Genomic DNA, 72,089 nt, shown 5'->3' on the forward strand with positions numbered 1-72,089 from the left:
AATCCTGCCTCGGCAAGGGAATCAACAACTGCCTGTACTCTAGGTAAATGGGATTCCCAATCTGGACTTTGGATGATTATGTCATCAAGGTATGCTGCTGCATACCGCATGTGGGGTCTTAAAATTTTATCCATAATTCTCTGAAAAGTTGCTGGTGCCCCATGCAAACCAAAAGGCAGGACAACATAATGAAACAACCCATCAGGCGTGGCAAAAGCTGTTTTTTCCTTAGCGTCTTCAGAAAGAGGTATTTGCCAGTACCCTTTAGTTAAGTCTAGGGTTGTTATATATCGTGCACTTCCTAGTCTATCAATGAGTTCGTCAACCCGCGGCATCGGGTAAGCATCAAATTTAGAAATAGAATTGAGTTTACGGAAGTCATTGCAAAACCTCAAACTGCCATCTGGCTTTGGAATGAGGGCTATTGGGCTAGACCATTGACTATGGGATTCCTCAATTACTCCAAGGTCCAACATTTTCCTTACCTCCTCTGTAGTAACCACTATCCTTGCCTCTGGTATTCTGTAAGGTCTCAACTTAACCCTTTTACCTGGTTCAGTAATGATGTCATGTTTAGACTGGTGCGACCTGGGATCTCAGAATAAACATCCTTATTTCTAATTAGGAAACTTTGCACCTCTACCTTTTGGGTATTTGCCAGGGTGTCCGGTACGGTTACCTCTGGCAGCAATGGCTTCTTCGAGCCTACATGCTCAGGTTGAGACAAAGTTCCTGCAGCAAGAGAGTGTCTGTCTTTCCATGGTTTTATTAGATTTATATGGTACACTTGCTCAGGCTTCCTTTTCCCTGGCTGACGAATTTTGTAATTCACCTCGTTTAATTTTTCCATTACCTCAAAGGGGTCTTGCCACTTAGCCAGAAATTTACTTTCAATGGTTGGTATAGGAACAAGTACCCTGTCACCTGGTGCAAAAGAATGTACTCTGGCACTGCGGTTATACACCCTTTGTTGTGCCACCTGAGCCTGGGCAATATGTTCTTTAACCCCTTCAGGACCCAGCCAATTTTTTCAAATCTGACATGTGTTACTTTATGTGGTAATAACGTTGGAATGCTTTTACCTATCCAAGCGATTCGGAGATTGTTTTCTCGTGACATGTTGTACTTTATGTTAGTGAAAAAATGTTGTCGATAATTTTGGTATTTATTTCTGAAAAACACCACAATTTAGAAAAAATTTGCAAAAGTTTGCATTTTTCGAAATTTAAACGTATCTGCTTGTAAAACAGATAGTAATACCACACAAAATAGTTACTAGTTAACATTTCCCATATGTCTACTTTATGTTTGCATCATTTTTTGAATGTCTTTTTATTTTTCTAGGACGTTACAAGGCTTAGAACTTTAGCAGCAATTTCTCATATTTTAAAGAAAATTTCAAAAGGCTATTTTTTCAGGGACCAGTTCAGTTCTGAGGTGGCTTTGAGGGCCTTATATATTAGAAAATCGCCAGAAGTCACCCCATTTTGAAAACTACACCCCTCAAGGTATTCGAATCAGCATTCACAAAGTGTTTTAACCCTTTAGGAGTTTCACAGGAATTTAAGCAAAGTAGAGGTGAAATTTACAAATTAAATTTTTTTTGTCGAAATTCCTTTCTAATACTTTTTTTTTGTAACACAGAAGGTTTTACCAGAGAAATGCAACTCAATATTTATTGCCCAGATTCTGCAGTTTTTAGAAATATCCCACATGTGGCCCTAGTGTGATAATGGCCTGAAACACCGGCCTCAGAAGCAAAGAAGCACCTAGTGGATTTTGGGCCTCCTTTTTTTTAGAATATATTTTAGGCACCTTGTCAGGTTTGAAGAGGTCTTGTGGTGCCAAAACAGTGGAAACACCCCAAAAGTTACCCCATTTTGGAAACAACACCTATCAAGGAATTTATCTAGGGGTATAGTTAGCATTTTGACCACACAGGTTTTTCGCTAAATATATTGGAATTAGTCTGTAAAAATGAAAATCTACTTTTTTTCTGAAAAAAACATAGAAATTTGTAATATTTACAAGGAATAATAAAGAAAATCACCCCAACATTTGTAAACCAATGTCTCCCGATTACGGCAATGTCCCATATGTGGTAATAAACTGCTGATTGGACCTACAGCAAGGCTCAGAAGGGAAGGAGCGCCATTTGGATTTTGGAGCACGGATTTTGCTGGATTGGTTTTCGGTGCCATGTCGCGTTTGCAACGCCCTGGAGAGACCAAAACAGGGGAAACACCCCAAAAGTGACCCCATTTTGGAAACTACACCTCTCAAGGAATTTATCTAGGGGTATAGTTAGCATTTTTACCACACAGAATTTAGTGGAATTAGGCAGTGAAGATGAAAATCAACATTTTTTCTGAAAAATCATGGAAATGTTAAATTTTTAGAAGGAATAAAGGAAAAAAGAACCACAACATTTGTAAAGCATTTTCTCCTGATTACGGCAATACCCCATATGTGGTAATAAACTGCTGATTGGATCCATGGCAGCGCTGAGAAGGGAAGTAGCGCCATTTGGATTTTGGAGCACGGATTTTGCTGGATTGTTTTTCGGTGCCATGCCGCGTTTGCAACGCCCTGGAGAGACCAAAACAGTGGAAGCCCCCTAAGTTACCCCATTTTGGAAACACCCCTCAAGGAATTTTTCTAGGGGTATAGTGAGCATTTAGACTCCACGGGTCTTTTGCAGAATTTATTAGAATTAGGCGGAGAAAATGAATATCACAATTTTTTTCCACTAAAATTTTGCATTTTCTCATTTTCACAAGGGATAAAGGAGAAATAAACAACCAATTTTTGTAAAGCTATTTCTCCCGGGTACGGAAATACCCCACATGTGGTCATACATTTTTTCATTAGAAATTAATTAACCCTTTCAGGACTGATCCATTTTTTGCTTTCTTATTTTCGTTTTTCACTCCCCGCCTTCCAAGAGCCATAACTTTTTTCTTTTTCCGTCAGTAGAGTGATGTGCGGGCTTATTTCTTGCGGGAGGAATTGTAGTTTCTATTGACACCATTTAAAGTGCCATAAAAACTACTGGGAGACTGAAAAAAAATAGGAAAATATAGGAATATAGGAAAAAAATCTGATTCCATTTTTTTTGGTTTTCGTTTTTACAGCTTTCGCCGTGCGGTAAAAACAAAAACGACAGCGATTTTGGCGGTTTAAATTATTTACATTTTTTACGGTGTTCACCGTGCGAGTTAAATAATGGTATATTGTAATAGTTCGGCCTTTTACGGACGCAGCGATATCAATTCTGTTTATTTTTTTACATTACTTTTGAAAAAAAATGGGAAAAGGTTTTGTTTTTTTAACTTTAAACTTTTTTCTCTCTCACTACTAATAACTTTAATTCTGCTACACATTTTATTAGTCCCCTTAGGGGACTTGTACCAGCGATCATTGGATCCGCGGGTACAATATACTGCAATACTAATGTATTGCAGTATATTGTTATTTTTACAGACTCCTGTAACAGCGCGATCGCTGTTCCTGTCCGTTAGTCCCAGGTGTCAGCTGTAATACACAGCTGGCACCCGCAGCGTATGGAGTGGGCTCAGCACGTGAGCCCGCTCCATACATCACACCCGCACCATGACGTGCTATTAAGTCATAGTGCTCAAAGGGGTTAATGCACAGCGGGTGGTGTGAATATTGCAATTTTCCACTGATATGCCATTTTAGTGCATAATATGTCGAGCCCAGTTTGTGCCCCTGAAGACAAATACCTCATAAAGCTTTTACCGGGTTCTCCCGGGTATGGCGATGCCATATATGTGGACGCAAACAGCTGTTTGGGCACGCTGCAGGGCTAAGAAGGGAGGGACGCCATTTTGCTTTTGGAGCGCAGATTTTGCTTGGTAGTTTTTCCGTTTTGGGTTTCGCTGGTATTTCAGTTTATAATGTGGGGGCATATGTAATCTGTGCGGAGAACATCAGGGCATAATAAGAGGGTATAATAATGCGGTAAATAAATAATAATTCATAGATGTGTGGCCGATGTCCCACTGATAAATGGTGTCGGATGTTAACCGCTTTTAGAAAACACTGCACATTTTGCATCGCCAAATTCCTGGGAGCCAGAACGTCTTTATTTTTTCACCACCGGAGCTGCGTGAGGGCTTATTTGTTGTGGGACAATCTGTACTTTTCATTGGTACCATTTTGGGGTACATGCGATTTTTTTGATCACTTTTTATTAAATTTTTTTGCAAGCCGGGTGACCAAAAACAAGCAATTCTGACAATATTTATTTTTTGCGGCGTTCACCGTGCACTATAAATGACCATTATATTTTATTCTGCGGGTCGGTACGATTACGGCGATACTATATTTATATAGGTTTTTTTATGTTTTGCAGCGTTTGCGCAATAAAATAACTTTAGAAAATTATTTATTTTCTGTGTCGCTATATTCTGAGAGCCGTAACTTTTTTATTTTTCAGTCAAAAAAGCTGTGCAAGAGCTTGTTTTTTGCGGGACGGGTTTTAGTTTTTATCGGTATTATTTTCGGGTACATGCGACTTTTTGATCACTTTTTATTCTCTATTTTTGGAGGGGTGGTGACCAAAAAAATAGCAATTCTGGTGTAGTATTTTATTGATTTTTTTTGGGGTGTTCATCGTGCGGGAACAATAACATTATAGTTTTATAGTTGGGGTCATTATGAACGCGGTGATACCAGATATGTGTACTTTTTTTAACGTGTTCATTTTTTTCCTATAATGAAAGACTTATTATAGGAAAAAAATGCAGTGTTTGTTTATATAAAACTTATAACTTTGATTTTTACACTTTTTTTAAAACATTATTACTTTTTTCACTTGTCCCACTAGGGGACACTTAGACTTGCAGCTTTGATCGCTGAAGAGTACATTACACTACACACGTAGTGTAATGCACTCCAACTGTCATTGTGACAGTCACACTGACAGGAAGTCTCGGAGGACCGGCAGGAGGCTGCTCCTCCGAGGCTTCCATACATGGCAACCCGGAGGTCATTGTCTGACCTCCGATTGCCGTGACAAGCATCGGTAGCCCCCACAATCACTTCGTGGGGGCTGCCGATGTGCTTCAAACCACTTAAATGCGGCGACAGCAATCCGTCGCCGTATTTATGAGGTTAATTGCCGAAATCAGCGGCGATGGTCCGCTGACCGACCGGCAAGGCTGGAGTGTCAGCTGTCGGGGACAGCTGACCTCCCAGTTCCCGGACACTGTCCGTTAGGACAGTGTCCGCCGGGAACTACTCCGCAATAGTACGTCTGGATGCGGGAACTAACCCCTCTGCAGGACGTACTATTGCGGAGCAGAACGTGAAGAGGTTAACAATGGGCATTACTGCTGAGATTCGATCTTGCATTTCTGAAATGTGTTCAATGACACTTCTATAGGGTGTAGCTTCTCCTTCCCAGGATTCTTTTGCTATATCTAAAAGGCCCCTGGGATGACGACCATATAGCAATTCAAATGGAGAATACCCTGTGGACGACTGAGGGACCTCACGTACTGCAAACATGAGATAAGGAAGAAAACCCCAGTTTTTCCCATCTTTATCCACAACTTTCTTTAACATCGCCTTTAGCGTTTTATTAAATCTTTCTACTAATCCATCAGTCTGTGGGTGGTAGACCGATGTACGCAGTTGTGTGGCCTTAAACAATTTACACAACTCCTTCATTACTCGTGACATAAAAGAGGTACCCTGGTCTGTAAGGATCTCCTTTGGTATGCCCACTCGACTGAACACCTGCACCAACTCTTTAGCGATGGTCTTGGATGACGTATTACGCAATGGTATAGCTTCAGGATAACGAGTAGCATAATCCATAATAACTAAAATATGCTGGTGGCCTCGTGACTATTTTATAATAGGCCCTACCAGGTCCATTGCTATTCGCTCAAATGGCACCTCAATAATTGGTAGAGGCACGAAGGGACTACGATAGTGTGGTCTGGGAGCCGAAATCTGACACTCAGGGCAGGAATCACAATAATTTTTCACATCTTTGTGAACCCCAGGCCAAAAAAAATCTTTGTAGGATTCTCTCAGTGGTTAACTCCCAAATGTCCCCCCATAATATGGCCATGAGCAAGATCTAGCACCGTTGTTCTAAATGCTTTAGGGACCACTAATTGTTCCAAAAGATCTTCTCCATTTTTTACCACCTGATACAACAGGTCTCTTTTTATAGCCATGTAGGGAAAAGAAAGTCTAGTATCTGGCTCCACCAGTTCCTCATCAATAACCTTCACATTTTCCCTGGCTCACTTTAGGGTAGGATCTTTTAACTGCTCAGCACCAAACAGATCTTTTCTCACTTCAAGATCAGGCATATTGTCAGTCAGGGGGTCTTCTCTCTCTGGATTGCTCGGACTCTCTGTAGGGACAGTATCACTATGGTCAGCTTCCTCAGAGTCTCCAGCCATGACAGAAAATGGAAAAGTGTGTGCGTCTACCGCAGCCACTCCTGCAGGCATATATACTTCTGTACTAGAGTTACCCCTAACATTTTTGTCCTCATACAGGCAGTGTAATAGTAATTCTATTTTCCCACAACTTCCAGAAAAGTGGGAAATCTCGCCCCACAATGACATCATGCATTAACAATGGTACTAAACCCACCGTGAACTTTACTGCACCAAACTGGGTGTTTATGTCCACGATAGCAGTGTGATAATCACGGGCATCCCCATGTATGCAAATTAAATCGATGGTCTTATCCTGGCATTTTCTGGGGTTTACTAAATCAGACTTTACCAAAGTCACCAAACTGCCTGAATCTAATAATGCATTTACATCTTTACCTGCCACAGAAATAGTGCACATTTGTTTCTCACCAGCTACATTAGGCAATGCAGTACATGCTGGCCGAGCATACAAAGACAAACTATGGTTTATATATGCACAGGGCCGCCATCAGGGGGGTATTAGGGGTAGTGGTGTGAGGGGCCCGGCCAAACCTAACTGAAAGGGGGGCCCGGCAACTGCCGCAACATTCTTTTGGTAGGAAAAAACGGGCCCCTGTAATGGGGCCCGTTTTTTTCACCAAAAGAATGTCGTGAGCTGCTGCGGGCCCCCTCCCCTCGTCATGGGGGGCCGTCAAACAGTCCGCCGGCGCGCGCGCACAAGGAAACGCCCGCGCGTGCGCACTCGCGAGCGCGCACCCACGAACGCCCGCACTGGAGACCGCCCGCGCGCGCACCCGCGATCGGCCGCGCGCGCATCCGCGAACGAAGCGCGCGGAGCCGCGGACACACATGGACAAAACTTACCTGGAGCCTGGCTGGAGGTGAAGGACTGGACGTCTGGACCGAAGACCTCGCCTGGAAGACATCGCCGGAAGAGGACTGGAGTGGGAGCAGCTCTTCTGACACGGTGAGTAAATTATCTCAAAGTGCTATTTATGTATGGCCCTGTTCACACGGTATTTTGCAGGCAAAAAAAAATCTGCCTCAAAATTCCTTAAAGAATTTTGAGGCAGATTTTGACCTGCCCACACTATCTTACCGCGTTTTTTTGCTGCGTTTTTTGCTCGCGGCGATTGAGGACAGCAGACAAAAAACGCAGCGAAAAATGCATTTTCTGCCTCCCATTGATTTCGATGGGAGGTCAGAGGCGGAACCGCGGCAAGAAAGGACGTGCTGCTTTTTCTTTTTTTCCGCAACTGGCTCCCATTGATTTCAGATTAAATCAATGGGAGGCGGTTTTTGAAGTTTTTTGGTGCTGATTCTGACGCAGTGCCCGAGTCAATATCAAGGGCCAAAAACTCTGTGAACTGGGCCTTATTGTTAGGGCTTATTCAGACGAACGTGTAATACGTCCGTGCAACGTGTGTGATTTTCACGTGCCTCGCGCGGTCCTATGTTACTCTATGGGGCCGTGCGGACTGTCAGTGATTTTCACGCAGCGTGTGTCCGTGTGTCCGCTGCGTAAAACTCACGACATGTCCGATATTTGTGTATTGTTGGCGCATCACGCACCCATTGAAGTCAATGGATGCGTGAAAATCACGCCCAGCACTTCCGCAGCAGTATAAACTATGAATGAAAACAGAAAAGCACCATGTGCTACAAACATACAAACAGAGTGTCATAATGATGGCGGCTGCGCGAAAATCACGCAGCCGCGCATCATACACTGCTGACACACGGAGCTGTTATGGACCTTTTGCATGCGCAAAACGCCACGTTTTTTGCGCGTGCAAAAAGCACATGCTCGTGTGAATCTGGCCTTAGGGTAAGAACACACTAGGCATGAACACTGCGGATTTTATGCAACACATTTTATTGTGGATAATCCGCAGCGTATCACAGTCGCAGCAGAGTGGGTGAGATTAGAACAAATCTCATCCACACGCTGCAAAAATAATGGACCTGCAGTGTGGCTTTTGGCTTTTTAAGCCGCAGCGTGTCAATGTATTCTGTGGGATCGCTGCTCCTCTGTTGCGGAAATGCTGCGGTTCTGCCGCAAAAATCACAAATGAGAAAAAAAAAGGTACTTTTTTAAATTGATAAAGTTTAGACTTGCCCCGGCCGTAGTCCTGGTGACGCGATCCTCTATTCTTAGCGCAGCTCGGCCTCCTGTCATGACGTTTCATCCCATGTGACTGCTGCAGGTCACATGGTCTACAGCGTCATCCCAGGAGGCGGGGCTACGTTCAGAAGAGAGAGATGCGTCGCCAGGACTACGGCCGGGGTAAGTCTAAACTTTTTTTTCCCTGCAGGATTCCCGCAGCGGACACGCCTCACCAAACCTGCGCCACTATTTGGTGCGGTTTTGCTGGCAGAATTCCCTGCGGCTTCCGGGGCGGATAAGCTGTGTAGTTTTACTCAGCATATCCGCCTAGTGTGTCCCTTATGATGTCGCTCCTGGAGCTGCTGCCGCTCTCTAAATAGGCAGTTGGTTCAGTAGAATTTGGAATTATTTTTTTTTGGGAACCAGCTTAAAAAAATACAAAACTTTTGTGTTAGGGCCTGTTCACATCACCGTTCGCTTCCGCTCCGGGGTTCCGTCTGAGGTTTCTGTCGGGTGAACCCTGCAACGGAAAGTGAAAGTGACAGCACACCTTCCGTTTCCATCACCATTAGCGCAGTCGACTGCGCTATTGATTCCGTCCGAAAACCAGCCGGAATGGTGACGAACGGAAACCATTAGCGATGTTTCCGTCACCATTGAGATCAATGGTGACTGAAACGGAAGCTGTGCTGTCACTTTCACTTTCCGTTGCGGGGTTCACCCGACAGAAACCTCAGACGGAACGGAAGCGAACGGTGATGTGAACAGGCCCTAACACAAAAGTTTTGTATTTTTTTAAGCTGGTTCACAAAAAAAAATAATTCCAAATTCTACTGAACCAACTGCCTATTTAGAGACCGGCAGCAGCTCCAGGAGCGACATCATAAGGGACACACTAGGCGGATATGCTGAGTAAAACTACACAGCTTATCCGCCCCGGTAGCCGCAGGGAATTCCGCCAGCAAAACCGCACCAAATAGTGGCGCAGGTTTGGTGAGGCGTGTCCGCTGCGGGAATCCTGCAGGGAAAAAAAAGTTTAGACTTACCCCGGCCGTAGTCCTGGTGACGCATCTCTCTCTTCTGAACGTAGCCCCGCCTCCTGGGATGACGCTGTAGACCATGTGACCGCTGCAGCAGTCACATGGGATGAAACGTCATGACAGGAGGCGGGGCTGCGCTAAGAATAGAGGATCGCGTCACCAGGACTACGGCCGGGGCAAGTCTAAACTTTATCAATTTAAAAAAGTACCTTTTTTTTTTCTCATTTGTGATTTTTGCGGCAGAACCGCAGCATTTCCGCAACAGAGGAGCAGCGATTCCACAGAATACATTGACACGCTGCGGCTTAAAAAGCCAAAAGCCACACGGCAGGTCCATTATTTTTGCAGCGTGTGGATGAGATTTGTTCATATCTCATCCACTCTGCTGCGTCTGTAATACGCTGCGGATTATCCACAATAAAATGTGCTGCATAAAATCCGCAGTGTTCACGCCTAGTGTGTTCCTACCCTAAGGCCGGATTTACACGAGCGTGTGCTTTTTGCGCGCGCAAAAACGTGGCGTTTTGCGCTTGCAAAAGGTCCATAACCGCTCCGTGTGTCAGCAGCGTATGATGCGTGGCTGCGTGATTTTCGCGCAGCCGCCATCATTATGACACTCTGTTTGTAGCACGTGGTGCTTTTCTGTTTTCATTCATAGTTTATACGGCTGCGGAAGTGCTGGGCGTGATTTTCACGCACCCATTGACTTCAATGGGTGCGTGATGCGCGAACAATGCACAAATATCGGACATGTCGTGAGTTTTACGCAGCGGACACACGGACACACGCTGCGTGAAAATCACTGACAGTCTGAACGGCCCCATAGAGTAACATAGGTCCTTGCGAGGCGCGTGAAAATCACGCGCGTTGCACGGATGTATTACACGTTCGTCTGAATAAGCCCTAACAATAAGGCCCAGTTCACAGAGTTTTTGGCCCTTGATATTGACTCGGACACTGCGTCAGAATCAGCACCAAAAAACTTCCAAAACCGCCTCCCATTGATTTAATCTGAAATCAATGGGAGCCAGTCGCGGAAAAAAGAAAAAGCAGCACGTCCTTTCTTGCCGCGGTTCCGCCTCTGACCTGCCATCGAAATCAATGGGAGGCAGAAAATGCATTTTTCGCTGCGTTTTCTGTCTGCTGTCCTCAATCGCCGCAGGCAAAAAACGCGGCAAGATAGTGTGGGCAGGTCAAAATCTGCCTCAAAATTCGGTGCGCGGTTCCAGGCGGTCGCCGGTGCGCATGCGCGGGAGTTTGCGGGTGCGCGCGATCGGTCGCACGGGCGGCGGTGTTTGACGGCCCCCATGACGACCCCCATGCTACCCAGGGCCGCCATCAGGGGGGGTATTAGGGGTACTGATGTGAGAGGCCCGGCCAAACCTAATTGAAAGGGAGGCCCGCAGCTCATGACATTCTTTTGGTGAAAAAAACGGGCCCCATTGCAGGGGCCTGTTTTTTTTCTACCAAAGGCAAGTCGCGGCAGTTTGCCGGGCCCCCCTTTCAATTAGGTTTGGCCGGGCCTCTCACATCAGTACTCCTAATACCCCCCCCTGATGGCGGCCCTGGGTACCATGATATAGTGCTGGACGGAGTACCGTTAACAGGCGGTGCCACGGTAGGGGGGCCCCGAAAATTTAGCTGTAGGGGGCCCTGAAATTCCTGATGGCGGCCCTGTATATGCAGCATCACATTGCATAGGTTCATCAGTCATTGGGCAATTAGCAATCACATGACATCTAAAGCATCTTATTAAGTCGCTTATAAGCCACAGACCTCCCTGGCACAGTTTGCCAGTCTCTAGACCCTTCAGTCTCTCCAGAAGTAGGCACAATTCTATCAGATCTGCCAGCCCCGTTTTTCCCTTAGAACAGTCTTACCCTGTAATCCTGTAGTTCTCCGCTGTGGGGCTAGGGTGCGCTGTGGCAGATTAATCAGCTCCTCGGCTGCTGTGTACCTCTCCACCATCTCTACTAGCTGGTCAGCATTTTTGGGATCCCCATGGCTTACCCACTTGCGTAAGGCAACAGGCAGGGACCTTAAGAATTGATCCATTACCACCCGTTCCACCATCTGTGGACCTGTCAGGATCTCCGGCTGCAACCACTTCTTGGTAAGGGGGATGAGGTCGTGCATTTGATAGCGTGGAGGTTTGTCCATTTGGTAGGCCCAGTTGTGCACACGCTGTGCGCAGACGGAAACTGTAACTCCCAGTCTGGTTAAAACTTCCTTTTTCAGCTGGTCATGGATAACCAGGATGCCATAAACTAAGTCAAAGTATGCCTTCTGCGGTTCCCCTGAAAGGAATGGTGCCACAAGTCCTGCCCACTGTTCCTTTGGCCAACCCTCTCATTCAGCGGTTCTTTCAAAGGTTGTTAAGTAGGCTTCCACGTCATCTGCTGCCGTCATCTTTTGCAAAAAATGGCTAGCTCTTATTGCTGTAGAACTGGCACCTGCTGCACCTGGAACCCTTTCAATCACACTGGTCAGTTGCTGCACAACACCTTTTAAAGCATCCCGGTATTTTCTTTGTTCGGCTTGTGTAGCCTCCAGTTGGGCAGTTTGTTTCATCCAGAGCTATCTGCTGCACCCTGGTAGCCTCCTGTTGTGCTCTGGTAGCCTCCTGTTGTGTTGCCACAGCATGCAGCATCGCTTTAAGCATCTCTTCCATCTTCTAAGGTGCAGAGTATCAGTCTTTGGAAAAATGCAATATATAAGGGACTCTGGCCCTTTAAGGTGTTTTTGTTTCTTTTTCCACAGTTCCTAAAGCTTTCTCCACCAATTGTAAGGGAATTGGGTAGCGGGACAGTTGTCTCCTGGGGTAGACGGGCACTCAGTATCAAACACGCCAGTAAATTTCAGTCCGCACAGCAAAGATGTGGTACTACTGGCCTCAGCCAGTTTTATTTACAGGTTGTACATGAAATAAAAAAAGAAAACAAATAAAAGAAAACTCTATGCCTGTCCGGCACTAACTTTACAGTAGGTATCCTAACTAACACAGTGCGGGGCTAACGCCTGGCACCATAAACCATGCAGACCATACAACCTGTTATGAATGCAGTCTGTTTGCTCTCACAAGCTCCTCTCCCCAGGCTGAGAGAGAGTGTGACTGAACTGCAGCCTTTTTAAAGGACTATCACACCTGACCCGTGATTAATAGCTAGACAGCCCAAGACCAGGACTGTGTGGATGGAGTGGGGACCCACCCATCTCTCCCCACTCCAACGACCAGGCCCTTTTCCAGGTTTTAGACAAAACCTATTGCAGAGGGAGAACCACATTCTCTGCTGATTTTATTCCCTGGTTGTTTTCAGATAGTAGAAGACAGAAATCTTTGGGAAATATAGACCCCATCCACAACCTGTACACATGGTCTGTCACATTACATAAACAAGAACTGCTTTTTTTTCTTATAATAAGACACTTATAGGAAAAAAAATGAACACGTTAAAAAAGTACACATATTTGGTATCACCGCAAAAAAAATAAGTAAAAAACGATGCCAGAATCACTATTTTTTGGTCACCACCCCTCGCAAAATATACAATAAAAAGTGATCGAAAAGTCGCATGTATGCCAAAATAGTATCAATAAAAACTATAACCTGTCCCGCAAAAAACAAGCCCTTACACAGCTTTTTTGACTGAAAAATAAAAAAGTTATGGCTCTCAGAATATGGTGACTGTGGTTAATTATTTAATAAAAAAGTGATTTTATTGTGCAAACGCTGCAAAACGTAAAAAAACTATATACATATGGTATCACAATAATCGCATCGACCTGCAGCATAAAGTAAAATTGTCATTTATAGCGCAGGGTGAATGCCGTAAAAAAGAAGAATAAAAAACATTATCAAAATTGCTGGTTCTTGGTCACCTTGCTTACCAAAAAATTGAATAAAAAGTGATAAAAAAAAGCATGTACCCCAAAATGGTACCAATGAAAACTACAGAAATATGCGCTACAAAAGCCAAATGCCACTCCCTCTCTTCTGAGCCCTGCAGCGTACCCAAACAGCAGTTTACGTCCACAGATCTGGCATCGCCATCCCCGGGAGAAAGGGATTAATATTTTATGAGGTATTTGTCTTCAGTGCCACAAACTGGGCACAACATATTGTGCACTCAAATGACATATGAGTGGAAAATTGTAATTTTCACTCTGCACCACCTGTTGCGCATTACCCCCTTATTGCACCACGACTTAACAGCCTGTCGTGGTGTGCGTGGGGGGATGTACGGAGTGGGCTCACGCGCTGAGCCGCGCCATACGTTGCGGGTGTCAGCTGTGTATTACAGCTGAGACCCGGGACTAAGGCCCCATGCACACGAACGTGTTTTTGCGTCCGCAATTCCCCCGCAAATCCACGGGAGAATTGCGGACCCATTCATTTCTATGGGCCCATACACACTATCCGTGTTTTCACGGGTCTCCGCATGTCCGCAAATCCGTGCCGCAGAAACTCAGGACATGTCTTATTACGGCCCACAAATTCGATGCGGACATGCCCATAGAAGTCAATGGGCCCGTGGAAAATGCGGGTACACCTCCGTGTGTCAACCGCAGTTTGCGGATTTGCGGAAGTGTTGCTAGGCGACGACCGGGAATGAGTTCTGTCGTCATCCTGTTTTACCTAGGCTATTTTTTTTATCCGCATTTTGCGGATTACATATGGATGAACTGCGGATTACATACGGATGAACTGCGGAGGACATTTCACGGAACACGGTCCTAGAATTTGCGGACCAGAAAAACACTACGGTCGTGTGCATGAGGCCTTACTGAGAGGAACAGGATCCTGTTACAGGAGCTTGTAAAAGTGACAATATACTGCAATACATTAATCTAATGATCTAATGATCGCTGGTTCAAGTCTCCTAGTGGGACTAATAAAATGTATAGAAAAAAAAAGGAAATAAAGTTATTAGTGAAAAAAATAAAATAAATATTTAAAGTCCAAAAGAAAACCCTTTTCCCAATTTTTTCACTAAAGCAATGTAAAAAATAATTACACAAAATTGGTATCCCTGCGTCCGTAAAAGTCCGAACTATTACAATATACCATTATTTAACTCACACGGTGAACGCCGTAAATAATAAAGAATTTAAAACACCAAAATTGCTTTTTTTGGTCACCTCAGCTCTAAAAAATAATTAATAAAAAGTGCTCAAAAAAATGTACGTAACAAAAAATGGTACCAATAAAAACTACAGTAGGTCCCGCAAGAAATAAGCCCTCACACCACTTTATTGACGGAAGGGGGGGTGGAGCTTGACCGCGAGCAGGGAAGGTGGCTTAAGACGGAGCTCCTGCAGCAACCCGACTGACCTGAGCTCACAGCACAGCAAGACACGACAAAATGGTGAGGACCGGGAAGGAGAAGAGCAGGGAACCTTCAGGCACCCCGAAACCTGGGAAAAACCAAGCAGACTTGGACAGATTTTTAAAGAAAACGCTGGAGCGCTCCCCGGCGCGAAAATCCAAGATGGCGCCGGAAGCAGCATGCAGCCATGAGGCAACAGAAGACTCGGATGTCGGCAGTACAGGAGATCAATCGGAGGCTGGGGGTGAGTCCAATTATGTCCCTGTGTCAAGGGGATTCATAAAACGAGTTATTTTTAAAGCACTGGGCCCCCTAGCAAAAGACCTGGCTGAAATAAAAGCAGATTTGAGACATATAGGAGACAGAGTGGACACACTAGAAACCACTCATGCTGAGGTGGTCAAATTTGGAGAAGCTGTACAAGAGACTCTGTGTGTTCAACATGATCATATTAACACAGCTTTACTGCATGCGGAAGATCAGGAAAATAGAAGCCGCCGCAAAAATATTAGGATACGCGGCCTTCCGGAATCCATCTTTCATGAGGCACTTCCTACAGCAGCTCGAGAGATTTTTGTATCTATCTTGGGGGAAGAGAGAACAGCGCCAATTCAAATTGAGCGTATACACAGGGCACTGAGGGCTAAACCACGCTCCCAAGATCCACCTAGAGATGTAATATGTGGTCTTCTCAGCTATGTAGATACAGCTGCACTTCTGAAACAAGCAAGGTCCTCAGATGGAGTTTGTTATGAGGGAACCTCTATTCTTCTTTTTCAAGATTTAGCTGCCTCAACCCTTGCTAAACGTCGCATATTAAAGCCGCTGTTGGATAAATTGAGCGCTAACAACATCCCGTTTCGTTGGCTTTATCCTTTTGGAGTAGCGATACATAAGCAGGATAAACACATCGTGATCAGGAATCCTGAGGATCTACAAGCGGCCTGGGAAACACTCGGACTGCAACCTATAGATATTCTCTCATGACTTCCGCTGGCATACCTGCCGAAAATTCCGACTTTACAGGATGCTGGCCCCTGGACAGCGGTGTCTGGATTTCGCTCATCATCAGGGAAGAAAAGTATCCCTACAACCCAGAGAAGGGACCCCAATTGAGGTCCCGAGGATGTAATAATGTTTCATGTTTTTGAATAACCTTCTGCACTAATGAATGTTCCCTTTTCAGTGTCCCTAGCTCATATCTAGGATTTAAAGGGTTATATAGCCATCTTGGCTAGGTTAGCAATGAATTATGGCGTGTAATCAGGTCCTCACTCATGTTGATATTAGGCTCTGAATATGTGCTTGAAGTGTCTTGTTGGTTTTATAACAGATATATAAAAAGCCACTTAGGTGGAGTCTGGGTTGTTGCGTCTCGAAGTCAATCTCATACGTTATAAAATGACCCCCCTGGCCTTTTCTTATAAGGAGAATCTTCCTTATAATAGAGTGAAGCTACAGGTTTTGGTAGCTGATAGAAGTTCACTCACTTACCAAGTTCTCTGTTTATTCCAATATGGAATATGGTTGATCACAATTTTATTATTTTTATGTTCTTTTTATTATGTCATGTGGTATGAACAGATCATGCGGAGGAAGTATGAGAAATATGGCGGAACTTAAGGTTGTGTCTCACAACGTGAGAGGTCTCAATGTCCCACAGAAACGTAGCCAAATTGTTAGAATGTGGAAAAAACAGGCGGCACAAGTAATCCTTATACAAGAGACACATTTCAAACATTCACATATACCTAACATTCCCTCCAGAGATTTCAATTTATGGTTTCACAGCCCGTATCGGTCAGCTGCACGAGGGGTTAGCATAGCCATACATAATGGTATCCCATTTTCGCTAATAACAAAAATAGAAGATTTGGAAGGTAGATATTTGTTCATAAAAGGGAAAATTGGTAATACTGTATATACCTTTGCTAATTTATACGCCCCCAATACTGGGCAGTCTTCCTGGCTTATCCGTACCTTGAACATCTTGAGGGATTTTTCTGAAGGGATTTTGGTGGTGGGAGGAGACTTGAATCTACCGCTTAACCCGATTTTAGATACCACGGGATCTCAGCACACATCATACAAGAGGCTCGCGTAACTGAATAAAGTTCTGCATTCCCTACACTTAACAGATATCTGGAGATTACTACACCCACTAGATAAAGATTATTCGTATTTTTCACCTATTCATAATACGTATCACAGACTAGATTAAATTTTTCTGTCACAGAAATACACGTCGCTAGTCAGATCAGCAGACATAGGACACATTTTATTATCTGACCACGCCCCAATATCAGTGACCCTCAGCTTAATGGGCAATTGGTGTTGGAAATTGAATGATACTCTTATTGCAGATAAGACTAATGCTCAGATTGTCGAGGACCATATATCTCAATACTTTAAGCACAACACATCAGATTCTATTTCAAATCCGATTATATGGGAAGCCCACAAGTCAGTGATGAGAGGCGAACTTATTTCACTGGGAACGCATGTGAAGAAAAAGACAAATGCAGTATTAAATGACCTTTTTTCCCAGATTTCTTTTTTGGAGAGGGTACACAAAAAGACAATAGCTATTTCCTCACTGAAAGAACTAACTGGCCTTAGAGAAAAGGTAAAAGATGTACTTAATGTTAAATCTGCACATCTGCTTTAAATATCAAAATATAAGCAATATGCCCATGGGGACAGGGGGAATAAGATGATGTCGGCCTTAATTCGCAAACAACAAACAAGGACTTTTATCCCAGAGATCAAACAAGAGACAGGGGGAGTGGCTACAGACACTGCTCAAATTGCAGAGGCTTTCAAGCCTTTTACCACAATCTATATAATTTACAGACTACTTCAAGTTTGTTAGAATCTGGTTCCAACAAGGCCTCCTTGATCACTAACTTCCTTAAAACTATTGAACTTCCCAAAATAGAGGGGGCAGATCTTAAAGCTCTTATTGAGCTCTTTACGGAAGGGGAATTGGAAAAATTTTTTGATGTCCATCCCTTCGGGGAAAAGCCCGGGCCCAGACGGTTTCACAGTGGGATATTATAAAAAATTTAAGACCACATTACTTCCCCACTTTACTAAATTGTGTAATTCCTTGCTCAGAGGCGAGCAGTGTCCAAAACAGGCCTTAGAAGCTCACATCACAATCTTACCTAAAGAAGGGAAAGACCCCACATGCTGTGGTAGTTACAGACCCATTTCTCTCTTGAATACAGACATAAAATGGTGGGCCAAGGCTTTAGCTGCCAGACTGGGACCACTGCTTCCTAAAATTATAGGACAAGAACAAACTGGCTTTGTTCGAGAAAGACAAGGTAAAGATAACACCTGCAGAGTTCTGAGACTGATAGAATATGCCAGGCTTCACAAGGTTCCTCTTGTCCTCATGGGTACAGATGCAGAAAAGGCCTTTGATAGGGTTAGTTGGGCTTATCTAGAAGCTACTCTAAAGAAATTTGGAATACCTCAACCGTTCACTCAAGCAATATTTTCACTATACAAAGATCCTAGTGCGAGAATTAGAGTTAATGGGACCCTCTCCAAGCCTTTTAACATCAATAATGGCACACGGCAAGGTTGTCCGCTATCACCTTCCTTGTTCATTATGGTCATGGAGACTATGATTCAAAGAATAAGACAGGACCCTCAGGTGCAAGGTATTAAAGTGGGATCATACACACATACCACAGCAGCCTTTGCTGACGATTTATTAATAATGACTTCCAATCCTGAGACCTCGATTCCTCACCTTACGAGACTGTTCAGAGATTTTGGGGTAGTTTCTGACTTTAAGGTAAACTTTGGGAAATCTGAGATTTTAAATATTTCTACTCCAGACCCAGTAATTAGTTCCATCAAAGCGAATTCCTTATTTAAATGGCCTGATAGCAATCTGACATACCTGGGCATTCAGATTACTAAAGATCCAGCACAATTATATAACTGTAATTACATACCTTTGCTCACGTCTATACAAAAACAATTAAAAGAACTTAAAGTCCGATATCTATCATGGATGGGACGCAAAAATCTCTTAAAAACCTTTATTGTACCCAAGCTTATATATTTGATACAAGCACTACCGATATGGCTACCTAGAACATTTTTTGATAAGGTTCGGAGGATGTTCTCTGCCTTTTTATGGAATAATACTAAGCTACTTAATTACTTATACAGAAACCGCATTTTGGAGGATTGGGGAGAATAGTTACCTATTATAGGGCAAATCAGTTGAATAGATGGCAATCTATGATTAGTACAGCACAATCCACTCTATATGTAGAACTAGAACGGGAATTGCTTAGGTTGCCAGATCGGCTTTTCCTTTGGGGCCTTGTAAAGGATCTGCCAGGCACAGCAGGGTTAACTCCCAGAACTAATCAGTCAGCACCTGAGAATACATCCCTGAGACTGACTCCTGCTTCCACCATTCAGGCTGGCAGGCTTAGGAGTGGGAGAGCCTATCGTAACCTGGCCAGACTCAGCTAGCTCCCGCCCTCGGTCTATTTAAGCCTGCACTTCCTGTCCCTCTGTGCTTGTTATTGCTTTTGTTTCTTTCCTTGTGGTTCCCTGGCCCAGCTACAGCTCCTGCTATTTTTGATCCTGCTCCATACCGACCCTGGCTTACCGACTACTCTTCTGCTTTTCGTTTTGTACCTCGCACACTCCTGGCTTGACTCGGCTCGTTCACCACTCTGGTTGCTCACGGTGTTGCCGTGGGCAACGGCCCCTTTTCCTTGCTTGTGTTCCTTGTATGTTTGTCGTGTTTGTCGTGCACTTACTGAGCGCAGGGACTGCCGCCCAGTTGTACCCCGTCGCCTAGGGCGGGTCGTTGCAAGTAGGCAGGGACAGAGTGGCGGGTAGATTAGGGCTCACTTGTCCGTCTCCCTACCCCCTGCCATTACAGGCCTGAGATACTTCTCACCGAATTCGATTTGCTCTAGCACTCTAGTGAAGGGCATTATAAGGGGGTGGCAAGAGGTTAACGCACGGGAATCTCTCCTATCTGACAATTACCCGCTACTGCCTTTGAGCCTTTTACCCTATCTAGTCGATACAAAGAGAATTCCACTAATCTCTTTCTGGAGACACCTTGATAATATAACAGTGTCGGAATTTTTTGAGACTGAATCCCAAGATTTGGTAGCTCTACTGCTTAGAACTACGGGTCTTCTCCTATCGGATTTTATTCAGAAACAAGATTTTCAGACAGTGTGTGACAAGTACAAAACCCGGTTTGCCAGTTATATAAATTTGTCCCCTTTTGAAAGTAAATTACAACAAATTATACCCCAAAAGGGTGCTCTGGCTAGATCATATGACAGGTAATTGCTAGGGGAGAAGGAAGACAAACTTGAATTAATCACTAAGTGTGAACAGGATTTACACTACACTTTTACAGAAGAAGAACAACGAAATTTCTTGAAGCGTTCACATGGTTTTTCACAGTGCATTAAAATCAGAGAAAACTCTTACAAATTGATAACCAGGTGGTATAAAACTCCGATATGGCTGCATATGATAAATCCAGATATACCAGATACATGCTGGAGGTGTTCACTTAATAAGGGCTCTTTGCTTCATATATGGTGGGAATGCCCCTCAATATATGGATTTTGGCAAGAGGTTATCTCTGAAATAAATTCAATATGTTCAACATCAGTGATTCTCTTATGGTTTTCATCTGACTCCTTTACGCCCAGGAGACATGAATTAGCGACAAGTTTAATAACTGCGGCTAAGTTGTTGATTCCAGTACTGTGGAAATCCACCAGACCACCTAATTTGGAAGATTGGGTTAAGAAAGTACAAGAGATATGTAGGTTTGAGGAACTTATATACTGGGAACGACAAGATAGATCCAAATTTCTGCATGTCTGGTCACCTTGGTGGACTTATATGAATAGATCCAGATCTCCCAGGGGAATTTATTAGGAAATGTTATCTCAAATGTGACGAAAAATAATATATTGGTATAAGGAGGGTGAACATGTTTCGTTCCGCAAGACTGTAGAGATACTACAAGCAATACCATATGACATGTTAATGTTAATGTTAATGTTTTGGTTCTAATTTCATTTCTTTAATCTATATGTATTAAAATATTTGGGCTCTAAGGTATTTCTAAATGAATACATTTATGTACATGGATTGATTGAAGGAATGTACCTTTTCTCATTGTAAAACTGAGTTACTTACGCTGAGCTACGCTGTTTCTGTAACTAATAGTAGTGAATGACAGTTGCAGAATCAGCGTACCATGCGAGCTATGCTGTTTTCGTAACTACCATTCAGTTCTATGGGACTTACGGAATCAGCGTAGCTCAACGAGCTACGCTGTTTCCTAATTCATGGTCAGAATTTACAGAACGGCAGAACGGGGTTTAGGAGGCCCCTTTCTAGAGATAGGTGCGGGTCCCAGAATCTATTTGATACCCGCAAATATTTGACATTTATGACCTATCCTGTCTCTCATGGGAAAACCCCTGCAATTCCTGGAGTTGTCATAACGATGACTCCTTTTCTTCCCGGCTTTTCTCCGTGCAGCCCAGCCTTCTGAAATGATCTTTCATCCCATGTGACTGCTGCAGCAAATCACAGGCTGTAGCGGTCAGATGGACTGCAGCGTCATCGCAGGAGGCCGGGCTGCACAGACAAAAGAAGGACACATGGCTATGGCAATGTCAGTGAGGAAAGTATTGAATTTTTTTTTCAAGCCCTGTTTTCCACAGCAGCAATCTTTCGGCTGGAATTCCCAGCAGATTTTAGGTCGGATATGATGCGTGCTTTTAAACAGCATACCTTACTTGTGAGAACATACCCTTACTGTCCTCTACCTATGTGATCCTCACATGACCTGGATATATTTTTATCCATGTGAAGTAAACAATGAAAGTACCTAGGGATAACCTTTATTTGCTGAAACTGGAGTACCACTTTAAATGAACAGCCAGATCATTTAACCCCTTGCCGACATTTGACGTATACTCACATCATAGCTGGAAAGGGGAAGTATGGAAAGGGCAAATGTGGTGCCTATTTTCAAAAAGGGCTCTAGGTCTTCCCCGGGTAATTATAGACCAGTAAGCTTAACATCCATCATGGGGAAAATGTTTGAGGGGCTATTGAGGGACTATAAAATCTGGTAAACCCACGCCCCCCTCCAGTTTCGGTCGGCTAAGGACAGAAAATCGAATGCGCGGCTTAGAGGACCCCCATACAAATTTGGCTATGGACCTATGTAAGGACTGGAAGAAAAACGCTGGCACTACAATAGGGACGGTCTGAAAAATGTATAGGAATTTGGGCAAGATATCCATTTTGACAGCGTTAATACGCCCAAACCACGACATGCGGCTCCCGCCATACGCCGCCAATTCCCTCAGGGCACGTTGTAAGATTGGTGTGTAGTTCAAGGCAAACAAATCAGACAAATGTGTAGGGACATGTATCCCCAGGTATTTTAAGGACTTAGATTGCCACTTAAACGGGAAAACCCGAGCGAGATGAGCAGCAAGAGGAGCATCCAGAGATATATTCAGTGCCTCCGATTTAGAGTAATTAACTTTAAAATTACTCATATGCCCAAACCGCTCAAACTCCCCAGTCAAAGATGGCAAAGAAATCATAGGATTCGTAATGTACACAAGAAGATCATCCGCATAGAGTGCGAGTTTGTGATGCTGTGCGCCAACACAAATGCCATTAATGTTAGAGTTTCTCCACAGTGCCACGGCCAGGTGTTCCATGACCAAAACATATAGGAGAGGCGAGAGTGGGCACCCCTGTCTCGTGCCATTAGTAATAGACAAAGAGTCAGATAAGAGACCGTTAACTCGAACTCGAGCCGTAGGCCCATGGTACAATGCCATAATCCTGTCCACCATGGTGTTGCCAAGGCCAACCTGTATGAAGGCACTATGGAGAAACATCCAGTGCACTCTGTCAAAAGCCTTTTCGGCATCAACTGAGAGGAGACACATCGGTATTTTGCGGGATTGGCAATATAACGTTAAAAGAAGGGTCTTGTTGGTATTATCCCGAGACTCTCTACCACGTAGAAACCCCACCTGATCATCCAGTATCGAGCCAGGCAATAACGGCGACAAGCGAGATGCAAGCAGTTTCGCATAGAGCTTCACGTCGACATTAATCAGCGAGATGGGCCTAAAGTTTCCGCATATCGTAGGATCTTTACCCGGTTTTGGGAGAAGGGTAATATGAGCCTCAAGGGACTGGGGCGCAAAGGGACAAGAGGAAGACACTGAGTTGAAGACTTTCGTCAAAAAGGGAGCTAGTTGATCTTTAAATGTCTTATAAAATTTAATATTAAACCCATCCAGGCCTGGACTTTTGCCCAAAGGAGAGTCTCCAATTGCACTATCCACTTCGGATTCCAAGAAATCCTCCTCAAGTCCCAAAGCCTCCCCGTCCCCCAAGGGCGGCAGAGCAGTGTCATGTACATATTGGTTAATTTTGTCCCGCAACGAATCCGCCGGCATATCATGAAAGTGTCCTTTGAGGTTATACAAGGCAGAGTAATATTGACGAAAACATTCAGTAATGCCAACCGGATCGTGAACTTCACCGCCAGTGGGAGACATCATTTTAGGAATGTATGAAGCCTGTGTACGAGGATGTAATATCCTCGCCAGAGACCTACCACATTTGTCCGCAAATTCATAAGAGTGCTTCCGCATACGATCCCTGAACCTAGCATGCGACTGGTCTAGTAGAGAACGTAATGATTCCCTCGCTATGGTAAGGTCCGAGAAAACCTGTGAGGAGGGATCCCGTTTATGACAGGATTCCAAATCTCGTATCTGATCAAGGTGCCGCGCAATAGCTACCCCCTTTTCTCTCTTTAAACGTGCCCCTTGGTGTATCAGGACACCTCGAACTACACATTTTAGTGCTTCCCACTGGAATGGCAGAGGTGTAGAGTCACGCGCGTGCACTTCAAAAAAGATTTTAAGCGTGTCCGTAAGAGCCGATACACATACTGCGTCGCGCAATAGATTGTCATTAATTTTCCATGACTGAAAGTTGGGCACCGAATTAGGAAACGTTAGCGACAGAAATACAGGGGCATGATCCGACCACACCATAGGACCCACCGCAGAAGTAGGATGCCAAGTAAGCAAGTGGTGGCTAATCAGAAAGGCGTCTAGACGACTGTACATATTGTGCAATGGGGAGAAGTAAGTATACTCTCTCATCTGAGGATGAAGAATGCTCCACACGTCAATCAATTGCATGGAGTGCATCGTGTTCTTCAACGCCACCATGTGTGATTTAGGAACAGCAGACCTGCCCGAGGAGGTATCAAGCCTATAATCAAACGTCAGATTAAAATCACCTCCCATGATTAGAACACCGTCCGAAAACTCCTCCAATTTCCTCAAAAACAATCGACACACCCTAGCCTGATCCTGATTAGGGAGGTACAAATTAGCCAACGTAAAGATCTTATTCTGGATGGACAATTTAAGAAAAACATAACGACCACCCGGGTCGACAAGGACATCTACGGTCTTGTGAGAGAGCGATTTATGAAGACATATACTAGCACCCTTGGACTTGGACTCCGGGTTGGCACTGTGAAACCAAGTAGGATAGTATCGATTAGTAAACTGTGGTGTATGGCCCACCTGAAACTGAGTTTCTTGTAAAAGTAATATATGCACACGCTCTTTGTGCATGTTATACAGGATCTGTGAGCGTTTTTCAGGGACGTTAAGTCCTCTAGCATTAAAGGCACAGATCTTCAGCTGCGCCATCTCCACTGCACTTAATTGACCAAGCCAATAATATAAGCTTAAAGAGGCTCTGTCACCACATTATAAGTGCCCTATCTCCTATATAAGGAGATGGGCGCTGTAATGTAGGTGACCGTAATGCTTTTTATTTAAAAAAACGATCTATTTTCACAACGTTAGGAGCGATTTTGGTTTATGCTAATGAGCTTTCTTAATGCCCAAGTGGGCGTATTTTTACTTTCGACCAAGTGGGCGTTGTACAGAGGAGTGCATGATGCTGACCAATCGGCATCATGCACTCCTCTCCATTCATTTACACTGCACTAGCGATATAGTTATATCACTATGTGCAGCTACATACACAAGCCCTAACATTACAACAGTGTCCTGATAACGAATATACATGACCATGCAGCCTGGACGTCATGTGTACTCAGAATCCTGACACTTCTGAATCTTTTTTGTGAGATTCCGGCAAGTGAAACGAAATCTCGTTTAGCTCCGTAATCTCGCAAGATTTCGTTTCACTTGCCGGAATCTCACAAAAAAGATTCAGGACACTGTAGTAATGTTAGGGCTTGTGTATGAAGCTGCACATAGTGATATAACTATATCGCTAGTGCAGTGTAAATGAATGGAGAGGAGTGCATGATGCCGATTGGTCAGCGTCATGCACTCCTCTGTACAACGCCCACTTGGTCGAAAGTAAAAATACGCCCACAGAAGTTGGGAGGTATGGACCCCGTTAAAATTATTAGTCTGCTATTGTAGTAAAACTGCCCATACATTATCACAGGCCACAGTGCATCACTGGTTAGTTTGACCACTGGGGTTTTCAACTTTGGGCAATCATCTTTTGTTTAAAGAGTGCCAGGATGATAAGCTGATCACGGGATTTCCCACTGCTTGGACCCCCCCCCCCCCTGCAATCAGCTATAATTTGTGGGGGGAAACCCGCAGCAAGTGCTCAATTCTCCTGCAGCACCACCACAGAGAGAATGAGGCATTACACAGTCCTGGTTTAAAACTCTCAATAGTATCCAATTGTTCATTCCAGTGCACCATGTGGCCTATTTTCTATCAGTTTGTGTTGCCAAAATTATCCATGTGAAAACATGCAACATCCACACCAAAATGCCGGATATAATCTGCATGTTATATGCGGACACATTTTTATGGTGCATTGGTCTACGGATTTCACCAATTGCATTATGTTAGGTGAAATCCATGGCAATAATCTGTAACAGATTTGAAAATCCACTGCATGCTCAGAATTGGCTGACGATTTTTGCATTGTTCCCTACTTTGTTGTCGGATTTCTGTGTAATTTAACCAAAATACTGCAACAAATATGCTATGTGTGAACACAGCCTAAGATAAATAAATATTACATATATAAAAAATATATATATATACTGTATATGCTGTATATATAATTACTTCTAATTCCAATAATTCAGAAAATCTTATAATTCAGCAATCCTCCGTCCTATGTGTTATATGGAAAGAATGGAAATGTAAAAAATATAGATGTAGAACCCAGAGGTCATACATAAATAGCAGTGTATAGTAGTGTAGGTTAGTATGGAGGAAATAGTAGTAACAGTAAAGCATATTATATCCCTTTGCTTCCAGATATAACCCTTATAATTGTTTAATCAAACTGCAGGTTCAGATGGCAAAGACTTCCGAATATCTCTGTCTGACACTGATAAATACCTCATTAGTATACATCTCTCACAGGGATGAGCTCTGTACGGCACAGACTGATTACATGGAGCCCATTCCCTTTAATAGATGAAGGTTTTGTAAATCAGGCACAATCTGCTTACAGGGGCAATGACCTTGAGTGGTTTGTGTGATAAAGTAAAAGTATATATGGCTTATTTCTCATGACTACAAATGAATGGAAAACTCAAAATTAGATCACTCAAAAGCTTGTATCCTCAATAAATAAAATAGACTATGAAGTAGAGACATCAAATGAAACAACATAAACTCTTTACCAGTTACTGTATATGAAAAAGTGCAAAATGATACAGTAAGGCTCCGTACACATGAGGACGTATCCCCTCCACTGTCATCAGTCCATGGTTTTATGACCAACCCAGTGTGGTCGACTGCAGAGGAGATAGGAGAAAGAGACAGCAGATTTGTAATAATTATCATTAGACAGCCAGCTGTGTTACCATTCTATAATGAAAAGCAGACATAAATCAGTCTACTCTCACTTTCGGCTCTGCCCATTTTTTTTTATTACAAACAATGATGGATGACCGAATGGCAGCGTAAAGCTAAAAGAAAATCTTTGCCCACTTGATCCTTCCTAGGTAGTCCTGCTTTAAAGTCTCCCTACTAGCTGGACCTCCATAAGGAAAATCAGTACATTTTGTGAGGTTGTACACATGGCAGCCCACCCATTCAATCTGAACCCTAGCCCGTACTGATGAGGAGCAACAACTCCAAAACAGTGATGTCTACAGATAATGTCTCTGGTTTCATATTCATGTTTCAAAGCTCTTTAAAGGAAAGACATTGACTTATAGTAGTGTTTCCCAAACTTTTAACCTTGAGGAAACCCCTGAACAATTGTTTCACTCCAGGGGAACCCTTACTCCCATTCCTATCTCAAAGACGCATGGAGGGAGGTAAAGCACTCTAAAATTCTTTATTCTGAGTTTTGTCAAGCATCTTTTAACAAATTGAAATCAATTTGCTATCTCTACAGTAAAAGTGTCAGCTCTTGCTACTGTGTTCGAGGGAGCCCCTCACCACGCTCTAAGGAACCCTTGCAATCCAGGGAACCCTGGTTGAGAAACATACATGGTATGGGTAGCACTACAGAGTTCTCTTTTCCATGGAAGTATTTCCAAGAGAGTATTGCCTGAAAGTGAATCTCTACCTTCTATTATCATGTTGTTTTCAAGTCAATCATTCTGTGCTGATTAACTTATTTATTAATTTATCTTTATGGTGTTCTGAGATTTGTTTTTCTGATACGGCGCTCCAAATTCCCTGCACAGAGATTGATTTATAAGATAATATCCTGTCTGCCTGCAGCTGCCACTAGATGGAGCACGGGAGTTTACGTGTTTACTGTTTTATTATTTACACAAACAGAAAAAATGGGACATAAAGATCATCAAAACCACAAAAAAGGCCATACTCACTAGGTAGGTGGGTGGGTGAAAACCCGTTCCCATCAGGACGCAGACGGGTCAAAGAATGCTGCAGAAGGAGTGTGCATTAAATAGTGATAGCCCCTCCCACTAGTCTTGAGGGGAGTGGCGGACTAAGTGCTCAAAGGTGTGCGATAAATGAGTGTCAGTGTAGTGCTAGGGTGTGAATGGATGGTAAAAAATAAATATGTATGTATGAAAGTGTCAGAACTGTGTAATAATGTAATAAAAATAAATAAATAAATAAATGTGATGAATAGGGGTCAGTGCTGTGAATAGTACATGGGGTGTCAGTACTATGTGTAATACGTGGAGGGATAATGTGCTGGTCGTCAGGCATGGCGTATCTTGCCGAATAACAGCCTATTTGTAACGCCGCTAGTGTTAGCTAAAGCGGGCTGCTCTGCATTCCAAACCAAACGCCAGCACATCATGCCCTCCCAGCATATAAGACCCGGCTGCGTCCTGAAAAAAAGTATAGTATACGTAGTAAGAAATATCCATGAAACATGGGGTATTAGTTGTTATTTTGGCCAAAATACGCAAAGCTCGCAACCCAACGTCAAGGGTCCCCAGTGCCTTGCGAGTCCCTAACCAGAACTTTTCGTTCCTAATTTAAAAACACAAACAGAAAAAATGGGACATAAAGATCATCAAAACCACAAAAAAGGCCATACTCACTAGGTAGGTGGGTGGGTGAAAACCCGTTCCCATCAGGACGCAGACGGGTCAAAGAATGCTGCAGAAGGAGTGTGCATTAAATAGTGATAGCCCCTCCCACTAGTCTTGAGGGGAGTGGCGGACTAAGTGCTCAAAGGTGTGCGATAAATGAGTGTCAGTGTAGTGCTAGGGTGTGAATGGATGGTAAAAAATAAATATGTATGTATGAAAGTGTCAGAACTGTGTAATAATGTAATAAAAATAAATAAATAAATAAATGTGATGAATAGGGGTCAGTGCTGTGAATAGTACATGGGGTGTCAGTACTATGTGTAATACGTGGAGGGATAATGTGCTGGTCGTCAGGCATGGCGTATCTTGCCGAATAACAGCCTATTTGTAACGCCGCTAGTGTTAGCTAAAGCGGGCTGCTCTGCATTCCAAACCAAACGCCAGCACATCATGCCCTCCCAGCATATAAGACCCGTCTGCGTCCTGAAAAAAAGTATAGTATACGTAGTAAGAAATATCCATGAAACATGGGGTATTAGTTGTTATTTTGGCCAAAATACGCAAAGGTTCCTAATTTAAAAACACAAACAGAAAAAATGGGACATAAAGATCATCAAAACCACAAAAAAGGCCATACTCACTAGGTAGGTGGGTGGGTGAAAACCCGTTCCCATCAGGACGCAGACGGGTCAAAGAATGCTGCAGAAGGAGTGTGCATTAAATAGTGATAGCCCCTCCCACTAGTCTTGAGGGGAGTGGCGGACTAAGTGCTCAAAGGTGTGCGATAAATGAGTGTCAGTGTAGTGCTAGGGTGTGAATGGATGGTAAAAAATAAATATGTATGTATGAAAGTGTCAGAACTGTGTAATAATGTAATAAAAATAAATAAATAAATAAATGTGATGAATAGGGGTCAGTACAACTAATACCCCATGTTTCATGGATATTTCTTACTACGTATACTATACTTTTTTTCAGGACGCAGCCGGGTCTTATATGCTGGGAGGGCATGATGTGCTGGCGTTTGGTTTGGAATGCAGAGCAGCCCGCTTTAGCTAACACTAGCGGCGTTACAAATAGGCTGTTATTCGGCAAGATACGCCATGCCTGACGACCAGCACATTATCCCTCCACGTATTACACATAGTACTGACACCCCATGTACTATTCACAGCACTGACCCCTATTCATCACATTTATTTATTTATTTATTTTTATTACATTATTACACAGTTCTGACACTTTCATACATACATATTTATTTTTTACCATCCATTCACACCCTAGCACTACACTGACACACATTTATCGCACACCTTTGAGCACTTAGTCCGCCACTCCCCTCAAGACTAGTGGGAGGGGCTATCACTATTTAATGCACACTCCTTCTGCAGCATTCTTTGACCCGTCTGCGTCCTGATGGGAACGGGTTTTCACCCACCCACCTACCTAGTGAGTATGGCCTTTTTTGTGGTTTTGATGATCTTTATGTCCCATTTTTTCTGTTTGTGTTTTTAAATTAGGAACGAAAAGTTCTGGTTAGGGACTCGCAAGGCACTGGGGACCCTTGACGTTGGGTTGCGAGCTTTGCGTATTTTGGCCAAAATAACAACTAATACCCCATGTTTCATGGATATTTCTTACTACGTATACTATACTTTTTTTCAGGACGCAGCCGGGTCTTATATGCTGGGAGGGCATGATGTGCTGGCGTTTGGTTTGGAATGCAGAGCAGCCCGCTTTAGCTAACACTAGCGGCGTTACAAATAGGCTGTTATTCGGCAAGATACGCCATGCCTGACGACCAGCACATTATCCCTCCACGTATTACACATAGTACTGACACCCCATGTACTATTCACAGCACTGACCCCTATTCATCACATTTATTTATTTATTTATTTTTATTACATTATTACACAGTTCTGACACTTTCATACATACATATTTATTTTTTACCATCCATTCACACCCTAGCACTACACTGACACTCATTTATCGCACACCTTTGAGCACTTAGTCCGCCACTCCCCTCAAGACTAGTGGGAGGGGCTATCACTATTTAATGCACACTCCTTCTGCAGCATTCTTTGACCCGTCTGCGTCCTGATGGGAACGGGTTTTCACCCACCCACCTACCTAGTGAGTATGGCCTTTTTTGTGGTTTTGATGATCTTTATGTCCCATTTTTTCTGTTTGTGTTTTTAAATTAGGAACGAAAAGTTCTGGTTAGGGACTCGCAAGGCACTGGGGACCCTTGACGTTGGGTTGCGAGCTTTGCGTATTTTGGCCAAAATAACAACTAATACCCCATGTTTCATGGATATTTCTTACTACGTATACTATACTTTTTTTCAGGACGCAGCCGGGTCTTATATGCTGGGAGGGCATGATGTGCTGGCGTTTGGTTTGGAATGCAGAGCAGCCCGCTTTAGCTAACACTAGCGGCGTTACAAATAGGCTGTTATTCGGCAAGATACGCCATGCCTGACGACCAGCACATTATCCCTCCACGTATTACACATAGTACTGACACCCCATGTACTATTCACAGCACTGACCCCTATTCATCACATTTATTTATTTATTTATTTTTATTACATTATTACACAGTTCTGACACTTTCATACATACATATTTATTTTTTACCATCCATTCACACCCTAGCACTACACTGACACTCATTTATCGCACACCTTTGAGCACTTAGTCCGCCACTCCCCTCAAGACTAGTGGGAGGGGCTATCACTATTTAATGCACACTCCTTCTGCAGCATTCTTTGACCCGTCTGCGTCCTGATGGGAACGGGTTTTCACCCACCCACCTACCTAGTGAGTATGGCCTTTTTTGTGGTTTTGTTTTATTATTTAGTTCAGTGTATAACAGTATGCACAAAACTCATAAGCTCCCTCTAGTGGTGGCTGCAGGTATGAAGTTATCTTTTATAGTTTCTAGCTATAAAGATATATTATTAAATTAATAAGTATTTGCGTAAAAAAAAAAAAAAAAAAAATGGTGTTCCAGGACGAACATTCACTTTAAATTATTACTAGCTGGATTTCTGCAAGTTGAATCAGTAACTTTAGTTTAACTGTTTTGGTTTTTTTACATGCCAAGCAACACTTTGATTTATACACAGTAGCGGTGGATAGGTGAGCCCTATTTAAATATATCATAGACACAACTAAGATGCCTATGATAATACTTTAAAGTTAGATGTCCCCCTTTTTGTGTACTTGTATGTTGCTAGCGACCTATGACCCTTCTTTTGAGTTTCTGTCCAGGACTGACCTCTGATGACATCTCATGACTAATGTTCCAGTGCTGCCTTGTTCTGATATTCCTTACCTGCCCTGGACCTAAGATGACCACCTTGCTTATTTGGCACCTCCATTGCTAAACCAGATTGCCTTGTGACTAGTGAGTTTGACCATGTCTGTGGTTTTGTGGCCAACCTTCTGTCTTTGGAATTGTTGAACTGTAGTTATTGAACAATGATTACACCAGACCACTCTTAGGTTCTATTCACACGACGTTTGTGGTGTACCAGTATACTCCGAACATATTAATCTGGTATAATGAACATAACTTATATAATTTATGCCAAAAGAGTGTCCTTTTCATGTATATAAGGCCGTTATACTTCAGAATACCATTTTTTTCTCTCTGATAGGCATAGTCTCCCATCGAAGTCAATAAGTGACATATGAAACTGTATGGCACACAGTTGGATACATTTGGGACCATACATTCAGCATATATGTTGGGAGATTTTCCTGGTATATAGGGCGTACATGCTTTACAAACATGGTGTGAATAGAGCCTTAATCTTCTCTGTAGAACACAGTGACTGATCCTTCAGATACTGCAAGCAACTCATCTAGCTTTAACTTGTTGTTCTTCAAATTCTAGCAAATCTTAGGATCAGAGGGGCAAACAATATGTGCAAACTATGCAGCTACACAAGGGCCCAGTACGTAAGGGGAGCCATTACCACTTTAAAAGTAGCTTCCTAGAGTTCTATTCGTTTGCATGTAAGGGCCTAAGGGAATTTCATATCTCACAATTAGGCCTTGTTCATACGGCGTGTGTTTGAGGCGTTTTAGCTGCGTATTACGCGCCAAAAAACGCGTCAAAAATGCCTGTAGTTTAAAAAGCGCAAAAATTCTAGAGTTTTTGGGGCGGTTACACGTCATTTTTTTTAGTGCTGTGTGAACAAGTCCCTAGTAGTAAATTATTATAGAAACCTAAGGGGTGCTCTTGAGCTTCAGATATTAGTGAACAAGGGGCCAATTAAAGGGTAACTAAAGGTTTGACAAACTTCTGATGTGTCATAGTGACACGTCAGAAGCTTTGATTGGTGGAGGTCCGAGTACTGGGACCCTCACCAATCGCTAAAACTAAGTGGCAGAAGCGCTCGTGTAAGTGCTCAGCCGCTTCGTCTCTGTTCGGCTTTTTTTGGAAAGCCGATGTATCGGAGTACGGTTTCATAGACTTTCTATTGAGTTTTAGCGATTGGTTTGGGACCCCCACCAATGAAAACTTCTGACATGTCACTATGACGTCAGAAGTTTGTCAAATGTTTAGTTACACTTTAAAGAGGCTCTGTCACCAGATTATAAGGGGCCTATATTGTACATGATGTGATCGGCGCTGTAATGTAGATTACAGCAGTGTTTTTTATTTAGGAAAACTATCATTTTTGACAGAGTTATTTTAGCTTTATGCTAATGAGTTTCTTAATGAACAACTGGGCATGTTTGACTTTTTGGCCAAGTGGTGACAGTCTCTTTAACTGTTCTTGCACAGGGGCCCTCTGAGGGATCATACTAACATCTCTAATTCCTGGGGATTGGTAAGAATCTGTGAGCACAACTAGATCTACAGGAAAGGCGGATGCTACAGATAAATAACATGATCTGCTGTCCATTATTCACGATTACCTGCTTTATCTGGAAGAATATTATAAAAGCAAATTCCTTTCTTTCTTCCTACGCTGTAAGAATTAATAAAAGTTAAATGCTAACATAAAAATGTACAGTACTTTAAAATGGTATAGATGCAAAATACAGATCATTCTGCAAAAATAAAAGCCCTCACCTAACTACGCCAAAGGAAAAATAAAAAAGTCATGGCTGTCAGAATGCGTTTAAGGCAAACATGAAAATATTTGCTGTGTCCTTACACCTGACCGGTCATCTGACTACACCGGTCAGGTGACTGGACTGGTTAACTCCCGGGCCGGCATTGACACATGTGAGAACGCCGCTGCAAGACTCCTACCTTCTTCTGACGGTGAGTGACGTCAAAGCAGAGCGGAGAGTGGCAGCAGTAGGGCTGTCTACCTCTACCGCTCTCTGCTCTGGCGGCATTGTGGCACAAAGTATAAGGGGGTTGTGTGGCACTATTTATAAGGGGAGGGTGGTTGTGTGGCACTATGTATAAGGGGGAGGGGGATTGTGTGGCACTATGTACAAGGGGGGAGGGGGGTTGTGTGGCACTATGTACAAGAGGAGGGGGTTGTGTGGCACTATGTACAAGGGGGAGGGGGTTGTGTGGCGCTATGTGCAAAAGGGGCGCTAGGTGTGGCGCTATCTACAGGGGGCTGTGTGTGGCACAAAGTATAAGGGGGTTGTGTTGCACTATCTACAGGGGGGCTGTGTGTGGAGCTATGTACAAGGGGGCTGTGTGTGGCACTATCTACAGGGGGGGCTGTGTGTGGAGTTATCTACTGGGGGGCTGTGTGTGGAGCTACCTACAGGGGGGCTGTGTGTGGAGCTACCTACAGGGGGGCTGTGTCTGGTGCTATCTACAGGGGGTTGTGTCTGGCGCTAGCTACAGGGGGGCTGTGTCTAGCGATATCTACAGGGGGCCTGTGTGTGGAGCTTTCTACAGGGGGGCTGTGTGTGGAGCGATCTACAGGGGCTGTGTGTGGTGCAATCTACAGGGGGCTGTGTGTGGCGCTATCTACAAGGGGGCTGTGTGTGGCGCTATCTACAGAGGGCTGTGTGTGGAGCTATCTACAGCGGGGCTGTTTCTGGCGCTATCTACAGGGAGGGCTGTGTGTGGAGCTATCTACAGGGTGGCTGTGTCTGGCGCCATCTACAGGGGGGGCTGTATGTGGAGCTATCTACAGGGGGGCTGTGTGTGGAGCTATGTACATTGGGGCTGTATCTGGCGCTATGTACAGGGGGCTGTGTCTGGAGCTATCTATAGGGGGCTGTGTGTAGAGATATCTACAGGGGGTCTGTGTGTAGAGCTATCTACAGGGGGCTGTGTGTGGAGCTATGTACAGGGGGACTGTGTGTGGCGCTATCTACAGGGGGCTGTATCTGACGCTATGTACAGGGGGGCTGTGTCTGGAGCTATCTACAGGGGGGCTGTGTCTGACGCTATCTACAGGGGGGCTGTGTCTGACGCTATCTACAGGGGGCTGTGTGTGGAGCGATCTACAAGGGGGCTCTGGTGGATGATTTTTCCATTGACCGGTAGCAGAGTTACACAACTGGAAAAAAAAATCCCTATCATGTAACTCTGCTACCTGTCAATTGAAAAGTCATCAACCACAGGGTCTCCCTCTTGACTTTCATTGTTCTCAGCCTTTTGGTTTGTCCTGCAGCTGCTGCCGTGATGAGCAAATGTTATACCCAAGTTAGGAAAAGCAACATAAAGACGACATAACCGGATCCATAATATCTGTGATATCCAGACAGTCTAGAGATCCGCAGTGAGAATTTGCGCGTGTTATTTGCAGAAGGATCTAGCCGTGATTTGATGTGTTTATGCGGGATATTGGGCGTGGTTAGGGGCATGGCTTAAAATGTCCCTCTTTTCCGAATTCAAAAGTTGGGAGGTATGGACGTGTGTGTGTGTGTGTGTGTGTGTGTGTGTGTGTGTGTGTGTGTGTGTGTGCGCGCGCAGCCGGCTATACATTACAGTAAGAGTTCTTCCTCTATTATACATGTTCCCAGTGCCTTCCTGCTGCCGTTACTCTACACTACTGGCCTCTGTCCTGTGCAGAAAAGCAATTTTAGTCATGTGCCTTTATCTACAGGTTGGTATTACCAGGTTGGTAATATTTACTTACCAGAACCCCCACCCCCAGCGGGAGCTATCTCCGTCTGGCCAGGCTGTGATAGGCTCTCCCACTCCTAAGCCTGCCATCCTGAGTGGTGGAAGATGGAGTCAGTCTCACAGACATAGAAGCAGGTGCAGACTGATTACCTATGGGCGTTGACACAGAAGCTGTGTCTGGCAGATCCTTTACAACCGGAAAACGTAAGATATGACAGACTCCTGGACAAACAGACAAATCTCCTGGGTGCCCAGTGTCCTCATAGCATACCACTCCTGTTCCTGCAGTCCTTACTTCACTGTGCTACTGCAGGGCCTGCACCTTGTGTGCAGCGGCGCCTGGGAGTGAAGAACTGTAGGACTGGTCTGTCTGTTCTAAGGTATATATATATTAAAGGGGAACTGGGAGAGCTGAGTATTTGCTGGTCTGGGGTCTGTATAAAGGGGATCTGGTTGTAATGTACCTACTTCCCGCGATCCAGCACCTTTCTTCCTTAAAATAAAGTAGTGGAAAAGAAGGGTGCTATAGGTGAATTGCGCTGCCTGGTTAGTTCTTTCTCTGGTTAGCGTAGGAACCAGACCATTACACTGGTCTGGGGGTTTGTATTTATTTTTGGGTATTGGTTTGGGGTCTGTATTTATTTAGGGAGTCTTGGTCTTTATTTATTTAGAGGGTATTGGGTCTGTATTTATTTAGAGGGTCTGGTCTGGGGTCTGTATATAGGTGGTCTGATCTGGGGTTCTGAATTTACTTGTTTTTGGGGCCTGGGGTCTGTATTCATTTTGCGGTGTGATGAAGAGGGTCATATGCACTATTTCAATTTAAATGCAGTTGTTTGGGGCAGGGTATAAGGTAAAAAATAATTAGCGCTACTTTATCCAAAACTTTTCAGAATCTCCCTGGTGTTCCTTCTAAAAAGTTACCAAGCATGAGTTAAGGGCATCCAGGTATAAGGTTGTACAATGGGACAACGAGATCTCAAATGCTCTGATTTGCCAGTATTCCTGCATGCCTTGACACTGTCATAGCTGCTTCCTGCAGTCACCACGAGGGGGACCTCACTGCATAGAGATTTATATACTGTAGCTCCCCTTGAGTTCAATATTAGCTGTAAAAATTGTTAAGAAATTAGCTCCCCCTAGTGGTTGCTTCATGCAACCAGAGTTATATATTTATCATATAAAAAGAGCCCCCCTGCATATTATGCTGTATATTATGAAATTAATCAGCACATAATTTTAGATCTAAATTAAAAATGGTGGACAAAACCTTTAAAGAGGTTGTCCAGTCCCTAAAAATGTATGGCCTCAGGATAGGCAATCAATATGTGATCGGTTGGGGTCCCCATTCATTCCTTATCTGCTCGTACTGTGAATAGCCGACACACTTGTAGCGGCGGTTCACAGTACTACAGCCTTCTCTTGAAGTGAATGGGAGAAGGCTCTAGTACTGTGAACCGCTGCTACAATGCTCCAGAGTTGTTATGTTGTGGGAAATACACGTATTTACTGAAACAGACATGTTAGGAAAGAACGGTCCCATATACTGAAAGCAAACAAATCTTGAAAGTGATGAAGAAATCAAATACAAATTATATTTAAATACAAAATGCTACACTTTTCATTATACAATGATGAAGCTTCATTTATATAAAACCCTGTTACGTGTACGATGAGCTGTGAAGCATTTAAAAAAATATGTTATAGACATTGCATGAGAACATGCCTCTGCTACATTATTACAGAGGTTGTCCAGGATTACAAAAACATGACTGATTTCTTTCATAAAAGTTCCAAACCTTTTTAGGAAAACTTTAAAGGGAAACTTTGATGCAAATAAAGGTTTCTCATGTAAATTCTCATGATTCTGTGTTTTTTTTTTTTGTTTTTTTTGCACAAGATTTTTATCAAAATTTGCTTGACAAATGCATTTAGTTTATGTTCAAATGTGGGCAACTACATTATTAAATGAGATGGGAGGTGTCGCTTACAATGAAAGGCTAGAAAATTAGTTCAGCTTGGAAAAAAGACATCTGAGGCCCCATGCACACGAACGTAAAAATGCACGTAATTACGGGCCATAATTACGGCACGTTTTTACGGGCCCATGGACTTCTATTGGCCACGGGTACCTTCCCGTATGCTTACGGGAAGGTGCCCGTGTCGTTAAAAAATATAGAACATGTCCTATTTCAGGCCGTAATTACGGCACGGGCCGGCCCATAGAAGTCTATGAGGCTCCCGTAATTACGGGTGACTACGTGTGTGCACCCGTAATTACGGGAGCGTTGCTAGGCGACATCAGTAAATAGTCACTGTCCAGGGTGCTGAAAGAGTTAAACGATCGGCAGTAACTCTTTCAGCACCCTGGACAGAAACCACCGATCACAATATAGGTCAACCTGTAAAAAAAAAAAAGACGTTCATACTTACCCAGAACTCCCTGCTTCTTCCTCCAGTCCGGCCTCCGGAATGACGTTTCAGTCCATGTGACCGCTGCAGCCAATCACAGGCCAATCACAGGCTGCAGCGGTCACATGGACTGCGCGTCATCCAGGGAGGTCGGGCTGGATGTCAAGAGAGGGAAGCGTCACCAAGGCAACGGCCGGGTAAGTATGAATTTCTTTTACATTTACCTCGGAAAGGGCTGCCCCTTCTCTCTATCCTGCACTGATAGAGAGAATGGGCTGCCGATTAGTGCAGTGCAATTTTGCAGCGAAAACGTGCCCGTAAATACGGGTGGAATACTGGTAACACCGGACCCGTATTTACGGGCACGGGTCCATAAATACTGGTGCAATACGGGTCAAATACGTGTGACCAAGGACCCGTATTTACGCCAGTATTTACGTGAGGGAAAAAATACATTCGTGTGCATGAGGCCTTAGGGGTGATCTTATTAACATGTATAAGTATATCTGTGGTCAATACAAAGAACAAGCACATGATCTGTTCCTTCCAAGGACTCTACAAAGGACCAGGGGACATCCATTGCGTGTGGAAGAAAGAAGTTTCAGACATCAATATAGGAAAAGTTTATTTACAGTTAAAGTGGTCAAACTATGGAATGTCCTACCCCAAGAGGTAGTGATGGCCAATGACGTAACTATAGGGGTCGCAATTGCGACCGTGCCCGAAACTAGGGGGCCCGCGGCCCCCCTGCACCACATCAATGAAAAGTTACTATAGTAACTGGGGCCTATGTAATAAACTATAGTAACTGACAGTACTTATATTCCTCCTTCCAGAGCACAGCGGCGGTCCTGACGTCACAGCGCTGTGCGCAGCGCATGACGTCAAAACGCTAAGCGATGCACGCAACATCCCGACCCTGAATGGAGTCAGGACCTCCGCTGCGGCCGAAGAGGAGGGTAAGATTAATACCACTGTCTACTGGAACTGGCCTATCCTCATGATAGGCCATTAATAGCTGATGGGTCGGGTCCGACTCCTGTGAGCCCCGCCAATCCGGTGTTTTGAAGTGGGTGCAGCGCTCGTACGAGCGCTACTTCCCCCTCTTTCCGGTCACTTTCTCACACTGTGAATCGCCAACACAGACGTGTCAGCAATTCACAATGTGAGCAAGTAAGGGAAATGAAGGGGAAGTAGCGCTCGTACATGCGCTGCCACTCCTTCAAAACAGCTGATTGTTGTGGGTTCCGGGAGTTGGACCAGACCCATCAGCTATTGATGGCCTATCGTGAGGATAGGCCATCAATGTTTAAGGACTGGACAAACCCTTTTAAGCCTACCATGTGGTAGGCTTAGATACAGGGCCTCAGAAGACAGTAATCTTATACTGTATAAAATTACTGTCTTCTGGACCCTGTATCTAAGCCTATCTTAGGCTTAGATACAGGGTCCAACAAACAGAATCACACATGCACATGGGCCCTGTATCTAAGCCTACCATATGTGTTTGGCTGTGTTCACATCACCGTTGCCCTTCTGTTGAGGGGTTCCGTCTGAGGTTTCTGTCGGGTAACCCCTCAACGGAACGGCAAACTGAAACCACAGCTTCCGTTTCCCTCACCATTGATCTCCATGGTAACGGAAACGTTGCTAAAGGTTTCCGTTTGTCACCGTTGTGACAGGGTTCCGTTGTTCTTGACGTAACCAATAGTGCAGTCGACTCAAAAATGGGGGGGGGACCCCACGTCATTTAAAAAAAATAATAATAATTGGAAAAAACGATGTGGGGTTCCCCCATTTTTATAATCAGCCAGATGCAACATAGCAGCAGCAGGCTAGCATTACCAGGGTGGGAAGGGCCACAGTGTTTGGGCTTTCCCAGCCTAATAATACCAGCCTGCGGCCGTGCAAGTGCCTAAGCCATCACTACAGATGGTCGGGTACTGGATCGTACCCGGCTCTTCCCGCTACCCCTGGTGGCGGTGGGTACCGGGTAATAATGGGGGTTAGTGTTAGCCTCTGCATCGGCTAACACTAAGCCCCGCCTTAGTAATGGACATTGTCAAACAGCCAGCAACTATTAATAAGGCAGTAGTAATAAAGTTTAGAAAAATACAGACATACAAAAAATATTTAATTGAAATAAAAATCCCACACACAAATCTCATTAACAATTTTATTGAGCATAAAAAAAACGCCATTATTGAAGTAGTCCTCGAATCCGAAGTAGTCCAACAACCAAACTTGTAAAAAAAAAAAATCACAAAAATTATTAGGAACACATAAAAAAGCAAAACAATTATTATTCTTACCTTTCCTGGGTACAGCGCTGTAGCCGCAATGTCAGCAAGCTGAGCCCTGTATCTAATCCTATCGTGTGATACTGTCTGCTGAGCCACTGTATCTAATCCCATCATGTGTAATACTGTCTACTGGGCCTTATATCTAATCCTAGCATGTGTGACACTGTCTGCTGAGCCACTGTACCTAATTCTAGCCATAGCTATAGGGTCGTAGTGCTAAAGATATGCTGTCTCCTATACACACATATACATAAACACATTTTTTTGGGGGGTATATGTATTGGGGCTATTTCCCCTGACGTTTCAAGACCTTAGTGACGCCCCTGGCTGCTGGTGCTCCATCGTTGGATCACTTAGGAGACCCAGCGATGCAGCCGAAAACTGCATACCGTCGGCCATGAGAAGTTTGAGGGGGAGGGGGGCCCCAAGAAGAACCTTTGCATCAGGGCCCATGAGCCTTTAGCTACACCCCTGGTGATGGCAGATACTATGTCAGCATTTAAAAAAAAAAAAAGACTAGATGCTTATTTATTTACTAATGGCATTGAGGGTTATAACTAATCTAGCAATAAATAGCAATAAATGATGGGTAATTTTATTGAGAAAGGTTGAACTTGACGGACCTGTGACTTTTTTCAACCTATGTAACATTTACTCACCGCCCTTGGCTTGTCTTGAGGGTCTGTCTGCCCAAGATCTCCACAGACTCTGACGTCAGGCCGCCACAGCGCATAGAAAATCCTGATGCCGGCAGCGTCAGGATGCTGTATGCAATTCGTGAAGACAGCGTCAATTGTCAGGCAGTTATGTGCTGCATCGTAAACAACAACCTGGGACTGCCATGCGTAAGGACCTTCTATTCGCTGCAGTACTGACTTGATATGGGGGCCTGATATGTATTCTGGTGGGCCTCTTCTTTAACCTCTGCCTTCTGCGCGGAATGCAACCTGAATCCTCCACTGTCACCACTCCGGAACTCAGAGTATCAGATTGGAGGAGACAGAGGAGGAGGAATCAGGATGCACAGGCTGCTGCATGCTACGCTGCGCAGGAGGGAGAGCATAAAAAAGTAAGGGTACATTGTGGCAAGGGGCCTGTGGGCCCCACTGACCGGGCCCCCTGATTTAGGGGCCTGGTTGCAACTGTGACAGCTGGGACCTCTATAGCTACACCATACCTAATAACTTTCAAGTATCACAAAGAGGGACAACCGATGCTGCGCACACAGCGCGTCACAGCAATTTTTTTTATTTTAAGCCATGCCTCTAGTCCCACCCAATCCCCGCACATACACACCAAATTCAGCCCACACAGTACCATGCTCCCATAGTGCTTTCCACACAGTAAAATACCAAATAGCTGCCTCTACACAGTATAATGCCCCCATAGCTGCCAGCATACAGTATAATGCCGCCATAGCTGCCACCGTACAGTATAATGCCCCCATAGCTGCCACCATAGAGTATAATGTCCCATAGATGCACCCATACAGTATAAAGCCAACGCAGATGCCCCCATGCAGTGTAATGCCCATACAGATGCCCCCATGCAGTATAATGTACAAACAAATTCCCCTATACAGCATAATGCCCCCATACAGTATAATGCCCCTTAGCTGCCCCTAGTGCCAGTACCATTGTAGATAGTGACACAGTGCCCATGTAGACAGTGCCCATGTACATAGAGCCACAGTGTCCCCTGTAGATAGTGCCCCTATATAGTGCCACAGTTTAATGTAGATAGTGCCACACACCCCTTGAATATAGCGCCCTCTGTAGATAGTGCCACACAGCCCCCCTCCCGACTAGTGCCACACAACCCCCTCCCGGGTAGTGCCACACAGGCCCCTTTCCAGGTAGTGCCACACAGCTCCCCTCCTAGGTAGTGCCACACAGCCCCCCTCCCAGGTATTGCCACACAGCCCCCTCCCTGGTAGTGAGACAGAGCCCCTCCCCCTGTAGATAGCGCAATTGGTACTCCCTCTAGGAGCTGAATCCCCAGCCAGAGCATAGGCCGGGAATTCCGATCCTAGAGGGAAGCCCTGGTGTCACTGTTCATATTTGGACAGTATCCAAAGAGAGTGTGGGCAGCACAGCAGAACAGAAAACCTCCAGGGTATTAGGGTGCAAGCCTCCAGGGATCCGACTTGCAAATCCCCAAATGTAGACAAAATAAGAAAAAGAGGCAGCACTCCAAAAGTCGTATCAAATTGGAATAATTAATTCACCCATCAATGAAAAAAGATTGCAAAGTTTCAGCTGCTCCATTCTTGACAAATGCTGCATGGAGCAGCTGAAGCGTTGCAATCTTTTTTCACTGATGGATGAATAAATTATTCCACTTTGATACGACTTTTGGAGTGCTGCCTCTTTTTCCTATTTTGTCCATATTTGGACATTGACGTCAGTAGCTACTCCTTGGTCGGAATCCCCGTTGCCGACTCTGGCAAGGGATTCCACTCCAGGAGTAGCCACTTGCATCAATGTCCATATATGGACAGTGACCTCAGGAGTTTCCTCTAGGAGCGGAATGCACGGCCAGATCATCGGCAACAAGGATTCCACTAATTCTGAAGCAGGGAACCATCAGCTCCCTGCTTCAGAATTAGTTCAGAACGGAGGAGCAGAGGGAGCTCTTCCGCTCTCCGAGGACAAAGCGCTGTGCTCAGGGAAGCCCTTGACGTTACTGTCTATATATGGACGGTGATGTCAGTGGCTACTCCTTGAGCAGAATCCCCGTTGCCAACTCTGGCCAGGGATTCCGCTGCTAGGGAAAACCCCAGGGGTTACTGTCCATATATGGACATTGGTGTCAGGGGGTCCTCCTGGAGCCGAAACCCCGGCCAGAGTCGGCAACAAGGATTCTTCACAAGGAGTAGCCACTGATGTCACCGTCCATAAATAGACAGTAACGTCAAGGGCTTCCCCAAGCACAGCTCTTAAGGTAGCGCTGTGCCCGGGGAGTCCTCGGTGAGCAAAGGAGTTCCCTCTTCTCCTCCACTCTGAACGAATTCTGAAGCAGGGAGCTGATGGTTCCCTGCTTCAGAATTGGCTTCATCTGTATCTGCGGGACATACCCCCGGCCGCCCGGGAAGCGATACACCGCCCGGAATCCGGGACGGTTGGGAGGTATGCATGTATCCCCCACAAGTAGAAATGAAGGGGCCGCAGCGCTCGTACGAGCGCTGCAGGCTCTTCAAAACTGCTGATCGGTAGCGGTCGCGGGAGTCGGACCCTGAGCAATGAACTATTGATGGCCTATCCTGAGGATAGGCCATGAATTTTTAGGGACTGGGAAATCCCTTTAACTCCATATGGAGCATCCACTTGGGCATTTTTATATTTAAAAAGAATGTGACTGGAGACACTAGAGTTTCTTAAATCATAAAATAATGTCATTTATTTTATGATTTTTGAAACACTAGTGTTCCCAGGCACTAAATTGTTTAAACTCTCTATTCACTGTCTGGTGTGTCTGTTTCTATTTCTTTGCGGTGCTCCACTGCGGTGTGTCTGCTACGCCCTGCTCCCTCGCTCCAGGCAGACTATTGTTGCTGTGTTGTGCTGAGCATCACAGTGATGTGGTCACGATGAGCACAGGCAGCTCAAGGGAAAGGGATAACGTCGTTGCGGGGGGCGGGGGGGATAACGTCGTTGCGCGGAGGAGGGCTGGCGACAGGGAGGTCCCCAGGAGAAGTCGGGGCATGGCGGGACATTGTTCAGACCGCCCGGGACGGCGGGACAGTGGTGAAAAAGCGTGACTGTCCCGCCGGATCCGGGACGTTTGAGAGCTATGGCTACACCACTGTATCTTCCGATACTCTCAGAGCTGGTGACAGGTGCCAAATTAAAACTGTGCCCTACTGCACTTCAGTAATATGGCAGCCGAAAGCTGGTTAGAATATTTGAATAAACAGATTAGATTCCCCTTGGGGGTGGGGTTGGGGCATCATTATGATGGAGGTTATAGGTTGCTGGTAAAGTACCATCATTCTACCTGAGTTTTATTTTAATACAAATACACTTTCTCCAACGTTCACATCAGTTTACTCAAAAGCCCTTTCCAAAATCCCAGCTACATATCATTGAGCTTTCATCACTATCCTTGGAATCTAGCTCACAATTCAGAGACTAGGGAGTGCCACTAAACATACTGACAAGTCATGCTATTTTTTTCTAGTAGCAGCTACATAGCAGAGCAGGTATTTTTATTGGGTGCAAACTGGTTGATAAATTCTGCTTGCATTCTGTTATTACAAACACCCACAAACAGCTGTGTATGCCAGTTTTTATTCAGCATCTGTGCCCCGGCACCTGTTCTAACCCTATTCTCTTATAACTGCCCACAGCTTTTTTGTTATATGCCAGACAGCAGTCACATGAGCTATGTACAATTATTCACCTCCTTTACTGACATCCTAGATTACTAGGGAAGCCCACATGTGCCTAGCAAGCCATAGTCCTGGGAATCCAGCAAGGTAAAAAGACTTTAAAGCAACGCTTGTTCCTTGAGAAAAGTATGCAAAATCGTTTTCTTTCAGAAGGAAGAAAATTTTCTAATGCCACCTATAATTTCTCTGTAAATCTTTTTTTTAATGTTTAGGACGCAGATACAGTTGATAGCGGGACATATCCCCAGCAACCTCGGGACAGCGAGACACCGCCCGAAATCCGGCACTGTCGCGCTGAAGTTATTAAGGAAAAGACTGATGCATCGCCTTTCTTTTCTGCCCACTCCTGTGTTTGGCTTACAAAACTGAGCCAACAACTGCGCTAAAAACTGCATCAAAACTATGTGTGTGATCCTGGGATAAGGCTTCAATAGAGACAGAATATTTGGCTGATCATTTCAATAATGAGCACCCACAGGGCTGGGAAAAGTGTAGGAAGGGTAGGTTCCTTCCTATGGCACCAATAAGGAGTTGGGGTTTTAAAAAAATGCAGGGCAAGCGCTATTTTTGCAAATAAATGAACAGCTAACACACTTGGTGTAACAACATCACCGAAACCTATGGCCCTGCCAGTGTTTCTAATAGGCCACTGACCGCCTAAGGCTTGCTGCCTACAAAACGTCAGGGTCGCGCACAGGACATCAGTGCACACATGATGCAATTACGTCACTGCATTGCGCCAAGCCGCTGACAGCACAGGCTAGAAGAGGCCACAGCTGCTCCACTTGTCGTGAAATCGTGGTTCGATGAGTATATGTTTCTAAGGCACAAAGGGGGCACTATTACCTATTAGGGGGCACAAAGGTAAGCGTTTATAATGTGTGGGGCACAAAGGGGGCATTATTACTGTGGGGGGGCACAAAGGTGGCATTATTACTATGTGGAGGCACAAAGGGGTCATTATTACTGTGTTGGGGTAGAAAGGAAGCATTGTTAATGTGTGGGGCACTTAGAGGAGCATTATAAGGCCTTGTTCACAAAGTGAAGATTTGCTGCCGATGTTGCATGTACTATTTATGGCAAAAACAGGAGCGGAGCCTAAACATAAGAAATATATAACGGAAGGCCTTATAGGTCTGCTCTCCTGGATCCAATTCTGGTTTTGGCTTAAAAAAAAAGCATGCAACAAAATGCAGCAAATCTGCACTGTGTGAGCAAAAAGTGGGCATTATTACTATGTGGGAGCACTGAGAGAAACACTTTTACTGTGTGGGGCACAAATCATGGGCACTTTTACTGTGTGGAGCACTAAGTAGGACACTATTACCGTCTGGGGCACCACTACTGTCTTGGGCACAATATGGGGCGTTGAGTGGGGCACTATCTGTTTGGCACTATTATTTTTGGGGGCACTATTTATCTGGCACTATTGTTTTCAGGTGCAGTGTCTATAAGGCAAAGATGTCTGGTTATAAATGTGGAAATTACATGAGTGCTTCTGTACAACTACAGATGTGGAAATCCTCCTTTTGCTGATAAAGGAAAGGGATTCTTAAAAAAAAACTGTATTTGTAAGATGTAGGTTTCAATTGTATAGAAGTGGCATGTAATGAAATGTAAAAGCTGGTTAGATTTTCTTTATATTCTATGATCCATTGAAGCCATACACTATGGATATCTATCTTAGGCATCTATCTCTGGTAGGAATCCATTAAAAACTTTATTGCACTAAGAGCTATTTGTTTGAGATCTTAGGTCTAATTTTATAATAGCCCCATGGAAAAGCTTTATGGCCCAATAGAAAAGCTTTCAATGGGCCTAAATTTCTAGTTACAACCCTACAGGGACCGCTTGTCATCTCAAGACTGGGTAGTTCTTAGAGAATCACTAACTTGGTAATCCAGGCAGCACTCAAACAGAAATACTAGAATCTGAACTGTGAAGTTAAGCTCGAAAATTTACAATTGAACCATAGACTAATTTATAGTCCAGAGACGTAACTAAAAAATAATCGGGACAAAGAGAAATAGAAAAATTAGATGGTCTCTCACCACCACCTTGTTACAGGAAACTGGAAAAGATGCATAAGTAGAAATAATTGCAGGTATGGATGATAGTGCCATATATCAGAGAGCCCATATAGTAGTGCTAAATAGCAAAAAGTCACCAACTTGTGGTTCTCCACATAAGAGAACAATGGGGCAGATTTATTAATAGCGTCTTAATTGAGACAGCTTAGAATTAGTCAATGTAACGTCTATGGCCGCGGACCGTCGTCCTGACTTACCCTCTGACGGCTGCGGCCATGGACGAGCGAGTTCCCGGCGGCATCACCCTCCTGGGAGATGCCGGCACTCACTTCCTGGTCCGGACACTGTTTCCCGCAGGGCCCGCGCATGCACGGCCTTAAAGGGCCAGTTCGCGCACATTTGCAGAATAGCTGCAATTAGCCCAGAATGCCTCTGGACTATAAAAGGGGCTCTGCCCTCTCGATCTTTGCCTGAGCGTTGTTATGTTACCTTAAGTTTGTCTTTGCAAATGGTATTTTAGTGTTTTCCAGTTCCCAGTGTTTCCCGTTCCTGCTGCCTGTACCCTGTATCCCGTGCTACCGTGCTTCTGTGCCTTCAAGAGTTGGAGTCGTGTTGTGCCATCCGCTGCATCTATTGTGTCGCACCCCGCCGGGTGTCTGTCTACTGTCGGAGCCTCATCTTAGCCTGAAACCACTGCTACTTTCTACATTGCCTTAGGTACCCTTTCAGAACTATAGACATTGCATTATACCTGTTTGGCCAGCTGCTATCCCGCTACGCGGTACGGCCCAGTGGGTCCACACCCCCTGCTGTGACAGTACGCTCAGCCAATGGACTCCGCTGGTCAATTTAAGGGCCTGTCACATTCCCAAGGCATGCAGGCGGACCTGCAGGACCTGCGAACACAACAGGATCAACTCCTTGTGGCAGTAAACTCCATGGCACTACAGCTAGGGGCGCTAGCTGCTTCCTCCTCTGCTCCTGTTCCAGCTTCTCCAACTGATCCTCCTGCTACACCTCCTGTCAGCACCAGCTCTGATTCTCGGTTCTCGCTGCCACGCCTCGTTTTTACGGAGACGCAAGTGCGTGCATGGGATTTCTCAACCAGTGTCATATCCACTTCCCCCTGCATGCCAGAGCATTTCCCTCAGATGGAGCCAGGATCACCTTCATTGTTTCTCTGCTTGCCGGCAAAGCCCTGGCGTGGGCAAACCCAATCTGGGAACGACAGGGACCCAAGACCCGAGACTTCCAGGGGTTCCTGCGGTTATTCCGCACTGTGTTCGAGGAGCCAGAATGAGTTTCATTGGCAGCTACCTCTCTGCTGAACCTTCGCCAGGAAGACACCTCCGTGGGCAAGTATACCATCCTGTTCCGGACACTGGTAGGAGAGTTGTCCTGGAACAATGAGGCATTAGTAGTTTCCTTCTGGCATGGTCTGTCATCAGAGATCAAGGATGAACTAGCTGCTCATGATCTACCACCTACCTTGGACGACCTAATTTTACTTGCCACCCGAGTTGACATGAGGCTCAGAGAAAGATCCCAAGAGGTTTGTCGAGAGAGAAGGCTTCCTAGGCTGGCCCCCAACTTTCAGCAACCCCTCTTGTCCTCATCTGTTGCTCCACCCGAGGTCCGATGCAAGTAGATCGGCTTAGACTATCTATCCAGGAGAAACAGCGCAGGCCCCTGTCTATATTGTGGCTTCGCTGGCCATGTCATGCGTCTGTGTCCCCAGAATCCAAAAAACTCCAACACCTAGGATTGGTTGGAGAGACAACCCTGGGCGACACAGCATTTGACAGAGAACTCTCCTCCAAGCTGTCCATTCCCGTGACTATTGTCGCTGGCGAGAGGTCCCATCTGGTCTCTGCCTATCTGGACTCTGGCTCTGCAGCCAAATTTATACGCGGAGACTTTGGGGATCTTCTTCACTTGCCCACTGCCCTTCTGGAGAAGTCGTTGATTGTTGCCTCAGTAGATGGACTGCCGCTGCCCGACCCAATATTGTTTGTGACCAAACCACTGAGGCTTCAAGTGGGAGCCCTTCATTCTAAGCTCATCTCCCTTTTTGTCCTACCCAAGGCCATCAACCCCGTGTTGCTGGGTTTGCCTTGGCTCCGTCTACACGCCCCAGTCCTGGATTGGAACTCCGGAAAGGTTCTCCAGTGGGGTCCCAAGTGTCTCAACCACTGCCTGGGGCACATCCATCCACTTCAGCCTGCTCCGCATCAGTCATTGGCCGGGTTGCCCTCTTGCTACTCTCAGTTCTCGGATGTCTTCGACAAGAAGGAGGCAGAGACGTTGCCCCCACACCGAGCGTATGATTGTCCCATTGACTTGGTTCCTGATTCGTCTCCTCCTCGCGGTAGAGTATACCCTCTCTCCTTACCTGAAACCCAGTCGATGTCTGCCTATATGAAGGAAAATTTAGAGAGGGGCTTCATGCGCAAATCCTCATCCGCGGCAGGGGCCGGGTTTTTCTTTGTCAAAAAGAAAAACGGATCCCTCCGACCCTGCATTGACTACCGGGGGGTCTCAACCAGATCATGCTAAAGAACAGATACCCATTGCCTTTAATCCCTGAACTGTTTGATCGCATACGGGGAGCAAAATTTTTTTCAAAATTAGACCTGCGGGGGGCCTACAATCTAATCCAGATTCGTCAGGGTGACGAATGGAAGACGGCATTTAATACACGTGATGGGCACTACAAATACCTGGTTATGCCCTTCGGCCTGTGTAACGCCCCCGCGGTCTTTCAAGAGTTTGTCAATGACATCTTCCGTGATCTCCTCTATGTCTGTGTTGTGGTGTATCTCGAAGACATTTTGATTTTTTCCCCAGATCCAGCGACTCATTAGAGACATGTCCGCCAAGTTTTGCTTCGATTAAGGGAGAATCCCCTATATGCCAAGCTGGAGAAGTGTGTGTTCGAGAGAAAGTCCCTACCCTTCCTGGCCTACATCATCTCTGATCAGGGCCTCAAAATGGATCCTGAAGAGGTAAAGGCTGTCTTGGAATGGCCACACCCTCAAGGCTTAAGGGCCATACTGCGCTTCCTGGGATTCGCCAACTTCTACAGGCTGTTCATGCCCAGCTTCTATCCCGCTACGCGGTACACCCCAGGAGGTCCACACCCCTCGCCGTGACAGTCAAATTTTTCACAGTGGTAAATGTGGCGCACATTTGGACAACTTAAAACCACCTCTTGTTTGGCTTATTTTAATTTACTTTTTTATGCCAAAACGTTGGCGCGTCTTAATTTCCTGCTAAGTCACATTTTATTGATACATTTGTCTAAAATGATTTGCGTCCAAAAGAAGGTGCAACTTACACCAATAGTAAATCTGCCCCAATGTTTTTGCACCTGAGTGGGTCCCCTCAACCTCTGGGCCCCATAGCAGTTGCTATGGCTATATTCATGCCATGGTATAGTCCAAGGGCTGAGCATAACTTAAAGCCCTTGGGCCCCAATGCAAAATTTGTAACATGGCACTTACCTCAGGTGCCATTTATAATACTTGTTTCATCTTGTGGCAGAAGGAAGTGCCTTTGGGCCCACTAAGTGCTACCTCTGCCCCCTCCCCTTTAGCTATGCCCCTGTTCCAGGGACCGGATCTCTCAGCTCTTTTGGGAACTGATGCAACATCTGAGCCAGACAAGACGTACCATGTATGGAGCAAGGCTGCTGATCTAGAGGTAGCAGATGGTTTTCTAAGTTCCAATGCAGCCAGGGTCATAGTCATGGCAATGAGACGGAGATAGGTTTACAAAATAAAATAAAAAGCCCCATGGGAGACAGTTGCATTAAATGGTAGTCCACTGTAATTAAATGTGGTTGCCCTTTCACTGTAACATGTTCCCTAGGTCTATACATCTTGGCAAATGATCAAGTTTATCTTAGTTTGCAGAGAGAGATGTTTCAAAGCCATGATTTATAGTAGCATCAAGCCAACTAATTTTTACATTTACCTTTTAGGTTATGCTATAGGTCTCTGTTTTCTAATATAAAGAGAAAAAAGTTAATTTTGCTAAAAGCATTGAGGTGTATATTTTATGTCTGCGCTTCACTTCATAAATGAGAGAATAAAAGAAAAAGAAAACAATTGTCTGTTTCTCCATCTGCAATGACATCTGTGAGTTCCTAAAACAAACAGTCTTTGAGAAATCTAGGGGTCCTTCTCAACATGCTTTACCTGTAATTCCAGAAGGGGTGGGGTTCAGCGTAAAAGGCAGTGCTTAGTTTTATTAGTTGTTAATTGCACTAGAGGTAGGTATGCAATGGCGGATCATCATTGGGCGTTATGGGCGGCCGCCCGGGGCCCGAGGCTCCCAGGGGGCCCATGGCTGCCCCAAGTACAGTGCGTTTTTGCCGCGCTAAAATGGCATTGTGTAAGTCCTGTAAAGGACCTGCAGACATAAAGGTCACATGACCTTATGTCTGCAGTTCTTGTCACTGATTAGGGACCTGCTGGTCACATGACCGCAGGTCCTAGAACAGCAGCAAGAGAGAAGACCGTGAGGTGAGCTGCTAGGTAAGTATAAGGGCACGTTCAGACGTGGCGGAATTGCTGTGACAGTCCGCAGTAGAAATCCGCAGCAGACAGTTTGTCCATTGGTTTCCACACCTTTTTAGTTATCTTCGTGCAGACGTTGCGGAAAACTCCGCTGCGGACCATAGGCTGCGGTGCGGAATTTTCTGTCCGCAGCATACACTGTCTGTTGCGGACTTGATGCGTACTTGTTGCGGAATTTCTCCATTGACTTCAATGGCGTTTCAAAATTACGCAATGAAATCCGCAGGTGTAATGTGTGTTGCGTTGCGCATTGCTTTCAGGAACAGGATATTTAATCATTCTGGCTGGACCTATGTGTGTCGAGATCTATACCCAGACTGGGATGAAATGTTTGAAAGAGAGCAGGGTGTGATCTGCACCTGAATCCGCAACTACAAATACGCAGCATTTTACTTAACATTTTAGCCAAATTCGCAACAGAATCTGCAACGTGGATTATATGCGGCATTGATACGGACAGTGTCTGCAGAATTCCGCCACGTCTGAACATGCCCTAAGGGGATCATGGAGTTTAGGGGTATGGGGTTTGTGTTTAGGGGGTCTGTATGTAGCGGGTCTGTACTTAAGTGGTTTGGTGTCTGTATATAGGTGGTTTGGGGTCTGTATTAGTTTAAGGGGTCAGGGGGGTCTGTATTTAGGAGGTCTGGGTCTGTATTTAGGGGTCTGTGTTTAGGGGGTATGTATTTAGTGGGTCTGTATTAGTTTAGTGGGTTTGGTCTGGGGTCTGTATTCCAGGGGTCTGGTCTGGGGTCTGTATTTAGGATGTCTGGGGTCTGTATTAGTTTAAGGGATCCGTATTAGTTTAAGGGGTCTGGATCTGTATTTAAGGGGTCTGGTCTGGGGTCTGTTAGTTTAAGTGGTCTGAATTTAGGTGGTCTGGTCTGCCGTCCTGAATTAGTTCAAGGGGTCTGGGGTCTGTATTTAGAGGGTCTGGTCTGGGGTCTGTATTTAGGAGGTCTCAGGTCTGTATATTTAGGGGGTCTGATCTGGGGTCTGTATTTAGGGGTCTGTATATTTAGGGGGTCTGGTCTGGGGTCTTTGGTTAGGAGGTCTGGGGTCTGTATATTTAGGGGGTCTGGTCTGGGGTCTGTATATTTAGGGGGTCTGTATTTAGGGGGTCTGGATTCTGTATTAGTTTAGAGAGTCAAGTATGGGGTGTGTATTAGTTTATGGGGTCTGTATTTAGGGGGCCTGGTCTGGGGTCTGCATTAGTTTAGGAGGTCTGGGATATGTATTAGTTTAGAGAGTCAGGTCTGGGGACATTAGTTTAGGGGGTCAGGAATGGGGTCTGTATTTAGGGGTCTTGTCTGGGGTCTGTATTAGTTTATGGGGTCTGTATTTAGGGGTCTGGTCTGGGGTCTGTATTAGTGTATGGGGTCTGTATTTAGGGGGCTTGGTCTGGGGTCTGTATTAGTTTAGGGGTCAGGTCTGTGGTCTGTATTTAGGGGTCTGGTCCGAGGTCTGTATTTAGGGTAATTGTTCTGGGGTCTGTATTTGTTTAGGGTGCTTGTTCTGGGGTCTGTATTTGCTTAGGGGGGGGGTCTGGTCTTGGGATGGCAATAGTTTAGAAGGTCTGGGGTCTGTATGCATTCAAATTTATTAGTCTGCGTAAAAGGGGTTGTCCGGGCACATCGATAGGTCATCAGTATGAAAAACCGTTTAGTTCCCGGACAACCCCTTTAATGTATGGTCCTGGGCCTTGGCGTCTGAATTTTTGTGTTTCTATAGAGGCTGTAAATAGCTGCAGAAGCAAGGAGCAAAGATGTATCATCAGGAGAAGTCACCATACTGTCTGTGTCAGATGGAAAAGAAAAGAGAACGACTCCCATCAGAGAAGACGCCACTTGTGAGTCACTGGATCTATAGAGGATCCGTCCCCTAGCTTGACATGTCTGTTGTAGGAAATCCTTGTATTTCACATAGAGTCTTTGTGTACCCAGGACTAATAGACATATGCGTGTTACCATTCCCATTCTCAAGAGGATGTGTCCCTATACAATGTGATACTGTCAGCGATGGTTAGAGACTGCGAGTATGTAGGGACACAGCCCTTTAACAAGAGGAATCGTAACACCCATTTGTCAATGCTCTCACAAAAATGTGGTGTTCACTATAGAAACGGCAGAGCGGCAGTGGAGAAGGGGGGCCCCAGGTTGTGGAACAGCCTAGGGACTATGGTCTACTTAATCCGCCACTGGGTATCTACCAACTTCCAACCAGATACAAAATAGCCAAGTCTATTATTCACATAGTGTAAGCACAGGGGTAGAGAGAAGGAGGGGGACATAAAATGAATGCCTCAAGAAAAGCATACAAGAAGAATATGGATGACTATTCTAAATAGTTTTACCTTTGATTTAGATTTAAATCCGAACAAGAGGATATCATCATTTTCCCTCTTCATTTACAAAGTACTGTTCCTATTAGCTAAATTAGACATGTGGCTTACCAGCCAGGAGACCCTATCCCAGAGAAGAAAATGGGCCTAAATTTCCAATCACTAATATAGCTGTAATATTATATTGATTTATTTTGGCAGCTATATGTTTTATAAAACAATAAAATAACACAGGCACCTCTGTCAAATAGGAGGTCAGCCACACTATAATTGGCTGGTGCAAAAATAAAATAATATATCAGACTAAGTGCAAAACAGCGCAATCATGACATACTAATCTATCTTTCTATACATATTATATTGTGTTTGTAGACCTTATACACTGTGACGTCAACATACTGTATATGGCATCAAAAGAGGTCAATAGTGGTGGCCCACTATTATCTGCAACATGGCCCAGGAGCCTCATGCTAGGTCTCTGCAAATTACAAGTTACAATCTGCAAGTTACCTTTGTAGTAATTACTGGGCTTACATGTTAGAGTTTGTAATCATGGATTAAACACCACACCAAATCCATAACCCCTTTCCACACATCGCCATACATTTATGGCTGGGGGGTAGGTAGTTCCCACACTGTGCTGTAAAAGTATGGTGCAGGTATAGTACGGGCACTGTAGATTGTGCCATACATCCACATGTATATTGTGCTATACAGCCCCCCCCCCCCCCCCGTAGATTGTGTCAAACAGCCCCCCTGTAGACAGTGCTATACAGCCCCCTGTAGTATCACTCCCCCTTGTAGATAGTGCCACCCTTCCCCCCTGTAGATAGTGCCCCCCTCCCCTCTTGTAGATAGTGCCATACAGTCCCCCTGTAGATAGTGCCCCCACCTCCCTCTTGTAGATAGTGCCATACAGCCCCCCTGAAGATAGTGCCCCCACCTGCCCCTTGAAGATAGTTCCATACAGCCCCCCTTTACAGTGCCCCCCCTTGTAGATAATACCATACAGCCGCCCCTGTAGATAGCGCTCCCCTCATAGATAGTGCTATACAGCCCCCCTTGTAGACAGCGCCATACAGCCACCCCTGTAGATAGTGCCATATAGCCCCCCCTGTTCAGTTCCCCCCAAACAAATGAAACAAAAAAAATTATACTTACCAAGGCCCTGCTCCTGCAATGTACGCAGCTGCTGCACATCATCCTCAACACTGACAGGATCCTTGCGTAGGCTGGCGTGATCCAGTGACATCATCATGCCGGCCTGCGCAGGGATCCTGTCCCTGCGCCTGATAGGCCTGTAACCTAGTAAATGGCAAAGCAGGGAGATACCTCCCTGCTCTGCCATATTGTTCAATAGTATCTGCGCCCTAAGTACGCAGATACTATTGAGTGTGGCGTCGCTACCGCTGTAGCAGCCATAGCGGCTGCTAGCGGCACCACAGGGCATGCGGGTCCCGTGCCCCTCATGCCGCAGGCCCCATAGAAGCCACTATGGCTGCTATGGTGCTAGTTACGCAACTGGTCTGTGCCCTCAGCAGCGTTTGCCGACTGTAAAATATGGTCGACATCCGGCTGCAATGGCCAGGATCAGAGACAACCCCAGTCCAAGCCATTAACCTCTTAGATACAGCGGTCAATAACAACTGCAGCATCAAAGTGATTTTACAGAGCTCCCTCTTTCAGTCCAATGAGGCCCTCACGAATTGCAGCATGGGGGCTAACAAAGGCCTGCCCCCCCCCCAATTATTAAAACTTAATAAGTTAAATGGTGCCAATAAAAACGTCAACATGTCCCACGAAAAAACAAGCCCTCATGGGGCTATGTTAACTGAAAAGTAAAAAATGTATGGCTCTCAGAATGTAGAAATGCAAAAAATGCAAAAATCGTTGTGCTGATCGGTTGCCATGGCAGCCGGATGCCTATTGAAGGCCACCAGGTCTGCCATCAGTGCGTTGCCAGAGGCAGGACTTAGTAGCACAGATAAGGGCAATATACTGCAATACATAAGTATTGCAATGTATTGCATAAGCTAACAATCGCATGGTAAGTCCCTCTTTTTTTTAACCCGTTAGTGACCGCCCCATAGTGTTTTTACGTCGGTCACTAAAGGGCTTTATTCCGATGCAATAGACTTTTTATGACACTGCATCGGAATAAGTAAACAGAGCAGGGAGCTGTCAAATCTCCCTGCTCTCAGCTGCCAGAGGCAGCTGAGGGCTGGGGGCATTCTTGCTCGAACGTGTGAGATCGATATTAGTATCGATCTCATCCATTTAACCCTTCAGATGCGGTGCTCAATAGCATGCACCACATTTGAGTTGTTATGGAGAGAGGGAGGGAGCTCCCTCTCATCCCACCGACACCCGGTGATAAGATCACCTAGAGTCCGTGTCTCCGATGGCAGCCGGGGGCCTAATAAAGGCCCCCAGGTCTGCCTGTAGTGAATGCCTGCTATATCATTCCTCTGGCATGACCTAGCAGATGCCTGTCCGGTTTACACAGAAGTATTGCAGTGTATTATAAATGCGATCGGATAATCGCATAGTGAAGTCCCCTAGTGAGACTAGTAAAAAAGTAAAAGAATAGTTTAATAAAAAGTGGAAAAAAAAAAAGTGAAAAAAAATAAAATGAAAAACCCACTTTTCCCCCTTACAAACTGCTTTATTATTAACAAACAAAATAAAGTAAAAAAAGTTACACATATTTGGTATTGCCGCATCCGTAACGACCCCAACTATAAACTTATTACATCATTTAATCCGCATGGTGAACATCGTAAAAAATAAAATAAAAAAACATGCAAAAATTGCTATTTTCTTTGAATCCAGCCTTAAAAAAATGTGATAAAAAGTGATCAAAAAGTCGCATCTACTCCAAAATGATAGCGATAAAAACTACAAGTCGTCCCGCAAAAAAAAAGCCCTCCGACAATTGCATTGGCGAAAAAATAAAAACGTTACGGCTCTTCAAATATGGAGACACAAAAACAAATACTTTTGAAATAAAAGTGTTTTAACTGTGTAAAAGTAGTAAAACATACAAAAACTATACAAATTTGGTATCGTTGCAATCTCAACAACCCACTTTTTTGTTATTTATACCACACGGTAAACGGCGTAAATTTAGGACGCAAAAAAGTGTGCGAAATTGCTGGGTTTTTTTCTATTCCCCCGCAAAAAAAGTTAATAAAAGTTAATCAATAAATTCTATGTACCCCAAAATGGTGCTATTAAAAATTACAACTTGTCCCGCAAAAAACAAGACCTTATACAGCTATGTTGACGCAAAAATAAAAAGGTTATAGCTCTTAGAATGAGACAATGGAAAAACGTAAAAAATGGCTTGGTCATTAAAGAGGCTCTGTCACCAGATTATAAAATCCCTATCTCCTATTGAATGTGATCGGCGCTGCAATGTAGATAACAGTAAAGTTTTTTTTTTGTGAAAAACGATAATTTTTGCCCAAGTTATGAGCAATTTTAGATTTATGCAAATTAGTTTTTCAATGGACAACTGGGCGTGTTTTCTCGTTTTACCAACTGGGCGTGTATTCTATTTTTACCAACTGGGCGTGTTTACTCGTTTTACCAACTGGGCGTTGCGAATAGAAGTGTATGACGCGACCAATCAGCGTCATACACTTCTCATCGCTCCCACCCAGCTTCTTTCACTGCACACACCCACAGCGTGTTCGTCACTTCCTCCCACAGGTCCTTCACCATCTCGTCGGACGAGAGAAGACACATCGGCTCCAGGCGTCCAAGATATGCTGCTGCAGATTCAACTGCACCCTCTAGGTCAAACCAACCTGATTTGTTTTTATGAAGAGGTGAGCAGAAGCCTAGACAGAGGGACCGCAGTGGATATAGTTTTTTTTGGACACTGCAAAGGCATTTGACACTGTCCCTCATAGACGTCTAATGGGTAAATTAAGGACTATAGGTTTAGAAAATATAGTTTATAATTGGATTGAGAATTGGCTCAAGGACCGTATCCAGAGATTGTGGTCAATGATTCTTACTCTGAATGGTCACCGGTTATAAGTGGTGTACCCCAGGGTTTCGTGTTGGGACCACTATTATTCAACTTATTTATTAATAATATAGAGGATGGGATTAATAGCACTATTTCTATTTTTGCAGATGACACCAAGCTATGTAGTATTGTTCAGTCTATGGAAGATGTTCGTGAATTGCAAGCGGATTGTTTGGGCATCCACTTGGAAAATGAGGTTTATTGTAGATAAATATAAAGTTATGCATCTGGGTAGCAACAACCTGCATGCATCATACAGGGCTGCCATCACGGCAGTACAGCTGGTACTGCTGTCAGGGGCCCGGCAAGAATGATGAAAAATAGGGGCTCGTCGCTTCTCAGCAACTTTACACATTTAATTTAGGACCCCAGCGTTAGTCACTTGGAGAAAGGAACGGACCCTGCAATGTTATAGGGCCTGTTCCATAGAATAGGGCCTTGAGAGGACTTACAGTAGGGGAAGATGCAGCATGAGAAGCAGATGTTCCGTGTGGAGAGATCCCGAACCCCCTCCCCCCCCCCCCCAGCCAGCTCCTTCTCTACACCGCCGACTGGACCTGCAGGCTGGTGAGTGTGTGTCCCTCTTTCCATCCTGCTCCACATTCCTCCTGACCCCACTTGATTATATATAAATTGATTATATAAAGTATGTTCTAATTGTTGCCCTAGCGTTTTTTTGCCACGATTTTCGCAAAAATGGCGCAGTTTTGCCGCGTTTTTAAAAAAAATTGCGGCAAAACCGTATTATTTGTGACGCAATTATGAAAGTTGCATTAAAAAAAAAAGGGTAAAAACATGGTAAAACAGTGCTGTTAGGCTATAGTCAAAGTGCGGTAAAATCAAGTTTTTGTTGCCATTTTGCAAAAAAATTTGATTTGACCGCACTGTGTAAATATACTAAGGCCTTATTCAGATGGCCGTGCTTGGTCCGTTTTATTTGCACCGTGTATCGGCCATATTTCCCGGACCGACCACAGTTCAGGGAGCCGGGCTCCTAGCAACATAGTTATCTATGACGCTAGGTGTCCCGTGCAGAGCGCTAGTATCGGCTCTGCTCCGGGACTCTGTGGAATTCCCTGACATTGCTGTCCATATATGGGCAGTGTGTCAGGGTCTTCACCAGAGCGGAGTCCCGAGCAGAGCGCTAGTATCGGCTCTGCTCCGGGACTCTGGAATTCCCTGACATCGCTGTCCATATATCGACAGTGTGTCAGGGTCTTCCCCAGAGCAGAGACCCGGGCAGAGCGCTAGTATCTGCTCTGCTCCGGGACTCTGTCGAATTCCCTGACATCGGTGTCCATGTTTGGACACGCGATGTCTGGGGCTTCCCCAGAGCCGGAGTCCAGTGCAGAGCTCTAGTACAGGCTCTGCTCCAGGACTCTGTGGAAATCCCTGACATCGCTGTCCATATATGGACAGTGTGCAGGGTCTTCCCAAGAGCGGAGTCCCGGGCAGAGCGCTAGTATAGGCTCTGCTCCGGGACTCTGTGGAATTCGCTGACATCACTGTCCATACATCGATAATGATGTCAGGGGCTTCCCCAGAGCAGGAGTCCCAGTGATGTCAGGAGCAGAGCTGGAATCCCAGGCAGAGTGCTAGAAGCGGCTCTGCTCCGGGACTCCAGGTCTGGGCAAGCCCTTTACATCACTGTGGCAGCATCTGCGGAGGGCACTGTGGCAGCATCTGCGGAGGGCACTGTGGCAGCATCTGCGGAGGGCACTGTGGCAGCATCTACGGAGGGCACTGTGGCAGCATCTACTGAGGGCACTGTGGCAGCATCAACGGAGGGCACTGTGGCAGCATCTACGGAGGGCACTGTGGCAGCATCTACGGAGGGCACTGTGGCAGCATCTACGGAGGGCACTGAGGCAGCATCTACGGAGGACACTGCGGCAGCATCCACGGAGGGCACTGCGGCAGCATCCACGGAGGACACTGCGGCAGCATCCACGGAGGACACTGCGGCAGCATCCACGGAGGACACTGCGGCAGCATCCACGGAGGGCACTGCGGCAGCATCCACGGAGGGCGCTGCGGCAGCATCCACGGAGGGCGCTGCGGCAGCATCCACGGAGGGCGCTGCGGCAGCATCCACGGAGGGCGCTGCGGCAGCATCCACGGAGGGCACTGTGGCAGCATCTACGGAGGCCACTGTGGCAGTATGTACAGAGGACACTGTGGCAATATCTAGTGGTGTGTGGCATTATCTACAGAGGGCACTGTGGCATTATCTAGGGGTGTGTGGCATTATCTACAGAGGACACTGGCAGCATCTACAGAGGACTCTGTGGCAGCATCTACAATGGACTCTGTAGCAGCATCTACAGAAGACTCTGTGGCAGCATCCACAGAGGGCACTGCGGCAGCATCCACAGAGGGCACTGCGGCAGCATCCACAGAGGGCACTACAGCAGCATCTACAGAGGGCACTGTGGCAGCATGTATTATTATTATTATTATTATTATTATTATAGTAATGTAGTGTTATAGTAGTTCAAATAAGTAATTTATTAACAATAATTTTGTGTTGTAACAAATTTGAAAGTAATGCGGCCCGTCAATTTCCCGTTTTTTCTATATGTGGCCCACTTACCCTGCCGAGTTTGAGACCCCTGCTTTACACAGTCCGTTAAAACAACGACTGTGTAAATAGCCCCATAGAAATACATGCAACCATGTGACGGCTGTTAAAACAACGGCCGTCACACTGACATTTAACACGTTCGAATAAGCCCTAACTCATTTTCAAAACCCCATGCAGATGCAGCAGAAAAAAATCTGCATGGAATTTAGGACGTGCTGCTGATTATTAAATCAGAAGCATGTCTATTATGTTGCAGAATTGGAACGTATTTTACCCTTTATGGTATGTTCACACAACAAACAAAAAACGGACGTAAAATACGGAGCTTTTCAAGGGAAAACAGCCCCTGATTTTCAGCCGTTTTTTATGCATCAACCATTTTTTGATGCGTTCTTTACAGCCGTTTTTAAAGCTGTTTTTCTATTGAGACAATAAAAAACAGCTCCAAAAATGGTTCAAGACGGGACATGCGCTTCTTTTTTACGGGGTGTTTTTTACGCGCCATTTTTACAAACGGACGCATAAAAAACGCCCCGTGGGAACGAAACGCCGTTTTTCCCATTGAAATAAATCGGCAGATGTTTGGAGGCGTTCAGCCTCCGTATTTTTAGGCCTTTTTCAGTGCGTTTTACGGCTGAAAATAGGCCGTGTGAACATACCCTTACAATGCAAAGGGTTAATTTGCTGCAAAATCCTAGCAAAATCTGTAAGGCTACACGCACACGTTGAGGAATTTGGTGCAGAAAATCTCCAACAAAAACGCAGGTAAAGCTGCAGGTAAAATCCGCACCTAAGGACTTGTCCACACAGAACGGAATTGCTGCAGAAAATTTGTGCAGCAATTCCATGGAAAGTAGCAGACGTTCCGCTGCAGAAAAAAACGCACAATTTCCTGCATTTTTTTACTGCAGAAAATGGTGCACATTTTGCTGCGTTTTTCACAATGTTGGGGGATGGTGACAGCTCCTTTGAAAAACGCAGCAACTCAGTCCACTTTCCGCAGCAGGAATTGACATGCTGAGGTCTGAAAAATACGCTCCACAGGTCAATTTCTGGTCTGAATTTTTCCGCAGCGTGTGGATGAGATTTGTTACATCACACCGACTTTGCTGCTACTTTATTCTGCTACATATTTTCTGTCAGCAATTCCAGACGGAAAAAACGCAGCACTTCCGCAACGTGTGGACAAGCCCTAATAGTGCATTTTTAGGTGCAGGTTTTATGCTGCGGATTTGTTATTTTTGATTTTTCTTAAACTGTTCAGATACAATTTGCAAGTGGAAACGCAAAATAAATTGACATGCTGCAGAGTTTAAAATACGCACCGCAGGTTAATTTATATGCAGAAAAAATCTGCGACGTGTAGATGAGATTTCTTGAGCTCTTATTTACTTTGCTGGTACTGTATTACACTGCGGATCTGGCGCACGAAAATACATGCGGCAAATCCGCACGTAATATGCATCGTGTGCATTTGGCCTAACAGAGTTTTTTTTAATTCATCCTAAGGCCCCGTTCACAGGTGTTGGATTTGATACGGATTTCAAAGACAATCTGCATCCCATGCATATGAGGTTTCCACAAACCAGTTCACATGCTACGAAAATTTTTCCACGTGTACTGTATATTTGTCCACACCATGAAAAGAAATCCACCACAGCAATAAGAAGCATGCTACTTATTTTGCACGGAAAAGCCGAGGATAAGCCCCTTTGAATGACAATGGGACTAATTCTCATGCGGATCTGCTACACGCTTGTGGCACATCTGCGGAAGAAATCCAAGTGTAATCCTCAGATTTTTGCTGCATAAAAACACATTGGACTTTAATGGCAATGTAAGAAAGTTAGTGCTCCTTATATCCTCACAAGTGCTTCCCCCTCTCTTAACGCCCCCTTCACATCGTGTTATTGCCCTACATTTATTGTAGAGAAATTCTCCTAGCGTACACTATAAACAACGCAAACAAAAATTCATAGGGCTCCATTATGTCCTTTTAGCCTCCGTCTAGCTGGTAGACGCCGATATACCCTATTTTTTAAGGATGGAATAGCGTAGTAGACTTTGCTATTCCATCCTGAGAGATTCCACAAAAAAACGTTTGCCGCTCCTGACATTAGTATGTGGACAGTGACGTCAGGAGCTTCCCAATGTCAGAGCCCCCAGACAGAGCACCACAAGTGCTCTACCCGTGGACTTTGTCCCTTGGAAAGCTCTTGACATCACTGTCCATATATGTAAAGTGACGTCGGGATTCTCCAGGGCCAGAATCCCTGGCCAGACCGTTGCCGACGCTCCAGCCGTGTACTCAGGCTTTGCAAAGCTAGAGTCCCTGGGAAGAGCGCTAGTAGAAGCTCTGCCCGGGGACTCCAGCCCTGGGAAAGCTCCTGACAACACTGTCCATTTATGGACAGTGACTTCAGGATTTTCCACAGGGCCATTCCCCAGGCGACGTATGCCATACAGTGGGATACGTTTTGGCTAAATAGAACAAAATCCAGATCATTAACTGGTCACTGCCTGCTCCATAGTTTCATTCACTGTAATTGACATCAGCACCAAAATCAGTTAATGCGAATAACGTACAAACGTGAGCGCCACACTTTCCATTGCCCAACCCTGGTAATGAAGGGGGGGCCCAGATATCTTGGCTGTATGGGGCACAGAAATTCCTCATGGCGGCCCTGGCATCATATGTCCTAGGGGGAGCTACACTGGGGGAGTCACTTGTTGAGAAGGATCTGGGTGTACTTGTAAATCATAAACTAAATAACAGCATGCAATGTCAATTAGCTGCTTCAAAGGCCAGCAAGATATTGTCGTGTATTAAAAGAGGCATGGACTCGCGGGACAGGGATATAATATTACCACTTTACAAAGCATTAGTGAGGCCTCATCTAGAGTATGCAGTTCAGTTCTGGGCTCCAGTTCATAGAAAGGATGCCCTGGAGTTGAAAAATATACAAAGAAGAGCAACTAAACTAATAAGGGGCATGGAGAATCTAAGTTATGAGGAAAGATCAAAAGAATTAAACCTATTTAGCCTTGAAAAGACGACTAAGGGGGGACATGATTAACTTATATAAATATATGAATGGCACATACAAAAAATATGGTGAAATCCTGTTCCATGTAAAATCCCCTCAAAAAACAGAGAGAACTGTGAATCTATGGAATAGTCACCGCAGGAGCTGGTCCCAGCAGGGACAGTAGATGGCTTTAAAAAAGGCTTAGATAATTTCCTACAACAAAAAAATATTAGTTCCTATGTGTAGAAATTTTTCCCTTCCCTTTTCCCATCCCATGTGTCTACACCAAATTTGCAGCCTAAAGCAATGATGTTGCTTTACCACATTGCAATGCTGCAATTTTGGGAATTGCTCCCTCTAGTGACCAGCACATGGAAATGTTATAAATTAGAATCTAATTTATAATATTTCCTGACTTGTGAAAAAATGAAAAAAACTAAAACAATGTTTAGTCACTTAAATACTAACTGTTTAACTGAAAAAAATAAAATAATTTCTAGCGACACATTCCCTGATTGGTTGCTATGGTCAACTACTCAACTTTTCCACAATGTTTGATAAATTTACCCCAAAATATCCAAAAATATTGGAGGAGATTTATCAAAACTGGTACAAAGGGAAAGTGGAGTAGTTGCCCAAAAAAAAACAATCAAATTGCTTCTTTCATTTTCAAAAGTTTCTCTGTAAAAAGAGATCTTGAACCTGATTGGTTGCTATGGGCTCTACATTTCACTTGCACCAACTTTGATAAATCTTCCCCAATTGTTCTTTCATTTGAGATTGATTTATACATACTTCATATCTGGAACACCAACAAAACACCTGCCAAAAATACAACGGTTGAGAGGTTGATATTGTCATCCTATGTCTCATGAAGCAAATTGTTGAATAAAGCATATTACCCTCTGAATGTCTGACTGGTTATTAGATTTTCTATTACTTGGCAATTTGTTAGTAAGATTCCCACCCAGCAGCTTTATTGGTTTTTACATTTTGGGGCCTTATTCACACGAACGTGTTATACGTCCGTGCTACAGAGGACAGCACATTTTAACAGACCCAAATAGAACACTCATGCTGAGGGCTTATTCAGACGAACGTATAATATGTCCGTGCAACGCGCGTGATTTTCACGCGCCTCGCACGGACCTATGTTAGTGAATGGGGCCGTTCAGACTGTCAGTGAATTTCACGCAGCTTATGTGCGCTGAGTAAAACTCACGACATGTCCTATACTTGCCCGTGTTTCGCACAGCACGCACCCATTGAAGTCAATGGGTGCGTGCAAATTGCGCACGGCACACGGAAGCACTTCCGGGTGCCACGCTACAGTAGTAAAATAAATGAATGAAAACAGAAAAGCACCACGTGTCATAATGATGCCGGCTGCGCGAAAATCACGCAGCCACGCACCATATGCTGATGCCACATGGAACTTTTGAGCACACGAAAGGTAGCGTTTTTTGCGCGCGCAAAACGGACATGTCTGTGTGAATAAGGCCTTAATGTGTAGGATATTTTAATTTATTTTAAATCTACTATATAATAAAGCAGTGCTACTTTCTCGCTTACCATTATAGTTTCGATAGTTCTGTAGCTACTCGACTGTTGGAATACTCATGAAAAATGCATTGCGAATGTTTAGCCTAAATATGGTCTTGTCATTCCACATTGCAATGGCTAGCTGTCATTTCATCACTTTCTGCAATTGGCGTCGATCTGAGCTAATTAGCAGGAGCTTAATTGGCATTTATTCTAGTAATGGCATGAAATCAGCGGTAAATCAGAAAACAGGAGCTGCCAATCAAAAGCAAAAAGTTTGCCAGTAATGCAGACTCCAAAACTGTTTTGATCGGAAAATGTCAGCATTTGAATGGACCCTGTACGGTGGAACATGAAGTCCTTACAGTTCCAAAATATGGACCGTAGGTACTCAGTGTGCCACCATATTCTCCCATAGAAGCAATGGTTCATGCCACAATTTTTTTTCATATGGAATTCATGAGAAAAATCCTCTGTGACACTGTATAAAATGGGTGGCACAGGACAGTATAGTATGGGTCCATAGCATGTCTATGGGAATTGTGTTGCAGATCTGTAATACAGCTACAGTATGTGCATGGGCCTGTACGGAAATGCTGCAATAGACGTACAATTGTATCTGTTCCCAGTCTGAAAGCACTTGCCTTTAACAAAATCTATGTTCTGAATAAATGAATAATTATTATTAATAATTTAAGGTATTACCATGCTTACTCAGTAAATGCTGATCTATTACTATTGGTGTCCCACTTCAGGACCTCTATCAGAAATCTTAGGGCCCCATAAAGCAAAATAATCAAGGCACCCTGTGGTACCTCCAATGTCTCCCAACTTTCTACAATTGTCCCTAGAGTATGTATTTTATACAGAAATTAGATAGTGAGCTGTACTGGATATAGGGATATTTGGTGGGTGCCACGGGGAGCATTCAAAAATGTCATGCACGGCCAGGACAAAGGGTTGGTGGATTAGGCGACCATTTAGGACTCCATTGTGAGGGGATATGTGTGTTGATATTTTTATAAAACAAAAAACGCTCTGCCTATTATCTAAGTGAGATACAGATGCTAGTGGATGATTACACTTGTGTGGACGGTAGCGGGAAATAAGTAGTATGTCAAGTTATAATTATAAATTAGATTGCTAGGGATTGACAGGGAGCTATTCAATTAATGACTGTCTATCTGATAGCTTTCAGGTTACACTTCAGGGACCATGGAAGGAGGGGTGAGTTCTGACACCCCTACCTTGGATCTCACCTCTAAAGACGTGATCTTGATGCTGCTTATTGATCATATTACCCCTTTTATATTTCACCATTGCAAAATGTACTTAAGACCTAATACAGCTCATTTAGTAAGCGGAGCAGTACGCAATTCTAGTGAAGCGTGCACCGCATCACCCATCATGACACACACCAGTTGAGGAATATGGTGTGGCAACTTAAAAATTCTAATACAACATAAATGGTGGAGAACATTAAAAAATCAGTTGCATGGAGTGCAACTTGAAAGCCACAGACGCTTTTTCAACATGAGAGGTGGAGCGCTCGATACAAATGACCTTTCTGCTGAATGTCATTTTTGTAATGTACGTACAGTATTAACAGAAAACAATTGCATTGACAAATCCCTCGATGGGGAGATTCCTGGTTGTCAAAGATGGTGAAGCGGTTAATGGTATTATTTGTAATGATCCAAGGCAATTAGGGGGTAAAGGGGTTTTCCCATCAGAGACATTTATGACATATCCATAGGATATGTCATAAATGTCAGATAGATGCGGGTCCAACCTCGCTGAGCTACGCTGTTTCCGTAAGTCTCATAGAATTAAATGGTAGTTACGGAAACAGCGTAGCTTCTTCCATAACTGTCATTCACTACGGTGGATATGTCAAAAATTTATTTGATGGAAAAACCCCTTTAAATTGTACAATAAGTTTTATTTTACTTAATCTAAATTAGTCCAAAATTCTCTGCTAATTAATGTAACAATGTGTCTTTAGAGTATATGCACACACAAACTCAAAAACGTCTGAAAATACGGAGCTGTTTTCAAGGGAAAACAGCTCCTGATTTTCAGACATTTTTTAAGTCACTCGTGATTTTCACTGCATTTTTTACGGCAATTTTTGGAGCTGTTGTTCTATAGTCAATGAAAAACGGCTCCAAAAATGTCCCAAGTAGTGACATTCACTTATTTTTCGCTGACATTTTATTACTTGGCCTGTTTGAAAAACGCCCCGTCGGAATAGAGCGCCGTTTTCCCATTGAAATCAATGGGCAGATGTTTGGAGGCGCTCTGCTTCCGATCTTCCTGCCGTTTTTCGGGCCGTTTACGGCCCGAGAAACGGCCGGAAACACTCCATGTGAACATACCCTCATAGGTGTCAGAGCTCCAAATGGCAGTAAGACTTCTTGTCATGAATTTCCGCCAATCAGAGGACAGCACATTTTAGCAGACCCAAATAGAACACTCATGCTGACTGTGATGCTGTAAAGCTGACATTGAGTTCAACCAACCAGAAAGTAGCACTGCCCAGAACACCCAGATAGAACCACCCATGTGGTAATAGTCATATGGAATGTGATGTCATAAGCTAGCTTGAACTTTCACCAATCAGAGAGCATCACTGGGTATAAATAGCCGTAATCGCCTGCTCTGCTCATTCTGCGGTATTGTCTTATAGAGTAGCCTTTTGTTCCTTGTGAACATGTCAGAAAGAGCAGATCGCAGAGGAAAGAGCAGAGCCAAAGTCGGGATCAGCAGAACATCCAGAGCTGGCCTGAAGTTTCCAGTTGGCCCAATACACAGTTTCCTGAGGAAAGGGAATTATGGCCGACGCTTCAGTGCCGATGCTCCAGTGTTCCTGTCCGCTGTGATGGAGTTTACGACTAAGGATAGATATCATGTTCTTGGTTGGGTACGAAGCCCGGTATTGGAACAGTCACCACATTAAACCTCATCACCTACAGCAGACAATGCATGTGGAGCTGTATAAACTGCTAAAAAATGTCATCGTAGCCCAGGGAGGCATTGTGACTCAGGACCCCATCCGGGTTGTGTACTAAATCATTTTAGCCTCAAGGTATTCCAACAGCCATTACTTTTTTATTTTTTTGTTGACGTAGGAACTTGATTTTCAACAAAACTTTATTGAAACTATTTTATTTGTTCGCCCCTCTAGTGGACTTCCACTGATGATTTGAAGTTTTTAAAAATAATGCATTGTATTCCAATGCAGTGCTACCTGTCAGTGTAAAACATACAGGCACCTATTAGGCCTAGCCTAAGACAGCTTGAAGTTTATAAAACAGCATGTACATCCTACTCTACAGTTACATACCGCCATACTGCCCCATTGTGTCCTGACAGGCTCTTATTTCATATATCGTGATGAAGGGTCACAATGCCATATCCTGTCATGATGTGTCAAAATTCATATACATTTTGTGGATAAAATCACTGTTTAATTCCCATTTATGTTTATGCTGATTTCCAAAAAGTTTTTTTTTTCCTCAGAGTAAGGGTATGATCACACGCAGTGAGCAAAAATGTCTGAAAATATGGAGCTGTTTTGAGGCGAAAACAGCTCCTGATTTTCAGATGTTTTTTTAACAACTCGCGTTTTTCGCTGCGTTTTTTACGGCCGTTTTTGGAGCTGTTTTTCAATGGAGTCAATGAAAAACGCCTCTATAAACGTCCCAAGAAGTGTCCTGCACTTCTTTTGATGAGCCGTCATTTTACGCGCCGTATTTTGACAGCGATGCGTAAAATAAAGGCTCGTGGGAACAGAACATCGTAATTCCCATTGAAAGCAATGGGCAGATATTTGTAGGCATATTAGGACGTTTTTTCAGGCGTAATTCGAGGCGTAAAACGCCCAAATTACATCTGAAGCGACTGCGTGTGAACATACCCTAAGGCCTAAAGAAAATTTCTTACGGATCCATTATTCAGCGCCCATAGCTCTATGGCCCATACAGTACCTCTATTATGGAAGTTTTTCTCATAAGACTAAAGGGTTATCTGCTTTGCACAACAACTGCTTGAATTTCAGGTAGATGGACAGCAACTTATCTCGAGGATATTTCTCTATTCGTTAATATTCAAATTTGCAATGTTAATTTTCACAGCAGTGACACTGCAAGGAAATAAGGCAGTCCATTTTTTATCAATGGACCCATGTGGTCATGCACACAGAATCCCCATGTACACAGACCCTATATGGCTGCCCTTTGGGACCATATTATTAAGGACCTGTTCACACTTTGCTTCCACCCGTATGCTGCTCTGTAAGTTACCCTATTCTCCCCAAGAAGCACAAATTCTCTATAATATGGCTGGTGTTGTAGCATGCCACAAATGTTTATTTTTGTTCTTTGTTTTTCGGAAATCCATCAGAAAAAATCGCAGTGCCTCTATATAAATTTGGAGGCACACATAGGTACAGTATGGCCCCAAAGCAAGAGGTGCTGTATTACAAATTCATATAACACAGGTTCATAACATAGCTGTGAAAATTGTTTAAAAATGTAATCACTTCATGTCTGTACTTGATAGGCAGAATTGTTATTCAGGAGCAGTAGTGAATCCTCCATTGAGATCAGGCTCAGAAACAATAATAGGTCCAAAGGTCCAGCAGAAGACTACCCCATTTGGAGCTGATTTTGGACTCCATCGCTTGTCACTAGGGTCTCTTTCTTATAGGTTGATTCACAAACAAACTATTAGACCTTATTGATCATGTCCATGTGTGCAAGGACAACAACAAAGTATATGATGCAAGAAAAAGTGGACGTGCAAATGTTCTGTGTAGAGATAGGAATAGGAGCTTCATAGTGTAGAAACTCCAGTCCGACAGCATTTATTAATACAGAAATGCTGGGTGGCAACCCCTGTGGTAGCTGTAATAGTGGTCATGTTATGAGGCCCAGTAGCTGAGGGGGCCCCACTTCATTTCTTAAGGGAGTCTAAGGGATAAGTGGGGAGCCAGTATATACAGTAGCAGAATACAAGGAAGGGAGGAAAAGACCCAAGGGACCGTGCAATGACACTGACCATCATTATTTCTTGGACACACTCATTATGCAGAGTGAGGCCCTCTTACAACTTTTGTTGGGCCCCCCTGAACATAGCATCTCAATAATTCCTTAAAGGGCTTAAATGGAGATTCCCATCTTTTACAGTGTTGGCATGTCCCTAGGATATGCCATCCCTTTATGATCGGTGGGATTCCGACCTCTGGGACCCCAAACAATCCTGAGAATGAAGGAGCTATAACTGCACCCCCTTTAATTTTTTCACTGCGCTCCCTTGAATGGGACCATGCTGCCGGGGCACCGCTGTGCAGGGATAAACAGTAAAGGGTCACAGTTCCAAATTCTTTGGTCGGGCCCTCACTGATCATAAACTGATGACATATCCTAGAGATATAAGATGGTAATACCCCTTTAAAACTAGCCAACAAAATTAAGTAACTCCTGAGGAAAAAGGCAAGGTTATTCCTTTCTTTACCCATCACATTTTAGCAGCCTGTACTATCTGAGTTCTGAATATCCTTCTTTCATTGAATTTAAAAGAAAAAAAAAGCTAATTTCTCTCTTCTCTTCAAAGTCTTCTCTTGTTCATGAGATGCCCAGGAGATCACAAAGTTTTCCCTTAATCTTTCCTGAGCAAGTCATTTTATTCCATGCTTATAATATGCCAATTTGCTGCATCAGTTATTTTTCTTAAATTATTAGATTTTATCTTTTGCCATGGAGATAAGGTAGCCCCTAATGGCTAGCTCTCCGGCTTCTGACAGAGTATTTAATGAGACCACTGCATTATCATTTTTGTCACAAATTCCTGCAAATGCATAAGTGAGTTGGCTATAATTGTATTTTTTAATGAGTGTACAGAGAGGGAACATCGAACAAAGCAGTGAGAATGCATGTCACTGCTAATATAAAACAACAGCTCTTACTTCTCAACTAATCGTAAAGATCATGTAGTAAGCAAAATGTTTCATACAAAGAACGCAGCACGATCTGTTCAACTAAAAACCCACAGCCATAGCAAAAAAGTGAGAGTGGCTAATTACTGGATGACCAGGTGGAAAGGGGTTGTCCAAACTGCAACTATGTCATCTGTGTTTTATACTTTGACCAGCTCAAAAATAAATATATTTTAACCCATTCATGGGATTTAAGGGGGAGTTTTGGGCTTTGTTGCTTTTTGGAGTGCTGATTTATTTTTTATATTTCTTTGTCGACCCATTTTGTTTTTTGTGAGACACTTTTTTTTTATTCTTCCAAAGTAAATCTGATATTTCTTTTGTAGAGAAAAAATAAAAATAGACAGAAACAGGTAAAAATATTATTTTTTCCAATTTTTTTGTTGTGTAATTGATTCTATTAATAATATTTGCCCCAATAATATTTACCCTAAAAATTAATCCTCAAATTCTCCCATGGATAGAGATGCCAAATATGTGAACACTGTGTAACCTATAAAAAATGGTATAACAAAGAACAAAGGCCCGAGAGGCGTGGCTTAGCTATGGCGCTGTCAGGATCCTCAGCCTGTGAGCTCCGTTGCTTCAGGTGATATTACACCATCTAACCAGACACTTATATCTCCATGTCATGCCCAGAAAGAAGAGAGGGGACAGCAGAAAAATACTCATGCCCCAACGCCGCCTATCTGACTCCACTATGCCGCTTGATCGCTTCTTCAGGCCTCCTCCAACGGTCGCGTCCTCCCAGTATAACCCCAATATGGCTCCCTCCCCGCCTGATACCACGTGCTCCTCCGCCTTGGCACCTCCAAAACTAATAGAACGGGCGCCTTCTCCTCCTACACCACTGAGAATCGCTCTGCTACCCGGTCATTAGAATGTGGTACACATAGAGATGGGGCCATCCTTTCCACCTGATCATTAGAAAAGGAACCACCACTTTCTCTCTCAGACATCATCATGAGCTGACTGAGCTCTTCTTCCTGGATACCTCACCGGTCTCTATTCCTGATTCACTATCTGTGGACAGACTGCCACCCCTCTCTCAACGGATGAAACGTCGTGAACAACATCCGACTATTGCCTCATATCCTGAAGTCCGCCTGCTGCTGAATCCTGACCTCTCGATAGCTCTCCCTCTGGAGGCATGAACACTGCTATGTCCTCTTTGATCAAATCATTTGTGATGTGAAAATCTGCTACATCTGAGCTATGGGACATTACGGTATCCATCCTTCGC

This window comes from Rhinoderma darwinii, chromosome 1 (genome assembly GCF_050947455.1).
Source record: "Rhinoderma darwinii isolate aRhiDar2 chromosome 1, aRhiDar2.hap1, whole genome shotgun sequence".
NCBI lineage: Eukaryota > Metazoa > Chordata > Amphibia > Anura > Rhinodermatidae > Rhinoderma > Rhinoderma darwinii.